The sequence below is a fragment of the Elephantulus edwardii genome, unplaced genomic scaffold (assembly GCF_000299155.1).
Source record: "Elephantulus edwardii isolate Elephantulus edwardi_28Jun2011 unplaced genomic scaffold, EleEdw1.0 scaffold00014, whole genome shotgun sequence".
Lineage (NCBI taxonomy): Eukaryota > Metazoa > Chordata > Mammalia > Macroscelidea > Macroscelididae > Elephantulus > Elephantulus edwardii.
The window spans coordinates 25125967-25198055 of record NW_006399764.1 but is presented as its reverse complement, the minus strand read 5'-3'; positions in this window follow the sequence as shown (position 1 = coordinate 25198055).

Sequence of the window (72089 nt, the reverse complement as noted above, 5' to 3'; positions counted from 1 at the left end):
TAAAGGCCATGAGGAAGCGTTTTTGGTTTTTTTTTCCAGGTTCAAAGGGTCACGAAGGGCCATTGACGTAGGGATTCCACCAACCTCAATCAGATCAGTAAGCCTGGCTTTTTCATGTTTTTGTTTAGTTCCTCATTTCCTGCCTTCTATCCAGAGCCTTTCACTGTGAACAGTCCTGAGCCAGGGGTGTTTTGGTGGGAGTGTAGCAGCTGTCTCTGTAGCATCAAAAGTCAGGAATGTCTTGAACACCCTCAGCCTGTCTAGCAATGGACAGGAGATTGGCTGTCCCCAGCTTTCCAAACCCTTCTTGAACCTATTTTGATGTTTTGGGCCTGCTCATCTCTTTGGGGGGTAACAAGTTCCACATGTTTACCACTTGCTGTGTGAAGAAGTACTTCCTTTTGGTTATGATTTTAAACGACTGCTTCCTGGTCCTGAATGCCTAGGCCCCTTCCCAGATGCTTGTAGTCTCCAGGAGATCAAGGCTGTTTGGCTCACCAGCGCCCACCAGTTAACTTCTGTTGTGAGGTGAACTAGAAAGTTCTGTCTACAGTACTTGTGTTTGGGGAAACACATATCCATGTATCTTAGTTTCCTAGGTTGTTATTAGAGAAATACCACAAATGGTGACTTTAAAGACCAGAAATTGATTCTCTCATAGTTCAGGAGGCTGAAAGTCCACATACAGGCCACTGGCTCTAGAAAATGGCTCTTCTCTGTCAGCTCGGGGGAAAAAAAAATCTCTTCCAGTTTCTATGGATGTAGTGTTCCTTGATTGCTTGGCAGTCTCCATGTGCTGTGCATCTTTTCTTGACTTACGCCTGCTTCTCTGTGCCTCATCTGCGCTTCTCACATCTCTGACGTGAGTGAAAACCAAGAGAAGTACGGCCAGAGTGCTCCTTCGAAGCAAGGACGGTGAGGTTTCCTCTCCCGTGCTTTGGGCATGGTTCAGAGGGGCCAGTCCCTGAGAAGGACATTAGGCTTAGAAAAGTAGAGGGTCAACAAGAAGAGAGAAAATCCTTCAGTGAGACGGACAGACTGCACCACTTGGCTTAAGCACTGTGAGGACAGTGCCGGACCAGGCAGGGAGAACAGTGCCAGACCGGGTAGGTTGGAAAGTGCCAGACCAGGTAGGACTTCTTCTGCTGAGCGTGTGGCCACCAGGTGTCAGAGCTGACTTGATAGCACATGACCACAACTAAGTAGATTCAAGACCCACGGTTGTATCTCATGGCCTCATCTTTATAGCAAAGAAAATCTTATTCCTAGCTGGCTCTGTGCCCATATTTAGAATTCTGATCCAAATTTTGTTGTTGTGTACCACTGAGTCAGACCCTGCCCATAGCAGACCCTCCGGGGGGGTGTCAGGGGCAGTAAATCACATAGGAGATGGCTCGTCTTTCTCCCATAGAACAGCTGGTGGATTTGAACCGCATACCTTTGGCTTAGCAGCACAATCCTTTACCACTAAGCCACCAGAGCTCCCGTATTTGAGGGGCATAGAAAGAACCATATTTTAGGGGAAAATGGTTGACACCGTGTATTAGAATAAAAATTGAGGCTTTCTCCAAATGCCCTGACAGATTGAAAAAGTGATGCAAAGGCTGCCACGTGGAAACGTCTGCCTTATGTATGACGATGTCCTTCTGAGAACCTTCACTGTTCTAGGAAATTCCATAAGAGGCCAAATGAAACAACTGCAAACCCAGGCTTGCGTGAATGTGCTTTTGCCATTTGAATCCTTTCAAGCAACTGACCTTGCTAATGCAAACATGTTCATATGGTTAAGATTAATGAGTCCATTATTTTCATACAAGCTATCCCTCATGTAGGCTGTTTTCCTTGACTGGACTATGTTAATTAATAAAAAGCATTCCATCCTCCTTCTATCAGAGTTTGCGGTTAATCGGGTGTAATTATCAAGAAGGCTGTGGTGACTCGAGGCTTAGGCGCTGCTAATGAAAATAGGATCTATTTTCTAGTTTCTCCACCATGAGTGCTTCCAGGAGGAAATAAGGCAGTGGATCTTGGGAGACACAGGCTGCCGTTATAACTATAGCTGTGGTTTTAATTAAATAAATACTGAAACAAATGTGATTGAATAAGAGATAATCCATTCATGTGAGTATTATTCCACGTCATGCCTTAAATGAATGCTTCCTTGGTGTTGGCCCGCCTCCTGCCTTTTGATAAACGGGGTGTGGAAGCATATTCTCTCTAAATATACAAAGCTGGCATGCTATTGCCCCACCAGAGCCAGAGAGAGCCCTGAAATGACAACAATGATTGCTTTAGAAAAGTTCAAACTAAGGGGAAAAAAACCCCACACCTCAGTTACCAAAAAGAGAATTTAAGCTGCAATCATAAGCAATAACTTTGAGAAAAATGAGAATCTCAGAACACGTCCGAAGGTGTCTTTACTCTGTCTGTTGTTATTAAGGAGTTCTGTTGGCTGAGTGATGAGGGATTCCCTGTCAACTCAAAGGCTTGGGGTTTGAATCTAGTAGCCACTCCTACGTGATTTATTGTCTCTGAGAACCCACTGGAGGGTCAGCTATAAGTTGGTTCAGACTTGACTGTACACAATAACAATATTATTGTTATTAGTTGCCCTTGGGTTAGTTCTGACTCAGGATAATATTTTCATGTAGAGCAGAAGAAAGCCTGCCTACCTACCTTGGGATTGTTGGTAAGTGTCCTTGTTCTCCAGGAAGGCAAAATCAATGAAATCTGCACTCGTAGAGGCTGGCAAGTCTCAGGTCTGTGGCCCATAAGTCAGAGCCTGGCAAATCCAAGGTCAACGAGTAGGGCAGGAACTCTGGTTGCTTATAGTAAATCCCATCAAGGGAATGTTTTCCCTGTATCAAACCTCATCAAGGGAATGACCATGCCATGGCTTCCAAGTTTGAGAATCAAAGGCAGCCAACTTTATTCATCAGAGTGTGTTTGAGTAGTTTTTAAGATTAAATTGTGTCAGGTCATCTCATTGAGGGTTATTGTTGGTTCTGTTATTTTACAGCTGTAATGTCTTCTTCCAGTGATGTGTCTTTCCTGGTGATGTGTCCAAAGTGATCAAGTCAAACCAAGTCTAAGAACATTTTGGTTGAGTTTCTTCCTTGCTCTGTAGACAGGGAATTTGCAGAATTTCAAGTTGGAATCAGAAGCAGCATAGCTCAAGAGCTAGATCTGTTGTAACAGAAGACAAATTATCAAAATATGCATTGCTTTGGAAAAATTTGCTCTCAAAGAGTTCTCCAAAATGTTGAAAAGCAACAATGTCGGTTTAAAGATTAAGGTACATCTGATCCAGCCAGTCTTTTTTAATTTTTATTTTATATTAATTTGCTGACAAAGTTTGTATAGATTGTGTTTCACACAATCATTTCCATTCATTATGTTTTATAAAATGAATCACCATAGAACTATGCCCACCATTACCCTATCTTTTCAGATAACGGCCAATCTTTCCTATTTCCTTTACCTCTCTCCCCATTACCAAATTGTGCGACATTATGATCTTTTTCCTCCTGCATGTCCTTACCCCTCTGCTTCCACCCTCCCCACTAAGGATCCTCATACATGTTTTACTAGTTATCTTTCTATCTCTTCAGTAATGATCTCATACAATATTTGTCCTTACGATACTGAGTTAGTTCACTCAGCACGATGCTTTCCAGTACTTCCCAAGTTTTGTAGTAATTTTCAAAATCGTTCCTGAGTGCAGTGTAGTATTCCATCACGTGACTGTACCATAATTTCTCAATCCATTCTATCGTGGTTGGACATTGGGCTAATTCCATGTTCTTGCGATGGTGAATAATACTGCTATGAACATTGGTATACAAATCTCCATTTGCATCTCAGTTCTAATTTTCTCAGGGTATATTCCTGGCAGTAGAATAGCTAGATCATAAGAAATTTCTATGTTTAGCTTTATGAGGAAATGCTAAATTGCCTTTCAGAGTGGTTGTACCATTTTATAATCCCATCAACAGTGTATGAGAGTTCCAATCTCTCGATATTCTCTTCAACATTTATTACTTCCTGTCCTGTTAAACTTCACCACTGTTACTGATGTGAGATGGTATGTCATTGTGATTTTGATTTGCATCTGTCTTATTGCTAGTGATTTTGAGTATTTCTTCATGTGCCTGTTTGCAATCTGTATGTCTTCCTCTGTGAAAATTCTTTCCATGTTTTATTGTCATTTGTAATTGGGTTATTGATCTTTTTCTTGTGGAGGCCCTGTAGGGTTCTGTAAACTTCTGTTATGAGACCCCCATGTTAGATGGTACCACTAAATGTTTTTGCCCAGTCAGCAGGTTTCTTTACACCCTGTTGGGGAAAAAAATTTGACATATACGGGGATTTAATCTTTAGAAGGTCCCATTCATCAATTTTATCCTCTCCTGGTTGTGAAGCCTCTTCATCTCATGGGCTAGGCCTTCTAAGTTTCAAGCCAGTCTTTTTAATTGTTTGCTATGCATTTGAAAGTTGAACAGTGACTAAGAAAGGATTGATACCTTTGAATAGTAGTGTTGGTGAAAAGTACCGAATGTCCCATGCACTGTCCAGAGAACTAACATATTTGTCTAGGAGGTAGTATAATCATGGTACTCCACAGAGGCAAGAATTGTGAAGCTTGGTCGTACAGTCTTGGAGCATATGTTGTTTGAAGGAGGCATTATGGTGGGAAAGGTGAAAAGTCAGTGAAAGAGAGGAAGACCCTCAACAAGATGGATTGATATAGTAATTGCAACAATAGTCTTGAATTTGGTGGTGATTGTGAAGAGTTCTGATCTGTTGTTCATAGGGTCACTATGATTAGTAGTTGATTCATTGGCCCCTAACAACAACAAAGTTTGCAGGAGCAGACCCCCGGAGGTTGGTGTTTGGGGATTTTTTTTTCCTTTTTTTTTTTTTTTTGGCCTGTGGACTGGCTGATTAGCAGTCAGATATTTAGATGTTGGGCTACTAAAGGTCCTTGTAATGCCACTAAGGGTCCTTGCATATAATAAATGGACAGTGGATCTTGTATACATGGATAAACGTTGATATTATTTCGTCTTCTTCAATTATTCTATTTGGGTGGGGCCGAGCATTTTCACTACCGTCCACGCATGCTGATAGATATTCCATGTAGTTGTTTTCCCCATGGAACTCTATATTGAGAAGAGGGAGCTCTGATGGTGTAGTCCATAGACAATTGTACTGCCAACCCAAAGGCTGGTGTCTCTGGAGCTTGGAATCCCCCAGCTTTGAGTCAGAGAGATGGGCTGTCTCCCGCCCATTTTGATTTACAGGGTTGGGTAGTCAACTCGACAGTAGTAAGTATATTTTCTAGAAGGAGAAACTGAGACTTGGAGAGATGAAGGAAATTCCTGAGAACCAGAGAGCTCATAGCAGTAGCAGCAGTGTGCAAACCTTGATCTATTTGATTCTAAATCCTACATTCTTTCAACTTTGTCATTCTTTCTTTCAAATCACACCTTGTGTTAGATGCTGGTGAGGAGTAGACACATGGTTACAGTCTAGTCTGCTCGAAGGAGAGAAGAAATAGCCATGATCTGGGTGGAACCACCTCATTGGCTAGGCTATGTCACATGACTGCACTCTTCATGTCTGTTCTTCTCCAAGAACGAGGAGCTCTGACTTTCTGGCACTTCCACAGCATATACTGTTGCCTATCAATTTTGAGAATCTCTCAAATAGGAGGGGAGTGACGATATTAGATAAGGTCTGAACAATGATCCTCCCTCTCATATTCTCCTTTTTCTGTAGAAACGCGCCTTAGAGACTGGAGACAGCCTCATTTATAAGAAATGCTATGCAAACAAGACCTGCTGTTACACTAATGGTGATGAGTCTAGTTATGACACACATTTGCCCTCAGAACCCATGGCCCCTGAACCCGTGATTTACACCCAGTGAACTTGCCCAGGCTCTGAGTTTGTCCCACTAGAGGCAGCTTGCACGGTGGCCGGCTTCTTTCTCACTGTGTGGCTTTGTAATTCAGATGTGAAGAGGTTTTCCCTGGCTTTCAGCCTCCCTATCTATTTTGATCATGGAGGTTAATAATGCTGAAAAGCACTCAGAGTCTATAAGGCCGCTGAGGAAATGAGAGCTCTGTGTTTTATGACTGAGACATGACTAGTAATGTATCTGCCGGGAAAGTTGCCGTTCAGAATGCAGCCATGAATATTGAATTCCATCACATCACAGCCATTCGTCCTCCCCTACCAACATCTCCCCAGCTCTTCTGCTTCCCACTTGGGTCAGGGCCCCTCAGAGAGCAATGCGAGGTAGCCTCTTTCTGTGTAGGCCTTGGTCAGTGTCCAGCATTTCCTCTCCATCCTAGCTACATTAAATTCACTGAGTGCTATGGATTAAGTGGCATCCCTTACTTGACCCCTAAATATGTATTAGAAAACAAACTCCTGTACTGGAGGGTGAAGGAATTTTTTAAAATAGCATTTTCTTTATTATATTGGAAGGAGCTCTAGTAGCATCATGCATTATGAGTTGGATTGCTGAAGAAAAGGTTGATGGTTTGAATCCTCCAGCTGTTTTGGGGAAGAAAGCTGAAGCAGTCTGCACTCATGCAGATTTGCAGCCTTGAGGACCTGATGGAGGGGTGTTGTGCATTAGAATTGGCTTGACAGCAGTGGCTTTGATTTTTTATTTTGTCGTATTGGGATCCTTGAGTACAAATTATTGAGTTAGCAGCTGAAAGATATTCAGATTCAACCAGAGGCACCTTGGAAGAAATGTAAAGAAATGTAAAGAAAACCTCTTTACATCCTTCCAGGAACCCAGTCACTGGCAGTCCTGTGGAGGACAGCTCCTTTCTGACACGTGTGGGGCTGCTGTGAGTCAGAATAGACTTGAAGGGACTTTTAAATTCTGTTAAGTAGTTTGCACCGTACCTGGGGAAGACGGAGGGTTTCTAAGTCTTAAATCTTCTCGGTTAGACTTTTAGCATTTTCGACACAGAGACCTAGACAAGGAGGAGACAAGACGTACACACAGATGCCAGGTGAGGGTCATCTCCAAGCTGAGACTCAAGGAACACCCAAGGCCACCAACAAATGTGGCTGAGATTGATTTGAACTTTCATCTTCCATAACGGTTATAAAACAAGCTTCTGTTTTGTAAAGTCCCTCACTGACAAGATTTCTGTTACAGCAACTCCAGGGAAGCAAGACACCTGAGGAGCATTAGACACTTGCTGTCCAGGTCCTCCCCTCAGCCAATCAAATCAGAAGCTCTGGGTGAGGGCGTCAGAAATCAATTTTTATAGTTCTCCAGGTGGTTCCAGTGTGCAGCCAGGGCTGAGAACCTCTGCAGTCTGATAAACACCTAATGTCCTCTTGACCAAGCCCCTAATGTCGTCAAGGCTACCACCAGGCTGTGAGAATGGAGCCCTGGTACTTTCTGCAGAGTTCATTGGTCATCCTGAACTGGTGAGGGGTTGCCTAGCACGGACTTCCTAGCAGTCTGATCCTGGGCCGGTCACTTCAGTACTCTGGCCTCAGCTTCCTCCCTTGTCATCACCTCTGCCTCTCAGTGTGGTGGAGAAGATTAAAGAAATCCAATTTCACTTTCTTAGTGTAGTACCTAACACCTCAGAAACCAATCAGACAAAACTCCATGGTTATCAAGTCAGTTCTGACTCAGTAACGGCACAGGGCAGAGTGGAGCTGCCTGTAGGGTTTCCAAGGTTGTAAACCTTTGCTGGATTCCAACCCCACATCTTTGGGTTATTAGTCAAGTGCTTCACAAATGTGCAACCAGGACTCTTTGTATGACTCAGTTAAAAAAAGACATCAGCCCACTGACATCTAGGTGATTCCTACACATGGAGAACCTTCCTTCAGATTGTTGTTTTGTTGTTATGTGCCATTGAGTCGCTTACAACTCATAGCAACCCTATGTACAACAGCCCTAACCTTTCTCTATCCTGTGCCAATCTTATTGTCTCTGATACACCTACCCCCATTACCCCAGACACTCAATCTATCTCATTGAGGTTCTTCCTCTTCTGTACTGTACTTCCACCCTCCCAAGCATGATGTCTTTCTCCTAGAACTGGTTCCTCCTTGCAACATGTCCAAAGTATGTCAGACAAAGTTTCAGAATCCTTGCCTCCAAGGAGCAGCCTGGCTTCACCCTCTCCAGGATTACCAGGTAGTAAATCTTTACAGGACGGGGCTGTCAGTTTTTCTCCAGTAGAACACTCAGTAGATTTGAACCACTAGCCTTTCAGCTATCAGCCAAACATCTAATTGTACCACCAAGACTCCTTATGACACGCATTTTAGTTGATCTATTGATCCCCGTTGGTCTCATTATTTAAGCCTCTTCAAGCCTTCTATGCATTTCCGTATCTCTTATTTTGATAGACTTTCACCATCTCCCTTTGTCTAAAGCTGGTCTAGAATTGATCTGCTCACTTTAGAAATGGTGATACTGAGATCCAGAGAGTGTGTGAGTGAATTGCTCACATTCTCACAGCACTGGCCATCCAGACCGGACCACTGTATCCTCAAGGGTAGAAAGTGGGGTTGCACGCTGCCCTCGTTATCCCGAACTGCTTCAATACAAACAGCACAAAGGAGTGATTTCAAAGAGAAGAAACGCTCTTCCATAGTTTAGGAGGTCAGAATTGAGGGTGCTGGTTCCAGAAGGCTCTCTGTGGACTTGGAAGGAAGGTTCTTGTCTCTTCTCAGCGCTGGTCCTTGGTGATCTGCTCTTGGCCTGACATCTACCTTTCCACATCTCTCCTTGCTGCTTTGTGCTGAATCCACTTTTTTTTTAATCTTGAAAGTGATTAGTTTAAGATATACTCTATTCAGCTATAGCCTCATTAACATTTTAAGAAAGACTTGTAAAGCATAGCAAACGAAACCCTAGGTTCTACCCACAGGTATGATGCTGTGAGTTGTTGGCTGTCGGTGAGTTGATTTTTATTCAAGGTCATTCTATGTGAGGGAGTAGAACTGCTCCATAGGATTTCCCAGGCAGGATTCAGAGATATTTTTCATAGGATCTCTATGAGTCATAGTCAACTTGACAGCACATAATGACAACAGTTGCTGCAATAATGAACTCAAACACAGCAATGGCCGTGAGGATGACACAGGACTAGACAGTGTTTCTGTTGTACACAGGGTCGCTGTGTGTTAGAACTGACTTGATAGTGTCATGAAACAGCAACAAAACCATCTTTATGGGAGTAGATCACCAGGTACTTTCCCTTGCAGAGCAACTTGTAAGGTTGAACCACAGAGCTTTTGATTAATGCTTGACCAGTGCACCACCAGGGCTCCTTACCAATAAGCAATTAAGACACATCTGGAGGAGATAGGGTTCAATTCACAGCATGTGGGATAAGTGAGATATGGGTCTCTGTTCACTACAAATAGTGGCATATATTCTTAGTAGGGTTATGAGATTTCCCATCAGAATATTGTCTTAACTCATAGACAAGCAGTGGTGGCCGGGAGAGTCCTTTTTGCCCTGTCCAGGTCGGAGGCGTCTCTCGTTTCTACACTGGTTTCCAGGATCCAGGAGAGATACCTCTCACCTGTGCTCCAAGAGCCCAGGAGGGTGTCCTAGGGAGCTCCTGTGGACTGGAGTTAGCCATGATGAATTGAAGCCATAAAAGTAACAGTCGTTTATTCAAGCAACTCCTTGATCCAATTTGTAGCTTCTCTGCTGGCACCTTACTGAGTTTCTGGATTGAGGAGGGTAGTGGAAAGTGATCATGTATCACTCTTAAGAACGAGACAGGACAGGGAGTGATATCATTTTGACCCTGAGTCGGAGACTGTGACATTTATCAGGTGGTGTGTATGTGTGTGTGTATCACAGCCTTATATGAGCTTAAGAAAAGAGAGGGGGAAACGCAAGGCAAGACATCCAAGGGAAACTGTCACAGAGGCTCAGCCTTCAGAATTAGTCAGAGTGAGAAGACCGTATATATTGATGAGTGTTCATGTAGCTGATGGCATATTTCACTGCTAATCAGAAGGTCAGTGGTTCAAATGCACTACATTGTCTATGGAAGGAAGAAGAACAATCTCCCCTTAAAGATTTATATCCTCGGAGAGTTGGAGTTGCTCCGTGAGCCAGAACCAATTCAAGGGCAATGGATTTTGGTCTTTGGGTTTGTATGTAAACATAATAGCTCTGTGGTCTTGAGAGAGTGCTCAATCTCTCTAAATTGTGCTTCTTTCATCTGCAAATAGGATAAAACCAACCTTGGTCTGTAATGTTTTATGAAAAATTGAGATAAATAAAACATATTAAGGGTATAATCCAGTACTTAGAATGTTGTTGTTGAGTTGGAAACAACCCATAATTGACCCTCCAGTGCATTTTCAGAGGTGGGGAATCGCCTGGGAGAAGATTGCTTGTCTTTCTTCCACAAAGCAGCTGGTGGATTTGAATCGTGTGCCTTCAGAATTTTAGCACAGCTTCTTGCCACGAGGCCACTAGAGCTCCCTACATAGCACGTAGTCAACACTTCACATTTAACTTAACACTTAACTTCTCATTGTTGGTAGGTGCTATTGAGTTGTCTCTGACTCATCATGACCCTGCAAACAGATTGAAACTCCAATTTTGCACGTTCATCTCTGATGAACTTAACCCCCCTGTTGCAGTCACTGTGTCGCTCTCGTTGAAGGTTTTCTCTTTTGCTGTCCATCTACTTTTCCAAGCGTGATGTCCTTTCCAGGAGCTGGCCTTTCCTGATAACGTATCCAAATTATGTGAAATGAAGTCTCCCCAGCCTTGTTTCTGAGGAGCCTTCTGAGTACACTTCTTTCAAGACAAATCTGTGTTCTTTTGGTGGTTTATGGTATGACCAGTATCTTAAGCCAACACCACATTTCAAAGACATCAGTTCCTCTTTAGTCTTCATGCTTCAACCTATCAGTCAGCCAGAAATCCAAGTCCTATACACCTGAGAACATGAACAAATGGCCCCTGTGATGCTTCTGACATGGTTTCAAGCCCTGCTCCACTTCCAATTGGCCCCTGTGCTTCTTCTGATATGGTTTCAAGCCCACTATCTACTCCTGGTTAACCTTCCTGCCCAGTCCACCAATTTCTCATCATTTATGTGATGGTGAGAATTTATCTTGTTAGAAATGAGCTTTCAATGAACATCTTTTTAAAATGTGACTAAAGATGAGAGAAATGAAGGTGAATAATCCTTTTAGGAAGAAGAGTCAGGAGTCCTGAAGTTCAAGATTTAAAAATAAATCCCATAACTTCAACATAGCCTGGCACTACTCACAGTTTTATGAAGTCAAAGATGTTTTCTCAATTTGATATTCCATCTATTTAGTTAAAAAGTACAACTACTTTGCCCTAGAAACTTCACACAAAGTATGTTGTGTATACCTACTGAATTGAGTATGACTCATAGTGACCCTATGAACAATAGACCTGAACCCTGTCCTAACCTCTGCCATCTTCCTAATCTCTGCCACACTTGAGTCCATTGTGTCTATCCACCCTGTTGGAGGTGTTCCTAGCTTTTGTTGACACTCTACCTTTCCAAGCATGATGTCCATTTCCATGAAATAACCTCTCCTTGCAAAATGCCCCAAATATAAGAGATGAAGTTTCACCATCTTTGCCACCAAGAAGCACTCTGGCTGCACTTTCCCCAAGACATATCTGTTTTTTTTTTTGGCAGTCCATGGCTTATTCAGTACTCTTCAGTACCATAACTCAGAGGCAGCAATTCTCCTTTCTTATTGATTGTCCAGCTCTCAGATGCATAGCATGTGATTAAAAAGACCATGATCTGAAACAGGTGCACTTTAGCCCTGAGATGGATGTAATTGTTTTTCAGCATTTTGGAGAGATCCTTGATGGTAGCCTTGCCGCTACGATGCATCTCCTAATCTCCTGACTGCTGATATAAAGGGTGTTAATTGTGGATTCAGGCAAGATGAAATAATTGACAACTTCAATATTTTCTCCATGTATCATGATGTTGCCTATTGCCCCAGTGGTAAGGCTATCTGTCCTCTTGATGTTGAGATGTAATCTATGTTGAAGGGTTTGATCTTCTGTAGCAAGCATTTCAAGTCTTCCTCACTTGGAGCGAGCAAGATTGTGGTCAGCTGCATACTCCAGATAGTCGATCAGTCTTCCTCCTATCCTGACACCACATTCTTCTTCAGAGTCCAGCTTCATGCATTATTTGCTCAGCATACAGATGAAATAGGTGTGGAGAAGGGAACATTCCTGGTACACAGCCTTCATGATTTTAAATCATGCGGTATTCCCTTGCTCCATTTGGATAACTGCTTATTGGTCTAGGATTCCAGATGAGCACAATTAACTGTTTTGTGATTCCCATTCTTCTCAATGTTGACTATAGTTTGTTATGATCCACACAGTGAAATGCCTTTGCACAGTCAGTAAAGTACACATAGACATTCTTCTGGTATTCTTGCTTTCAGCCAGGATCCATCTGACATCAGCCATGACACCCCTGGTTTCACAGCCTCTCCTAAACCCTGTTTAAACTTCCAGGCGTTGCCTGTTGATGTGCTGTTCTAATAGTTTTTGGATGATCTTCAGAAAAAGTAAAAATGGAAAGTGTGTGCACATATACCTAATCATTAGTCATTTACTGCCATTGAGTTGGTCCTTGACTCAGCACCGCAATGAACAAATGAACACAATTCTGCCTTGTCCTGAATTGACCCTGTGAGCATTAGTGGATCATATTGTTGTGATCCATGGGGTTTTCATGGGCTGCTTTTTCGAAGTCAATTGCTAAGCTCTTCTTCCAAGTGTTTCTTAAAAGCTTTGCTGGAACTTGTTTGCCACTAATGACCCTTGCTGGATTGAAATACTGGTGGCTTAGCTTCGAGCCTGGAAGCAACACGCGTACTACCAGAATATGACGAGGTGTGGAGACAGGCTATGGGCAGTTTGCTTAGTGAATACCAAATCCATTTCCCTACGGATGACCTTATTGAATCCTCCAGCTACAAGGATCACATGTTGTTGTTAAGTGCCGTCAAGTCAACGGCGACTCATAGCGACCCTATGAAGGAGAGTCCTCGATGCTTGGGTGCCTTTCATCCTCTCTCCAGGTTCATAGGGTTTCCGGAGGCAAGCTATTATGGAAGTGGATGCCACTCCTCCTTCCAAGCTTGTTTTAATCGGGGATCTCCACCCCACTCTTTGTCTGCATTGGGTTGCCAACCATTAACGCATTTGACACACCAGTGTCAGTGTTCAGCCTCACAGCAACCAAAAGTGACCTCTGTATGGCAACTTGTACACCAGGCCTATATGACCGAGAGGGATGTCTGAACAAAACAAGGATTATATAGACCACGGAAATCATACGAGTACACTAAGAAATGCTTCCCTCTGTGTAAGAATAGTCAGCACACCATGAAATACAAGAGAATTCCCATTTCTCTCCCTAGACTTCTCTACCACAGGCCAAGTGACTCGCCTCAGTGCTGGTCTTTCAGGGTGTGATGGAAAACCAGTCCTTTGGCGTTTCTCCCTCACCTAATCTGTTTCTGAATTCCATGGATGATTTAACTATCAAAGAATTTCTCCTACTGCTCATTAAAACAAGTGAGTAGTTCAGTCTGTATATAAAGCAGGGAGGGTTACCAAAAGGAGTCCATGACAATAACCAATATATTTTTTAAAATTTTTATTAATTTTAATGAAAGTTTACAGAGACTTAGGGTTTCCAGTCATTCATTGTTGCATTTTTCTTCCTGCACACCTCCCCCTCCATTCACTCTTCTCCTTGAAAAGTATTGTTATACAATCCCTCCCCTCAAGTCCACCCTACTGTGCAGCCTTCACTCTGGACTCCTGTCATGACAATAATACCCAATCATATATCCCTTTTAAACAGTTCTCTCCCCCATCTGTTTCAATGCAGTATATATCATTCCTCCCCTCTTTTCTGTCTTCCCTCAACCCTGATGTTACTCCCGTTTTACAGCAGTAGCCCTATGCAATATTTGTCCTTTTGTGACAGAGATATTTCACTCAGTATAATGTCCTCCAGGATCATCCATTTTGCATAATATTTTATGAATTCCTTGTTTTTCAGTGCTGCATAATATTCCATTGTGTGAATACACCAGAGCTTCTCTATCCATTTGTTTGTTGATGGGCACTTGGGTTGTTGCTAGCTCTTTGCTGTTGCAAAGCCGCAGTAAACATGGGTGTGAAATGACCAATATTTTTATAATATTCTAGAGCATTCAGTTTTTTTCCATGTATATTTCCACCTGAAACTCATGTAAATTCTAGAAAGAAGAATGGATGGGCGCTATAACTATTCAGATGAAGACCTGGGAGGTAAAGTCAGTTATAGAATAGAGACCTAACTATTCACTTTACTTTTCAGATGAAGAAACAGAGACTCAGAGATTAAAGGCTTTACCCAGGATCCTGCAGGTTCTAGGTGATCAAACAGACATTCAGACCTGGCTCAGATTAACTCCAAACCCACACATAGTTCCTGATCTAGAACTTCACTGAGACTTCCACACTGCCTGCTTTTGATGCAGAATCTGAGATCGCACCTCAGCCCCAGCTGTCCGTAGCTTCTGCTGAGTTCATTCCAGTGCCTGGTGACCCCTGTGTGTAGAGTAGAAGAGCTCCGAGGGTTTTCAAAGCTGCGACTTTTCAGAAGCCGTCTTCCAACCACCTCTGGGTAGGTTTGTAGTGCTAACCTGTGAGCTAGTAGTCAAGTCTCTATTTGTGACACTCATAGGTCCACCCTGGACCCATTGCACCAAAATCTGCATTTTTACAAACTTAAAGGATCAGAAGAGTTTTCTAATTTCAGAGGAAATGACTCTCAGTCAAGCTGTTTCCCTCAATTGTAACACTACTATTGACTATATTAACCTGAAGGTTTACTACTGACCATGAAGAAAGAATTCCTTTGCCTCCCAGTCAACACTCCTCCCCATATTTTTCTCCTCAATTTTTTTTATTATTAATTTTCATGAAAATTTACAGAGACTTTGGATTTCCATTCATTCATTGTTGCACTTGTCTCCCTGCCCACCCCCTCCCCGCCCAGTTCACTCTTCTTTTTGAAAAGTAAAAGAAAAATTCTTTCATTGTTTTACAATCCCTCCCCCAGGTCCACTCCACTATGCAGCCTTCATTCTGGACTCCTGTCATGACAATAATACCCAATCACATATCCCTTTTAAACAGTTTTCTCCCTCATCTGTTTCAATGCAGTATACATATATTATTTATCCCATCTTTCTCAGTTCCCATATTTTTAAAAGAAAGACAAGCTGGGGCTGACTAGAGTGAACAGGGTACAGTAAGTGATTTTGGTTGGATTTCACTTGCTGGTATCTTTGTGTCATGCTGTGGGGAGTCTGCAAGTGACCTGGATGGATGAGGTGGTGGAGGCCGCTCAGAGAGCCATGTTCTTGCTGGTGGAAGTGGGTGGGGGAAGGCTGCAGACCCAGCCCTGGACATCCCTGTTCCTGCAGGCTGTCTCCTGGGGACACTGAGGGTTTGGTCACTGGTCTGCTTGTCTGAGCTCCTACTCCAGGTCTCTAAGGAGTGGTTCTTGTTCATGTGGACACAAACACTTCAAGGTGCATCTGACAGCATCCTTTACCCTGGCAAAGCCCCCGAGAGCTCAGTGGATTCTCTTGCAACTTTGCATGTCACTCCTCTTCAGGGGCTGCTGGGCTCCCTCACCACTCAGCATCCTGACTGCGAGGAAGAGGGTCCAGAGAGGTGGGGTCCTCCTCCCCTGCCTTGAGGTCCTGCTGATCCGCTCTTCTCCCGGGGTCTCCATTCCTTCCAGAAGGTCCCGGGAGTGAGGAAGAGCACGCTTTAGAACATTCCTGCCCTGCTGTAAAAACAAGGAATTTATGAGCATGCTGGTTTGAAAAGAGGGCCAGGGGAATCATTACTGAAAGCATGAAAGACTAATTTTCCCCATAAAGTGGCAGCAATAAATGTCTTGAAAATACAGGTCTCCACTGACTCCTTCTTCAAAGCATATTTTTACCCCAAATCCAGCCATGCTGACTTGATATTGAAACCTAGTAAATAACAAAGAGTCAATGGACATTTGCACACACCTGAAGGCAGGAGGCAGGGGATGGGGTTGGGGGCAGGTGGCAGGACCCCCAGGAAAGGACAGGAGGAAGAGGCATCCTGGGCAGGCAGGAAAGTGGTGCGAGGACACTGCCCACGGTCGTGTCACTGCTGCTGGTATGACCCACAGGGATAATAATAACAGTAGCTTAGAGAAAGGCAGTGCTGAGCTCTTTCCAAGCACATGTAGCGAGCATTTAACGGAATAGGAATACACCGGGAGTGGAACTGGTCAGGCTGCATGGATGGGGTCCCAGAACCTGAGGGCTGCTCTATTTACCCCATCAAGTCAAGTAATCAGTACGTCTGGAACTTTTAAACTAAATTCAGTTACTCTGCCTAAGGGCACAGCCCTACTGACCGGTTGCTCATGTGTCTGGGGTCCCAGCCCCAGTCTTCTTGCATCCCCATTTCCCATCCAATTCAGAACCTAGTTCACCTTTAATTCTACTCAGATCACTCATCCTAGGTTCGAACGGGAGCCCAGGGAGAGAACTCTTAAGACTTGTACCAAGTTACATAGTATTTTTCCAAATTGTTGTTCCTCAGTGCACTGAAATGCTTATATTAGCGTGACTCCCAGCTTTATTATGAAGTCATCACTTTCAAGTCTTCAGCCTCCCAGAGGACCTTCACGGGGATTCAGGCCTGGCGTCGGTTCACAGCCCGTTAGTGTGAGCTTGGACTTCTACTGCAGCTGCTGAGTAACTGTCTGTGGCTCTGTCCTCACGGTATTAGCACCTTCTGCCTCCAGGTGCTGAATAGGGGGCTGGAGAAAACCCCCAAATTTAGAGCAACTTACATCTATTGACTCTCCCTGCAGCTAATATATCTTCACGATGTGCCAGATTTTCCACTTCTGAACTCTCCCACTCCTCTTTGGAGCTGGGCTGGCCACACTCTGTTGACTTGCTCAGGAGGTGAGGGGCTTTGCAGGCCATCTAGTTAGTGTCCTCTGCGTACTGTATGAGAAAAGAGAAAGCCAGAGAGGATCACCGGACTGCCCACACTCAAGCAGCAGAGGCAGAACGGGCATAGACCCCGCCCCACCGCGCCTTCCTCACCCTGACTTCTTTCAATTTCCAAAAGAGCCGCTCCTCTGTGTACGGTAGAGTGAAGCATGGTCCAGTCTTGCACCGTCTTCATGATTATCAGGATGTTTGGGAACATTGCTGCTGCCACGGAGCCTCTTGCAACCTAGGGGACTTTATCTTCCAACACTGCAACAGACAATATTCTCTTGTGATCCAAAGGGCTGGTTTTTCTGAGATAGTTCTTGGAAATATATCTCCATGCCTTTCATTTTAGCCTGTAAATCCTGCTGAGGTCTTTCCACCATGGGTGATGTATTGCTGGTTGGTTTTCCAGGGCGTGCTTTCCAGTGATACATGACAATACACTAATGGCTGGCAGGTGCTAAGGTTCTGTGGAATCTGTTTCTTCTTGATCGTGGTGGGTCATGTAGTCTTCCTTTGCTTTCTCTTTCTTCTCTCCCTGGACCAGTCATCCTTCATGGGAGCCTTGCCTACCGGATGTATTTCCCCAAGTCCATCCACGGGTTCTGTCTTACAGTCTTTGCCTGGTTTCAGATCTGGATGACTGCAGTAGTCTCTGAGCTGGCATCCCCACATCATCTGCTTTGAACCCCATTAGGCCTGCTTGTCACACTCATTGCAGGGTGATGGCCTGAAGCACAAACCGAGCCTGTCCTTTCTCTGCACATCTCATAGGTGATGGCTCTTCCTCCTTTAGACAATGGTCTCCAAGTGGGGTTATGTCAGGACTTTCCAAGGGTGCATGTGCATGGGTGCATTTTAATAACCAGTTTTCACAACTGTCCCTTCACTGCACACCCCTGGGCTCAGCATGATCCCTCCCCTCCCCATAAAGATGTTTCTATGGAAAAAAAGAAAGACTTCAGTTTTCAAGTGTACATTTGAATGTACTGGTAAGAATCGTAAGATTTTTATGAGTACTTTACAGAAAAAGTTTGGTTTAGACCTCATCAAATTATTACTTGGTGCATTGCCCTATACTGAATCTCAAACGAAAGGATACATTGAAATACTGGTTCAGAGAAGCTTCTTCTAATGATTAATTGCTGGACCCTGATCTCCTGGGACTTCCTGTTCTTCTAACTTTGAGATGAGTTTGTTATGAGCTGAAGGAGCTTCCGTGGCCTAGTGTGAAGCAGGCTGTGATGCCAATAGAAGGGTTAGCGTATAGAACCTGCTAGCTGCTCAGACAGCACCCTCCATAAAGATTTACAGCCTGGGAAACGCAAGGGAGAGCTGCTCTGAGTCGAAGCAACTTAGTAGTAGCAGTTTTGATTTTGGGCTTGCTTTGAGTAGAGCTTGGATTTGGCTGGTGTGTTGGAATGGTCTGAATTCAGAACTGGTGAAGAGTACAAGTTAGTGTTGCTGCCTCCTTGATATGTAACTACAGTGCTTTGTGAACTATCCTATTCTCAAGATGATTGTATGAAAACTAAGACAAAGATTCTGGTCTCGTTTCGATTTGGCAGAGCTCCCTGACTAAGTAAGATGCCCTGGGAAGGTAGGCCGGGCAATCTTCTTCTGAGACTCAGCCAATGATGACCACATGGAGCAAAATAGACAGACCCCTCCCAGTCATGGCGCCAGCAAAAGACAGAGCCATGAAGAACTGTGAGCTGGACAACCGCGAGTTGTTAGCACCAGCTAACAACAACAAGTACACAACAGATGTGTGTTCATTTGAAGCGAGGCCTGTGCCTCGTGGCCATGTGTGTATGTGGTCAGGGTGTCTTCTCTTTCTTCTATCTTGAAGGAGCTTAATAACCATGATGTTGGTTTCTTTGCTTCTCAATGCTTTCTTTTGTCAAAGCTTTTTCCAATTAGCACTCAACCCTTAACAAGGATTCAAAACAAACAAACAGAAAATGAAAAGGCTCTGATTTTCTCTGGCCTATGGAAAGATTATCTCCTCTTAGCCCTTTCTAACGGGAGGTTTCAACTAGCTGTGTTGAAGGTGTCCCACTCCTGCAGGCATCCCTCACTGTGACCGTCACATCAGACATCCTCCAAGCCTGGAAGCAGACCCACCCCAGGAATCCCTTCCCAACCAGAGCAGGGTCTATACACACAGGTACTCTTCTTGAAACTCACTCTTTCAAACAGTGAACCAACCACAGGACTCCTGAAAGAGCAGTACTTGTCCAAAGCAAAGCTCAGACAATTCGACATCACACAGCAACGACCACACAGCTTGGATGGCAGGAAGAGACAGGAATGAAGGATGAGCGGGAAGAGGAAGCCTAGGGAAGAAGCAGAAGGATGGCTGCGGAAATTGCATCAATATCACATGCAAGATGTATATAAATTATTGAGTAGGAAATTAATTTTTTATGCAAATTTTAACCCAAATACTAAGAAAATGTTGGAGAAAAAAAAGTCTTCTCCAGTGACAGAAAGACTGTAGTTACCAGTATCTGATAAAACTTTTCACAAGCGTGAAATAATTGTTTTCTTCTGCTTGGAGTTGCTTGACTTTACGCTGGCTTTTCTGTCATTCACGTTAGCATAGTTTGGTCTTGGTCACTAAACCAGAGGTGGTTGGCTGGAGTGCATCCAGCAGTATTATGGACGAAGATGATCGGCTTGCACAAAGATTATGGCCAAGAAAACCGTAATGGACAATTCTACTGTGTCACGCACGAAGTTGCCTCGAGTTGGAATCAGCTCACTTCTCTGTCCCCTCCTTCATTCTCACTGCTCAGTGGCTTTCCTTTGGAGGGTCTTTTGAATCTCATGGTCCCTCCAGCACAGTGATCTTTCCATATCAGTCTTTCTTGAGTTTCCCATCTAAAAACCTCAGTGCTGGGAGGGTCAAAGAATCAGCTGTACCTGGAGCCACAGCCTGAATTTGCCAAGTAGGTGATTTCATTAATTTGTTGTTGACTTCCTATGAGTCGAGCATGCCTCATAGAGACCCCGTGAACAAAAGTCCTGAAGCCCCTCTACAACTATCGACATTTATCAAAGTTCATAGAGTTTCCAGAGGCATGTTGTTTAGGAAGTGAGTGCCACTCATGCTGCAAAATGCTTGTTGGAAAAAAATTAAACATTACAAATTTCTAGGCAGTAACCACAGAGTTAACCCCCGTTTATTGTTTCTGTGTGACATCTGGGTTTTATTATAAAGGTTCATGTGAATTTAGCCTTCCACTCTGTATCGTCAAGTGTGAGTTATGTTTGAAATGACTTATCCTGGAGTACAACCAGAAGGACCCAGCGGGTGTCTCCTGTGACTCCAGGATGCTCTGTGCATGGGGCTTACTCTTGTGGGTACAGTGAGCGTCGCATTAGGGAACAATGACTCCTGCTATTGTCACACTTCTTGGGACTGAGAATGGATGATGAAGACTGGCTGGAACTAAGCGTAACAAATAAACCTGTCTCCATGTGGAAATGTGTATTCATTTCTCAACACAGGACTGTTTGGAACATGAGCTGGAGAGTAGCTGCACGTCTGGGGGCTATTCTATCACCTGTCCTTGCTGGCTGCTCCTTGCGTTGGTTTGCACGTTGCTATGACACTGGAAATCAGTCTGGGAGAAAGTGACACCAGGGTGCTCCTGGGAGGCAAGGAGGGAGAAACTTTGTCTCATGTACTTCGGGCATGTTGTTTGGAGGTGTAGTCCTTAAAAAAAAAAAAAGACAGCATGTGGGGGGAAGTAGAGGATGGGAGAGAGGAAGATTCCCAAGGTGGTGGGTTGACATTGTGACTGCACGGACTGGGGCCCAATGTTGAGCCCTCTCAGAGATCCTGAGGATAACACAGGATTTCAATCAGTTGTTCAAAGCTCGCTATGGGTGGTCATTGATTTGATGACACAAATTGGCGTAGTGTTCTATATTTTTTAAGACCCTTAACCAGATGGATTGACACAGTGACTGCAGCTATGGGCTCAAGTAGGTCAGAGATTTTGAGGATGCCACAGAATGGGACAGAGTTCAGATCTATTGTTCATAGAATTGCACTGAGTTGACTTGACAGGCACCTAACAAAGGCAGCAGCAGTTCTGGAAGAAGCCCCCCCGGTATAGTGTATTATATGTTGGACTGCTTGTTGCTTCCCTCAGAGAGGTTTTGGTTCATTTTAAAATTTTGTAAACACCAGATTCTATGAGTAAGACATGACATCTCTCCTTTTCCTTCTTGAATCCGCTGGCTTATCTGGATGTACCAGAAGAGACGGCAGGCACGTTGGTGACATCTTCCACGAGGTTCTGAAATGCTACAGGCTCACGGCTACTTTCATAAAGCACCGTTGTTTCAAGCATCCATTCTCCCACAAACTTCTGATTCCTTGATCTCTCTCTTTTTTTTTTTTTAAATTTAGGTTGTTTATTTTTCATTTCAATGAACATCTACAGAGATTTTGGGATTCCATTCATTCATTGTTGCACCCTTCTCCCCGCACAAACCCCCCCCCCCCCGTTTGCTCCTCCTTGATCTCTTTTGATTCATGGTTGGTGGTTTCATCGTCCTCCCCTTCTGACCACAGTGGCCTATGAGACGCGGCGAGTACGGATCCTTACGGAAGGGGGGGGGTGGACACGGACACTTGGTTGTTGGCAGTTCCAATTGTGTGATCTGAAAAATGAGTCTCCACTTTGAATCAGAGGAGGAAATGCTGCCGCCTTCTTCCGTCCCCACCTGGTTCACCTGCTCAGCCTGTGAGTCGGTTTTCGCCATCTTTTCTTGGTTTTTGTTGGCTCCGCCCAACAGCTCTAAGCATGGCGACCTTACAGGCAACAGAGTGGAACCTTCGCTGGTCCTGCGTCATTTCCAAAACCACTGCTGTCTGATCCCATTGTTGCAACCATTACGTCAATCCATGTCCCTGAGAATCTTCCTTTTCAATGACTCTCTCCTTTACTAGGAGCTCTGGTGGCCTAGTGGTAAGATGCTGCGTGGAAATCCCAAAGTCATGTGGTTCGAATCATGTGGGAGAAGGATGAACAGTCTCCTCCTGTGTGATTTACTGCCTCTAATAGGGTCAACTATGAGTTGATTCCCACTCCATGACAAAGAACAACTGCTTTGCTAAACACGAAATCCTTCTCACTATTCTTGCTTATTAACAAACATCTTGGATGAATTTCTTGCAGGACAGATTTTTTCATTCTTCTTGCAGTTCAGGGCATATTCAGTATTTGACAGTACCACAATTCAAAGGCATTAATGAATCTTTCATCTTCCATATTATTTGTCCAGCTTTTATATGCATGTGAGGCGATTGGAAAGACTATGGCTTGGGTCAGGAATAGTACTTTCGTCCTGAAAGGACATCTTTACTTCTGAACATTTCAAAGAGGTCCATTGCAGTGTCTGTATAATCTGGATAAAACAAAACCAAAAAAAGTCAAATTTCCTTGAGTGAGGACTTTTTTTTTTTTAAAGGGGAAGAAGGAGGGGAAACAAAGACTCTATTTGGTGGGATGTCATTTGGGAAGCGCCCTGGTTTGAAAAATAAGTGTTGTTCCCAGTGATGGCATCTCAGCCAATCCTCTTGTTGATGATATTTCTGCATATCCCAGGAAGTGGCCTGTTTGTCTAGCCATGGCCTCCCCACTGTCTTAGCCTATAACCCAGGCGAGACTTGGATGATTAAAAGCAGCCCATGTACTGGGTTGTCAGTAAGGCAGCCCGTCTAAGAATATGCATGTGTCCAATTTGGTGTCATTGTGTTGGGAGCCAGGAAACTGAACTCTAGTCTCAGGAGAAATTAAAGGAGAGAAGACTCAGCAGTATGATTACGACTTCCCCTCCATCCGAGCTCCCCCTTACTCATTCTAGAGTTTTTGACAAATGTTTTCCTTTCTCCAGATCATCTTCATACTTTTCTCGTCATTAACTAATGGCCACACTTGCTGAACTGTGGTTCTGTGATCAGATGGCTACAATTTCCTCTCTGTCTGCCTGGGAGCTGTTTGAAGTGGGGAAAGCTTGGGTTTAAATAAAGATGTCATTGACAAGCATGGGAAAGTGTTTAATTAATGTAATGACCTGCTGGTAACGAGGGGAAATATGACCTGGGACATGTTGGGAGAGGCTACCTGAAATAGACTGAACTCCATTTGACAAGCTGGCTCAGAAGCCGGCTACTGGTTACTGTCCACTTCCGACTGGAAGGAGAAGGATCAAGCGGAGGGAGCCACCCTTTATTGATCACCTACTGTGTGCAAGATGATGGGTCGAGTTTAAAGTCTGTTACAACATTTGAATCTCTTACTTACTCAGTGAGGCGGGTACTACTCTTTTCCTTTTCCTGACTAGGAAATGAAAACCCAGGCCCCCTCAGAGGTTTTCCCAAGGTCACACAGCTCAGAAGTGGGGAATACTGAGCTTTTTGCTCATTTCAGCCTGTTTGTTTCCATTATATTACATAAAAAGCAAAGGCATTGATTGTAATATTTATGATAAAAACACACACAGGGAAATTTTTGTATGTATGACTTGAACATTTAGAGAAAGATCCATGCTCTAAAATAATTTCTCTATACCCTCTAATTTTCTATCATTAGGGATTTATTCTTTTGTGCTATTGACTTTGTAAAAGATCTGAAGAAATAAAATCCCATGCATATACGGCTCTAGAGCTTTGGGGTTGATGCCCAATGTTCTTCTCAGAAAGGAGCACTGGTAGGTAGATAGATAGATAGATAGATAGATAGATAGATAGATAGATAGATAGATAGATAGAGATATAGTGACAGTAGAGAGCTACTGAAAGGTCATCAGTTCGAATCCACCATTCCACCATTGACTGTGGGAAAAGATGGTGTAATCTTGTCCCATCAACTTTTACAGCCTTGGAAACGCCGTGGAGGGACACTGTGAGTCAAGATTGACTTGACAGGAGTGGATTTGGTTCAGCTCATGTTAGAAAAGGCCAGGTTTTGTATCCTCCAACTCTTGAGAACATCAACAACTGCTGCTGAGTGGATGGTCGGGGAGGTGGCAGGGAGGGTGCCGGTGGTAGGGTTGCAGGGTGGGATTAGACCGAGATGGCTCACGACAGTAGGGGAAGGCCCGAGGCCATCCCGCTTTCCTTAAACATGGCAGTGTTTTCTGAAGTACTGGGACTTGAGTAGACTTCAGACTGTCAGAGGACAAACCAACTTCTCTTGGACAAATTCAGTCACGATGCGCCTTAAAAGTGAGTACGGAGAGACTTTGCCTCAAGTACATTTCTCAGGAGGAGACAGTCCCTAGAGAAGGACATTATGCTTGGTGATACAGAGAGTCATTGAGAAAGACTCTTAACAACATGGATTAACTTAGTGCCTCAAGCCCCACAGAGGTTGTGAAGGGGACATTCACGTGGGCGGGATTCCACTCTCTTGTACGTAGGGTCACTACGGAATCATCTGGCTCAGTGGTGCCTAACAACAAAACCAAGAAATTTCACTAAGTCCTGTGTAAGAAACACAGAGGTGGCAATTCCGTGACATGTGTCACAATTGTCCAAGGATGCAGGCCTCAAAGAAGTGTGTGCATTGATGGCAGAAACGCCTGGGGATCAGATTCAGCGTGTGTCCAGCAGCGGGAGTAAATTTGTCCTCTTTCCCACCGTCCTCTTTCAGATTCTCCATTTTATGTCCTGTATCCTTGCTGTCTGCCACAACTCTTGGTCATTTTTTTATTTCTCTTGTTCTCTCTCGCACACACCACACACATGTATACATTCACACAATTTTACCAGGAAACATTTGGAGATCTGCTAGGCTATTAATGTTACTAATGTTAAAAAAAAAAAAAGAAAAGAATGAATGACTTCCTTCAGCTTTCTGGTCAGTATTTAGCCCTAAAGCGCCTGTAGGTGGCACTCTTAGCTCTGAACACGACTGTCCAGACAGGAATTTAAGCTGAGTCTGGAGAACGCACAGGTAGAAGCCAACAATGGAGAGATGGACTGCCTGACTCTTGGACGGGGGGCCAAGCTTGGTTCAGGTTTCCTTTGATGACTCGAGGGGTCCCCATCAACCTAGCACTAGATTCCCCTCGTTCATGGTGTGGATTTTTAAAAAATTCATTCTCTCTCTCTGGTATAGATAGAATCTTAGCTCTCAATTTCTAACTAGTTGGTGGTTGGACATTCTGCAACGTGGCCCTTTGGTTCCCCCTACCACACTGCCCCAGGGTAGAAATCCTAGCTTTGTAGGGCTTTGCACAGAGGAGATCCCATACCTGGGCTATAATTGCTTAGCTAGATCTCCCTGCCTAGGGGGAAAAACACTGAGCCGTCTCAATCCCTGTCAATCCAGCCGCCGACACCGTTGCCAATTCTGTGGGTTTTCTCAGCCCAGCCCTTGGGTAGCTCACTTCCTCCTTTTTTCCTCCCACTAACAGAAAACAGGAAGATAAGAAACCTGAGAAAGGAGAGGGGAGAAGAGTCCTTGTCTCTGCGTGCATTGTGGTTCAGATGGAAGGTGGGGTGTTATAAACGTTCTGATGAGGAGGACTGGGGTGATTTTGTGTTGACAGGCGCAAATGCAGGAGACAGCTGGGGCCGCTTGAGGACTGGGGTCATGGAAAGCCCATATTCGCCAAGCTGAAGTCTGAATCTCCTGGCCCCACTAAGGAGAATAGGTTTGTGCTTTTATAGAAAGACAGACCATCCTAGTTTGGGGTCAGGTGATAGATAGCAAGCTAATGACAAGAGTTATAACTCAGACCCCCGGCACTACTTCTGTGTACCTCAAACACTGGGGACCTGGAAGTGACAGGAAGGGCATTGCCAGCTCCTCAGAGCCCCGATGAAGGGGAAATGACTGGGGTGCTGAGATACCTGGAACAGTGTTGGAGCCTTGTATGTTTAAGGTCAAGTTCACCTCTGGAAAACAACAAATATTTTTTCTCCTTATTTTCTCCTCTTCTGATGACTTAGTGTCTGTTGCAGTTACTAGTATTTCCCCAAGGCTAAAAAGGCAAGTTTCTTCAGAGTCTCTTCCAGTCATTTATTGTATTCAGTGAGTAGTAACTTTGTCCCGGTAATTTTACTTTAGTCTCCACTTACACACAGACATACAGACATGAGTCCACACGTCCTTAGAATTACATATGTGCACATACACACATGCATGTACGCACATACATATGTGCATGGACACATAATCCAATGTAGATACACATTCTCTCCACAGCTCTCCTTTCCTTGTCACCACCCCTCCATCCCCCTTGGCCAGTCCATGCCTCTCACCTCCATGAGTCTGGAACTCTCTGTCGCAGTTGATTTAACTTACCTTTTCACACACCGTTGGTGACACTGAGGAGAGAGCTCAGAGTATGAACTGAAGTTACTTGAGGGGGTGAGTCATATTTGGTTTACGTGTTCTTTTATGTCAGAGCACCGCGGAGCCCAAGTATTTGCTGTTCTAAACATAAAATAATGCAGCTCAAGGTCTTTGGGAGATTCTCTGGTGTTTTCTTTTGGAATCCCTTTTTCATTCCTAGGGCTTTCTCACCTGCTGTCTGCTAGGTGTGAGTACTGGCCTATCTTCCTGTCCATTCTTATGCTTCTTCCCCTCCTGAAATCCACTTACCTCTAACTTCTCCAAGAACTCATTCCTCGAGACTGAACCCAAGTTGTCCCTACATTGTTTGCCCCTCATCCTCAGGACTTGGGGCATGGTTAGTGCGACACTTTGGGGAGCACAGGGTGGTCTCATCAACACAGCAAGCTCTCCTATGCTCCACTGTTAGAGAGTTCACAGTTCAAGTCCTGGTTTTTAGCCGTTCCTGATGTTGATTAAGCACCAGTCCATTTTCCGAGCTGAAGCACTTCTCAGTGCTTAAGGTAAAGGGTGGATTCGTACGAGTCCTCCTCGTGGAGATAAAGAGGCGAGAATCCGAAGTTCACTCTGAGCCTGTTGAGCCCTCTCAGTGTCACACTGTCTGCTTTTCCTCTTCGTTGTGTTGGTTAGACTGGTGGAGGTTGAGCTGCAGAAACAGGTGATCCTCACGTCCCGGTGCTTCATCACAACAAAGGCTCCCTGCTCGCTGACGCTGCACGTCCTTCATGGATCAGCGGTGGTTCTGGCCCTCACGATCTTCCCTACGGGACCCAAGTGACAGGCCAGCCTTTCTTTGAAACAGTCTCGATTATTGTGCCTGAGGGAGCTCAGCTTCCACCTGGACAAGACACACAATTCTTTGGCCTGTATTTCATTGGTCTGAGCCAGTCTCATGGCTATTGTTATTAGGTGCCATTGACTCGTACTATCCCGAACACAACAGCAGAAGCACTACTCTCTGTCTTGTCTTTTGACATCTATGTAATCAGTGATACACCTGAGGTCAGTGGGAGCCACTGTGTCCATCTAGACGAGGGATCTTTCTCTCCTTTCCTTTTCCTTCTCCTTTATGAAGTATGACGTCCTTCTCCAGGGACTGCTCACTTCTTCTTTTTTTTTAAAATTAAAAAAAATAATTTTAATGAGCATTTACAGAGATTTTGGATTTCCATTCATTCATTGCTGCACTTCTCTCTCCTCCCAGCCCTGCCCCCCCCCCCGCCCCAAGTTCGCTCCTCTCTTTCAAAAGCAAAAGAAACACTCCTTCCCTGGTACACAATCCCCCCTCACCTCTCCCACCGCCCCAAGTACATTCCACTATGCAACCTTAATTGTGGACTCTTGTGATAACCATAATACCCTATCATACATTGCTTCTAAATTATTCACTCCCTCATCTGTTTCAGTGCAGTATACACAATTTACCCAGTTTTTCTCAGTGTTACCCCAACCCTGATATCAATCCCATTTTACAACAGTGGCACCATGCAATATTTGTCCTTTTGTGACTGAGATATTTCACTCAGCATAATGTCCTCCAGGCTCACCCATTTTGACTAATGTTGCATGAGTTCCTTGTTTTCCAATGGACTGCTCACTTTTAATCCCATTCACAAGGGTGTGAGAGAGAGAGTCTTGCTTTCTTCACTTCTAAGGAGCATCCTGGAAAATTTCCTCCCAGACAGATCTGTGTGTTCTTCTGAAAGTCTGTGTATATTTAATATTCTTCACTAACACCATCATTCAAATCCAGCGACCCTTCTTTGGTCTTCTTATTCATTGTCTACCTTTGTATGCATATGAGGTGATTAAAAGTACCTGGCTTGTGTCAGGCACACTTTAGTCTTCTAAGTGACACCTTTGGATCTAAAAAGACAGGTAGGGATAGTCCAGGGGTGAGTAATTTCACAAAAACACAATGAATAGGAATTATTGTAAAAAACTTATCATGAATAAAAGTATGAAACACAATGTATATGAATTTCATATGCACACCAAAGTAAAATAAAAATAATTTTTAAAGTGACATCTTAGCTTTTCAACACTTTGAGAAGACATTTTACCCAATGCAATAAGTCATTTGATTATTTTTGGACTGATGATTTGCTAAGTATTGATTATGGAACCACGTAAAATGAAATGCTTTTCCATTTCAGTTTTTCCTCCATTTATCATGATGTTACTTATTGTCCACTTGTGAGAACGTCTGTTTTCTTCATGTTGAGGTGTAATCCGTATGGAAGGCTGTCATCTTTGATATTCAAGAGAGCTCCACATCCTCTAAACTTTCCACAGGCAAGGTGGTATCACTTGGATATCTCAGGATGTTGATGAGTCTTCAGTTCTGATGCTACAGAATGTGCTTGAATATTTCTCTCTCCCAGGATGTACCCATAATGATTTGTGAACATATAGAACTCCAACATAGTCTATAACACAACCCCCCTATTGCTCCTGAGTAAATCTGACTTGTAACAACTCTGTATTTGATAGCTGTTGTTGCTGTTATGTGCTGTCGGGTCACTTGGAAGTCATAGGGACCTTATGTACAACAGCCCTAAACCCTTTCCTATCCTTTACCAATCTCACTGTCTCTGAAATGCCATTCCCATTACCCCAGTGACGGAATCAATCCATCTCATTGAGGGTCTTCCCCTCCTGTGCTGTCCCTCCACTCTCCCAAGCATGATGTCCCTCTCCAAGGACTGGTCCCTCCTTGCAACATATCCAAAGTACATCAGACCAAGTTTTAGAATCCTTGATTCCAAGGAGTAGCCTGGTTTCACCTTCTCCAGGATTTGGTTTGATATCTATTGAATTTTAAGGACTTAAAATATATTTCCATTTGAATGACCTGTCATATAGTTTTATGATGACATCATAGGATAATGGAAATAACGAAAATGCTGGAATTCTAGCTTTACCAAATATAAGACCTTGAATCACTTAGGTTATTTGAGTCACTTAAGTCACTAGCTGTTCTTTCTGTGACGTGGGGCTTAATATATGCTTTCCTCACACACCTGTTGTAAGGATTAGCTTTGTTGTTGCCAGTTAGCTTGGAGTTGGCTCCACACACAGTGGAATAAAACATTGCCCAGTCCTGGCCATCCCCACAATCTGTGGCGACTGGATGGATATGACTCGTAGGATATTCACTGGGTGATTTTCAAAAGTACATCCATAGATATTTCTAGAATCTCTGCTTAAACTTGTTCAGCAACACAGCAATAGGCAAGCCCCTACGGACAAGTGGGTGATGGTTCTACACAAAGCAAAGCACACGGTAAGGATTCAAACCAGGATCTCCCACATGGAAGGTAAGAATTCTACCACTGAACTAGAATGTAAGTGCTTGGCCTTCAATGGAATCTAGCTCTATTCTTACTATTTATTGAGGGCTCTTATTGTTGGGTCCTGTTGAGTCTGACTCATAGCGATCCTCTGAACAGCAGTTCTGAGCCCAGTCCTATCCTGAGCCATCTCTGACACACCTGGGCCTAATGCTGCAGTCACTCTGTCAACCCACCTGGTGGAGGGTCGTTTTCTCTTACACTGTCCCTCCAGCTTCCAAAGCATGATGTTTCTCTCGAAGAAATAGTCTCTTCTAGCAACATGCCCAAAGTATGTGTGATGAACTTTTATCATCTTTGTCTCTAAGGAGCACTCTGGCTGTACCTTGTCCAAACCTATCTATTTGTTTTTTCAGCAGTCCATGAGATATGCAGTATTTTTCTCCAACATCACAACTCAAAGGCATACATTTTTCTTCTGTCATCCTTATTCATTGTCCAGCTTTCAGATGCATAGCAAGTGATTGAAAAGACCATGGCCTGAATGAGGCACAAATCAGTCCTCAAGCAGACATAATTACTCATAATGACATAATTACAAAATTGCAGAGGACCCTGGCTGCAGCTTTTCCCAGTGCAATGTGTCTCCTGATTTCCTGACTGGAGCTAACAAGTGTATCGATTGTGATCCAAGTAAGAGGAAATCATTGACAGTTTGAATCTTTTCACCATCTATCATGATGTTGCCTATCAGTCCAGTGGTAAGGATTTTTGTCTTCTTAACATTGAGATGCAATCCATATTGAAGGCTACATAATATATGTTGCAACACTCCATGCTACATATTGTAGCCTTCAATATAGATTCTGTCTCAACATCTTGAGGGTAAGAGACACAAAATATTAATGGTACCTGACTATTTTCCAAAGTCCTGGGACATTTAAAATTTAATTCTACAATTAACCTTTCCCCAAATGGTCAAAGAAATAATCCAAAATAATAATAATAATAATAAAATAGTAAAGAGAAAATCCTATTTATGGCCACAAAACTGTTTCAGGCCCTGATCCTACCAGAAGGGAAATGCTGAAATTTATAATGGGGATTTCTGGTTGTGACTTGAAACCATTGTTATTTTTCAGTGATGCCTAAAAGCTCAGTGTGTGTGTGGGAAATAAAATCTCTGTCTCTGGGTTTCTATTTCCTTTGGAATGTAAGTTTGTGTTCGCCTTTGAAGGAAGGTTTTTTTCATTGTTTGGAGGAAACATTGACAATGGAAACAACAAAGACAATGCTGTCTGGAACCTTGATTATGTAAAGGAACATCAAAGATGCCCTTTGGATGTGCTCTTGACCAGAGGTTTTAGATCAGGGGCTCTGGTCCCATCATTGCCATCAATACGTTTGATCAGCACATGCTGGTTAAAAAATGTTTACCTAACCTCTATACCTAGGAGGCTTCCCACTGCCACATGCCACAAAGTCACAGGGCAGCACCCAGCCTTCCTCATGGATTTGCATTCCTGCTTTGATTATACACACACACACACACACACACACATTTGAATTCTGGTTCTAATCAGAAAACACCTAAACTGCTCTGAACGATAATGTAAAAGAAAATAAACGAGTCTTCCTGAAGCACAGCTTTGATCCTCTAACCATCTTGCAGGTAGCTCTATCTTCACTCCAATAGGCCCCAAGCTAGAACATTCTGGACCCCTGTCAGCTCTCCTGCCTTGTCTCTAGCCTTTAGCAGACCACTTCCTGCACTTGTTGGATGCCTCCCAGGCCTCACGGATGATCTTTCTTTGCCACCCCTGCTACTCCCCCCTCCACCTTCCTCAGCCTTCGATGTCATAGATCTTTGACTTCAAGAAGGTTACCAGAATAAAGTTGATTGGTGGGTGGACTGTCATTGTGGGCATAGCTGACGTTGTTCATACGCCTGATCCTCCCCCCACCCCCCTCAAGTAGCTCATATGCAGCTATGAAGGTCACAGGAGTCATACTCAATTTGAGGGCACCTAACAACAACAACAACCACAACCACCCTCAGGACATTGTAAGAATAGAGCTGTTATCCACTGAAGACCAAGCACTGACATTCTCCTCCTTCCACAAAGATGGTTTCCCTTTCCTCTTGACCTTCTGCCAAGATGAAAAGCCCTGTGTCCTTTCTCTCCTCGACAGATTTGTTCTAGAACTTAGTTACTTTAACATTTTTCCCCAACATCTTTCTGTTTGTCGTACTTACACGTCACCATGATGCTGCAAAGCTGTGCCAGTGGATTTCAAATATCAGCAGGCTCATCCAGGGTGGGCGCGTTTCAGCAGAGCTTCCACACTCAGAAGACTGGGATCCAAGATCTGGCATTTAATTCTCAAAGTTAGCCCATGAAAGCACTATGGATCACAGGAGAAGATTATCTCCTCTGCTAGAAGACGATATCCTCCCAGACTCCCTTCCGCTGCCCCAGGGAAGGGAGTTTAAGTACACAACGTCAAAGCAATGACCTTGAGCTCACCAGGGGTTGCGAAGGCGATGAAGGGCTGGGAATTGTTCTGTGTACATGGAGAGGCCTTGGGTTGGAGTCAACTTGACAATGATGAACAACAAATGTTTGGTTGTGGTTTTTTAATCTTCAGCCCTTGGATTTGTTCTCATTGTAAACTATGATTTTGTTGCTTATCTGGTTGGTTCTTACAGTTACAATGAGAGTTGCAATCTTTACACTTTCTGTATTTTAACTGGTAGTAGAATGGGAATATTTTTCTGGTCTGCAAGTACACCACAATTTATCTAGTCATTCTGGGGGAATTGAACATTTAGGACATTTTCAGTTTTTCATTATTTAAAACAACTTTTTAAGCAACATATCAATTCATGAATCTCTTCAGTCTCTTTCCTTGAATTTTTGTTTAAGATTAATTCCTATAAATGAGATTGCTACACCAAAGACTAGGAATGATTTCAAGACTATGTCATCCTTAACACTTGCTGCTAGGTTTGAGCCCGATGCTGCAGCCACTGTGTCAGTCAGATCATTGACTGTCTTCTTTTGTTCCCTGACCCTGTGCTTTACCAAGCATGATGGCGTTCTCTAGGGATTGAGGAGAGCATGTGAGATGAATTGTTGCCATATTCACTCCTAAGGGCCATTCTGGATGTACTTCTTTCCAAGATTTTTGGGGCTGTGAAATTATATGCAAATGTAATAAATATTTCTGTACTTAGTTATAGATGAGTTTGAGAAATACGTAGTTCTGAGTATCCTGAAACAGTTGGCAAAGGATGCATGTCCTAGGGAAGGTGGTAGTGTTTGAACCATAGGAAAATCCAGAACTGAATAGAATAGCATTGGCTCTTAGCACATTATTAAGGTTGTTGAAATATGAGCTTAGCGTTTTTTTTTCTGGAAACTTTCTGACTCCACCACAACGCTTTTCCCATCGCTCACTGACTTTAGAACAGAAGATCACCCTGGATCAGTGGGTGCCATGATTCTTAAAGGAAAGAGTTGCCATTTGTTTGTTTGTTTTTGTTTAACATGAATCAACTTGCTCCATTTAAAACAATGAATTGGTTTCCTCATGCAGAGATACTGTCAGGTCAAAATGCATCAAAGCAACACATCAAAGCAACTTGGTAGAAGCCAACACACCGAGGCCTGTTCCTCTTTCCTGTTGTTTTGTATCGTTGAGTCAGAACTGACCCATGGCTGACCCTCCAGCGGGTTTTCAGAGACAGTTAATCACATGAAAGGAGACTGACCATCTCTTTCCTGTAGAGCAGCTGGTGGATTTGAATCCCGTGCCATCAGGATTGTAGAGCAGCTTTTTACCACGAAGCCACCCAAGATCCCTCTCTCTTAAAGAATATTAACTGGTCATCTGCATGGATGGGATCTGGTATATCTTGGAACTTAAGACTGTTAAAAATAAAATTATATGAATTGAGTAATAATGGTTTATTAACATTTGCTTAATATACGACTTACAAATTAGGATCACATTTAGACTAGATGAAACCAAGTGTATTGTGGTTAATTTGATTCCAACTTGTGGTGACTCTCAGTCAGGTTTCCAAGGATCTAAATCTTAATGGGAGTTGAATATCTTATCTTTCTTTTGCTGGTGGACTTGAACAGCCAACCTCTCAGTTAGAAGCCTATCACATAACCCATTAGGCCAACACTCCAACTTGTTGTTATGTACTGTCAAGTCTGAACCAACTCATAGCTGACCTTCCAGTTGGTTTTTAGAGGCAGTAAATCACATGGAAGGAGATTCCCCATCTTTCTCCCGCAGAGCAGCTGGTGATTTTGAACTTGGCGCCACAATTCCTCACTACTAAGCCAGCAGAACTCCCTACATTTCAACCAGAGAGTAAAAACAATGTTCTGAAGATGAGGGGGAAAGTCCAGCATTCTTTTATCAGATATTATTAGCATTTCCATGACAAAGAGCAGGGAACAGAACTGATAAGAAGTTATGGTCAGGATATTATCTTTTTTTATTATCAAATTGTATTAGTTTTAATGAACATTTACAGAGATTTTGGGTTTTCATTCATTCATTGTTGCACTGTTTTCTCCACCCTCCTCCCCAGTTCGTTCTTCTCCCCCTCCCATGTCTGTTTTAATTGTCTAATTGCCACAGTGCTTGTCAAAGCCAGTTCTGATTAATCTCCTTTGTCGGTGTGTCCTTTGCCATTCCCTATCACTCCTCCCTGAGAGAGACTTCACCCTGAGTCATAAGGAAAAGGGGATGGTGTATTCTCTTAGCTATTTCCTGCTAAAAAGGGACACTGTGGGTTTCAGGGTGAAGGCCTTCTCTCACTACTCTAAAGTACTGCCCTTTGACAATAGGAAACACATAGACTATTATGGAGATTGATTTTGGAATTTAGATGCCTCTATATAAATAATCTAAATTGTTTAGATAATTTAGAAATTATCTTAAAGATCAGGTAGAATAATTGCTAAATAAAACCCAAATCCACTGGTGTCAAGTGACTGCACGTCACAGTGATCCTCCATTGGATTTTCAAGGCGGCAAAACCCTACGGAAGAAGACTGCCTATTGTTCCTGTGGGGAAGTCTCCTGGGGCGTAACTGGTAGATTCAAAACACCAACCTTCTGGTTAACAGCCGGATGCACTAGCCCTGCACAATTCAGCCTCTTTCAACATAGTTCCTGCTCTTGGAATGTGTTTCCTGAAATGGACTGAAAAAAGGCAAAACTGTCTTCTCATTCATCTAGACCATCATTTGACCCAAAGGGAATTGTTCAGAAGCTGGTTTGTTCAAGCTCAAATCTCCAAAGAACATTCGAAGTGGCCGTGTAGAAGGTGTCCTCGTGATGTAGTGTATTGTGTGTTAGATCGTTGACTGAAATGCCAGTAGGACAAGTGTATTGGCTACTCTTCAGGAGGAAGAGGGGCAGTTTCTTCCTTCGAGAACTGACAGCACAGAAACCTCAGAGAGGATCTTTATGATTCAGAATTGATGGGATGACATGGGCTTGGTTTGAGTTCTGGCCTTGGGGGTTACCCTGATCTCATGGGTCCCAGAAATCTGCATTTTAGGAGAATGAAAGGGTTTCTCAGGTCAATGGGAGTGTGTTTCTCTCTTCTTTTCCAGATCATTCTTAACTATATGCCAGTGGCAAACTGCCCCTTGAGAATGCTTTGCTTAGCCTGCTGGCCCTGAAGCCATTTCTTGCTGCTTAACTAACCACAGAGGAGGCGGCGGCAGAGGGCCGTGTTCTGTTCTCTGAGCTGGTCAAGTGCTTTCCAGCCCTCTCTTCAGGATGCACAGTGGTGAAACCTGTAAGGTATTATTACTATAAACTGGAGCAAAGCACAGCTAATCACGGAGCACAAGCAGAGGAAAGGAAAAGACTGCAATTGCTTTCTAAAATCGATGGCATTTTCCCTGAATGACACTTTTCCCCCTGTTAGGGCTTTTCTTGAATACACCTTTTCGGGGGCTGTCAGTTACCCCATCAAACACTCCGAATATCTGTGGTAGAAGAGTCTTTGTGAAAGTCAGCGAGCCTCATTCCTAGAGCGTCTACTTCTGATAATGGAGATGATGGATGCACGATGTGTGCTCCGTTTGGAGCCTTGACAGAATTTACTAAGCGTCCATCACGTAAGTTCCTTCTTGGAATAGTGGACTTGGAGCATTAGGAAGAGCCCCCGAGAGGGTTTAGAACAATGTTCTCATTCTTTAGCTGCTTCAGTGGAAGCTCTGAGAGGTTAAAGTCTTAATCTAATGCCTCTGAGTTGTTCAGGCCCTTGGGTAGAACCAAGGTCTAAACACTCCAAATTAAAACCATTTTCTAGAACCCACAAATAAATCACACCTTGTCACTTTTTTGGTGATGAAAGAAAAGGTTTTCCTTAAAATGGAAATCTTAATGTTAGTGCACACAGCAAGGGGCCTTGGAGACTCCACGCACGGAAGACCCGAGTGAGACTGGAGTCTCTGGGCTGGAGATCCAGGCCCTTTCTGTGTGCACTAACATTAAGATTTCAACTTTAAGGAAACCCTTTTCTTTCCTTGTCAAAGAGTGACAAGGCGTAATTTACTAGTGGGCTCTAGAAAATGGCTCTGATTTGGAGTTAGAAGCTTTGGAGAGGTAGGGACGTCCCTCTGAAGGGACCAATAACCCCAGAACAAGCAGAGAAGGGATTAAGAAACACAAACGTACAGCGTGTCCAGTCAGTGGCCAAAGGGGAGCCATGGCTCGCTCTGACCTGGATTCTAACCATCTCTGGGACAGCATCACGTGGTTATCCTTGGATTCCTCGTCCCTGCCCCTCAGAGCAGACGCTTGGAGAACTGAGGCACTCTTTGGGCCTCACTGTCTCAGTCTCTTCTTCTCCTTCCAAGTTCTCCTCTCAGTCCTCTCGGCTCCTTTTCGTCTGGCTCTGAGTGTTCCTCCTCTTTGCTGAGGCTGGTACCTTCACCCATGTGCTGTTCCCACATAGCTCGCATGTTCAGTTCTCCTGTTGACTATCCCTGGGCTCTTGCGTGCTCTTACCAAACTTTTCCTTTGTTTCCTGTTTTCTTGACAATCTGGTCCCTTAGCTCTGAGATGCACATTGTGGATCCAAAGATAGATGAGGTGACTCACAGCCCTGAGGCGGTGAAGGACGAGTGTGAGATGTGCAAGTAATGACAAGAACATGTGTGCAAGAGTTAACAGTAGCATGAGCTAAAGTAAATGATGGTGGTTGTTACGTACCGTCGAGTCAGAACCAATTCATAACTGACCCTCCAGTGGGTTTTCAGTAAATTGAACTGGAGGGAATTGCTCATCTTTCTCCTGAAAAACAGTTGGTGGATTCGAACCATGTGCCTTTGTGTTGGCCACACAACTCCTTATTTCTAAGCCATTCGCCCCTTTGATGTTACCCTTGCCCCAGTGCTGCAAAGAGTTTTTATTCAATGACTAACTGAAATGTTGGCAAAATCCATCCAGCAGTGCCATGCAGCGATCTGCTGCAATAAAGATTGTTGTTTTGAGGTGTGATGGAGCGCATTTCAATTCATAGTGACCCTGTGGACAGCAGGCAAACCTTGCCTGCCCCCATGTAGGAGCCGTAAAGATTACATCCATGACCATGGAGATTACAGCCGAGAGGCCCCATGGAACGCTTGTACGCCATGACACACAACGTCACCAGGAATCACGGTTGACTTAATGGCTGGTTTGTTGTGTGGGTTTTCTTCCCCATCTCGAGTTTTCATGTTACCGTTTTCTCTTCCCTCACATTTCTTTCTAAGATGTTACCAGAAACTCACCACCACCTAACTAAACAGACTCCTCCCCTTACTCTTCATTCTATTTAATCTTCAGATAGAATATTACCTGCTGTCACTCATTGCTTCACCTTTGAGCGATCCTTAATGGCTCTCATTTCTATGGTTGTCCTGCTTCTCTGGTTACTCTGTCACCGTCCCTCACTCCATGTCCACAGTGGGCTCAAAGCCTGTGGAAGCACCGAGGCTTTGCATTTGGCCGCTTCTGTTCTTGCTCCTTGCTTTTATTCTCTCCCTGGCAAGCTCCTGTCGATTCAGTTCTCGCCTCTCTCCCAAATCTGAGAGCTGCACTGTCATCATATGTGCTGGAATCCTCCCCATCAGGCCTAAGAATTCAGAACCTGGACCCATTATCTCCCTGCTCAACACCTTCCAACCCACACCCACTCCTGTCTGCTTAGACCCTGAGTTATTTTCAACTTTGCCGTATTTCCCACATAAATGCAACCATTCCGGTGTCTCCTAGAGCCTGCTTCCTCGACTTCTCCATCACTGTTCTTTTTATTTGTTTTCCATTACCTCCATCAAACTTAGGTTTTAGTGCATTTAGTCTAATATAATCTATTTGCTATCTAACTCTTTTAAAAAAATAAACAACTCTAAGTCATTCTGAAAACAGTTTCAAGATCAGTCTTTCTAAATTAATTTTTCTAGTCACTATTATTTTCTTGTTCAAAATTTTTAGTAATCTCTGGATGATTAGCAAAGTAGCCAATTGATACATCACTTGTAAAAGCTAGGGTCACCATCAGAACTTTTCCTCGCCTCTCCTGTGTGTCTCCCTGTGCACACTTCTAGGCTCCAGAAAGACCTAGACATTCACCTTCCAACCCCTCTGCACCTTTCCTCTCGCTGTCCCTCCATTCGGTGGCCACCTCATCTTCTGAACATCTATTAAAGAAATGTTGTTGATTCCCCAATATCCATTCTATACTTCCTTCCTTGTCTTTTTGTAAATTTATATAAGACTAGGGAATGAAATGGATGATAATTGGTTAAGGAATCTATGCCTATGCTGACCATGGGTGGTGGTGGTGGTGGTTGTTATGTGCCATCGAGTCACTTACGATCATGGGTATTGGTGATAAAATCCAGGTAGGCCCAATGAGAAAAAAAATGAAAGAATTTTGATCCAGGATTAGGAAGAAGGCACTTGCTTTCTGCTATAAGCAAGAAAGCATCATGTAGCCCTGGTTGTTACTGAAACAATCTTTTTTAAAAAAATAGTTCATTTTTGTGAAAAATGAAACACATTGGTTTAATAATTTCTACATGTGAAATCCAGTTTGGGTATATAGCCAATAAAATTGAGATTCAGAACTCTTAAACCATTAGATCAAATATCTGAAAAATGCTATGTGTACAATAATTCTTCAATCCATTCATTTGTGGTTTGACATTTGGGCTGTTTACATGTTCTTGCAATGGTGAATAACACTGCTATGAACATTGGTACGTTCACACAATGGAGTACTCTGCAGCTCACAGGAGCAATGATTTTATAAATCACTACCTAGCTTCGGAGAGACTGTAGGGCATTGTGCTGAGTGAACTAACTCAGTCCCACAAAGACAAATACTGTATAAAACCATTATTGTAGAAGGAGTATAAGGCTCCAAGGGGGTGGGGGAGGGTGGAAGCAGAGGGATGAGGATGTGCAGGGGGAGGGGGTGATTAATCATGGAGTTGCACAATTTGATGGGTGTGTGTGTGTGAAGTAAATTGCAAGAATCTGTTTTCGAAAACAATGTATTTGAATTTTGTAAAGAAACTAGTATATTTTTAAAAATGACATGTGCTAGACCTCCTAGCCAAGAGTCCAGGACTCTTCCTAACATATTTACCATCCGCTCATGTAATGAAAAGGAAATAATTTTATATCCTATTGCTCCCAAGCAATCTACAAGAAGTTTTTAAGTTACAGACTTGTAGAAATAGTTGTATACTACAACAAACATATTATGAAATTTCTGGGATTAAAATATCTTCATAATTATCTCTACTCTTGAAGAAATCTTGAGATAATCTAGTTCACTTAGAAAATGTTTGCAACTATTGATGACCAGAAAAACAATTTTCAAAAAGCAATTATATCAGATAATTATGTTAATAGAAACCAGAGATAATCAAGAATTTGAAATATCATTTCCATTTTAAAAGAGAAACTATCTCTACATCATGATCAGGAAATTAAGAAAATGGGATGGTTTATCAAATGGCAGCAGTAATTGGGGATTTAAAGTAAACCCACATCTTCTTTTATTTGGACCTCTCCATATTCCTGAGGGTCAAGGATGTTAGAGGATGAAGCTGCACCCGGTTCAGACCATGGGTCTTCTCAGTCACTTGCTAGGCATCTGAGAGCTGGGCAATGAATAAAGATCACAGAAGAAAAACTGAGCTGTGATATTGGAGGAGAGGACTGAAATATCCCAGGGACCAGCAAAAGAACCTTCTGGAGAAGGTGTATCCAGAGCGCTCCTTGAAGGCACGGATGGTGAGGCTCTGTCTTGCATAACGTGGGCACATAGCTAGGAGAGGTGGTTCCTTGGAGAAGAATATCATGCTTGGAAAGGTGGAGGAATGGTGAAAGAGTGAATACCTCCAACCAGGTGGATTGACACAGTGACTGCAGCAACGGGCTCCAGTGTACCAGAGATTGTGAGGTTGGTACAGGATGGGACAGGGTTCAGATCTGTGGTTCATAGGCTTGTTGTGAGTCTACTTGTCTTGAGGGCACCTGACAATAATAACAACATTTTATTTTAGATTAGTCCAAAGATACTAACGTAGGATTTCCACCAGGGTCAATAGGAGATTAATTATTAAAGATGTTCTTCCATGTCTTTCAGACACATCTTTTTCACACAGGATTTTCATGTGAGTTGCTTCTCTGGAATGTTGACTTCTCTAAAGTTATCTAACCAAAATTAAACAAACACCACCACCAGCTCAAACACAAGGGTAACACAGATCGGACCAGACAGATCTCAACTAAAATACAACAGAATTTCCATGTGTTCTTTTAAGAGAGGAAAAATCTGCTACATTTGGGGGCTGGGAGAGAACAATGGAGTTTATTTACTTTCCCCTTCACTATCCTTTAGCCAGACTAGGCTGCCTGCTTCATCAACATGACCTTTTCACACAAAGAACCTTCCCCGCAACCCTGCCCAACACCTTTTACCCTCAAAAGAAGCTTTTCTGCTCTCTTTAGAATAACTAACTCAAATTGGAGACAGCTTTAAAAAATATTATTTCTCCTTGTATAACATGGAAAGGTTAGTTCTTACAATTAAGGTTCATTTTACGGATTAAATGATATATCATTACTAATCTAAATAGGAGGACAGGTCAGATGGCCATGTAGATTTAACTCTTGAGCAACTAAGTTTCTACATGGAATTAAAAATGTAATAAAATAAGCTGATGCAAAAACAAGAGACTGTTTGCAAAGTTTCGTCAACTGTATTATAAATTTTGGTTCTAAAAAAAAAAATCTTGGTTCTGTGTGTGTGTGAGCATGTGTAATTCAGTAATAACTGGTAAATGACCATAGTTCCTTCCTCTGTTAGAATCTAAGCAACCAGTGAGACTTGGGTGAAGTAATTCATACAGTGTGCTTAGCACAGTGCCAGGCAGCTTAGTGGAGGCTCAGGATTGAGTGACGTTTCAGTAAGTCATAGCTAACTTTGTCATTATTTTATGTTGCGTTGATACCATAAAATAGAGGGCATAGAAGAACACAGAGGCGGTATCTAATGAGATCGAAACAAAAAACAAGTCACACGCCAAGAATTGATTCTGTGTAGACATCCTGGCATGAAGTTGGCCTCAAGAGAATTTAAAGTTTATTACAATTAAAATGTGTTCTAATGTGCAAAGGAATAAGAGTTTTAGCTTAAAAGTTGTCATCACTTATGTCACATGCACCCATATATTACTATTTGGTTTATGGAATGTTTAAATTGTTTATTTGTTTAATAAAATAAAGGCAGGTCAACTGTAGTTTACTAACTATAAAATGTAGATCTGAGTAGTTCTTTTAAAATTTAGTTTTCATTGTGAGTGTTAAGGATAACAGACATACATGGCTAGCAGAATAGTCACTGTAATCATTGACCATAAATGTTGCTTTTTGGAGTAAAGAACTAAGTGGGCATTTGTGGGTTTTTTGGAACGCTGAATCTAGAAGAAATAAATTTGGTGTGTGATTTTTTTTTTACTGACTTGGAAAATGGACAATCATTTCATAAATTAAGATCTATTAAAGACAAACTCAGAAGGCAGGATGGAACAGAAAAGAAGGATAAATGAAAACAAGAAACCAGGGGGACGTGGGAAAAACGGTGCTTACAACGTGGGTTTTTTAATCAGTGTCATGAAACATACGGTGTATGAATTGTTGAGTGGAAAACTTAATTTGTTTTGTAAACTTTCACTCAACTTACAACAGAAAAATTAAAACCAAGAAGGAGTGCCATCCACTTCCTAAACCACATGCCTCTGGGAACCCTATGAACGTTGAGAAACAATGATAGTGTTATAGTAAGGCTTCTGGCCTTTTGTTCACAGGGTCACTATGGATTGTGCTCGACTTGATGGCAATCAACAACAACAACAATAACCACCACCACCACCAAACTTTGTGGTCCAGAATACTTTTCAGTCTCACCTGATCTTGGGAATGAAGTAAGATTTCATTTTTTTGAAACATTTTTATGACTTTTGTCATAAGAACCGCAGTGATATATTGACTTTACACACACACACACATTGTTGTTGTTGATGATGTTGTGTACTGTAGAGTTGGAACCAGCCCATAGCTGGCCCTCTGGCAGGTTTTCAGAGGCAGTTAATTGTACAGGAGCAGATTGCCCATCCCGCTCCCAAAGGTGCCCTCTACCTGCATGCTTTTGGGATTGCAGTGCAGTTTCTTGCCACTAGGTCACAAGATATATTGACTTTAGACAGACACACACACGGAGATTTTCACTACTGGGCCAACTGGCAGCACCATGATAGACGGAAAGGAGATGATTGAGGTGTTAACAATTCAGCTTGCTGGGCTCCACAATCAACACTTTTGGCACCAGTCGTCAGGAAATCAAAAGATGAATTGTACTAAGGAAATATGCTGTCAGGGACCTCTCCAAAGTACTGAAGAGCAACAATGTCAGTCTAGAGACTAAGAGGTACCTGATTCAGAACATGGCCTTTACAATTACTTGCCATGCATCAGAAAGCTGGACAATGACTAAGGATGACGGAAGAAGAACTGATGCCTTTGAGTTGTGGTGCTGGACCGCTAAGAGAACAATCAGATCTGTCTTGGAGAAGGCGAAATCAAGTTTCTCCTTGGAGGTTAGGATTTTTAAGCTCTGTCTCACATATTTTACGCATGTGGCCATGAGGGACCGGTCCTTGGAGAAGGACATTTTACTCAGCAGGGTGGAGGGGCTACACAGAAGAGGAAGACCCCAGATGAGAAGGATTGGCACAGTAACTGGGGTAATGGGAGTAGATGTGTTAGAGGCAGTGTGACAGGCTCAGAATAGGGCAGGCTCCAAAGCTGTTGTGTATAGGGTCACCATGAGGTGACTCGATGGCATGTAATAGCAACAACATATATTCCTCATGATAATGTTGTTGTCATCATTGATTGCCTTCAAGTCAATCATGACTCACAGTGACCCTATGAACACAAGGCCAAAAGCCCCTTTACAACTATTGACATTTATCAAAGTTCATAGAGTTTCTGGAGGCATGTTGTTTAGCAAGTGGATGCCACTCCTGCTAATAACCTCATTAAAAAAGGGATACATCCTTAAAAGCATTGTGTGACCATGTTTTCTTTTGCAGAAATAAAATGGATTTTTTTAAAAAAAAAGTCTTCAAGGAAAGGAAAAGAAGTTGGAATATAAGGAAAACCAGTTTCTGAGCATTGAAGGGAATGGTGGCATCAGTTAACCATCCAGTCGTGAAATGCAGCCAGTGGAGACATCAAGTTTCCTGTGCATGGGGAAGTGGCAATGAGAGTGAACACTAGAGGCCCGCTCTGCACTTTGTATGATGCTGCTCTTGGGTGTTGTTGGTTTCCTTTTTGATGTGTAGTAACCCCGTGCGACACAGCAGAGTGACCCTGTGATTTTTTTTTTATTAATTTCAATGAACATTTACAGAGATTTTGGATTTCCATTCATTCATTGTTGCACTTCTCTCCCTGCGCACCCCACCCCCACCCCCAGTTCGCTCTTCTCCTTGAAAAGCAAAAGAAAAACTTCTTCATTGGTATACAATCCCCCAGCACTCCCTCACCCCGCACTCCCACCCAGAGTATACTCCACTCTACAACCCTCATTCCGGACTCTTATGATAATCATAATGCCCTAAAATATATTACTTTTAAACTCTTCTCTCCCTCATTGACTTCAATGCAGTAAACATAATTAATCCAGTTTTTCTCAGTCTTCCCCCACCCTGATGTCAGTCCTGTTTTACAACAGTGGCACCATATAGTATTTGTCCTTTTGTGACTGAGATATTTCACTCAGCATAATGTCCTCTAGGGTCACACATTTTGAATAATATTTCATGAGTTCCTTGTTTTTCAATGCAGCGTAGTATTCCATTGTGTGAATATACCACAGCTTCTCTATCCATTCGTTTGTTCATGGGCACTTAGGTTGTTTCCAACTCTTTGCTATTGTGAACAAAGCCGTGATAAACATGGGTGTGCATATATCTGCTTGGATGTCGGTTATGGTCTCTTTAGGGTATATTCCCAGTAGTGGAATTGCTGGGTCAAATGGTATCTCTATTTGCAACTTTTTTAGAAAGCGCCACACCACTTTCCTCAGTGGTTGCATCATTTTACACTCCTGTGATTTTTATAGGAATAGATTGTCAGGTCTTTCTCCCGCAGAGCAGCTACTGGATTCAAACCACCGATATTTCGGCAGCCAGGTGTTGGACCATCAGACGACTTTGGCTCCTATGCACTCCGTGCACCTTTCCCTTATTTCATCTCGAGCCTTTCAGCAACCTGGTGAAGTACATCAGTTTGCCATGGGAAAAAGGGAGTCCAAGAGGACAGTGGACTTGGCAATGCTCATAGAAAGAGGAGATGGATTAGGTCTCGTGAGCAAAGCTTTTCTCTATTAATGTGTTTCCTAGGACCTCACATATTTTGAAGAGACAATGGAGACTTGGTTGTTATCCTTTAATGTCATGACCTTCCCTGTAATGACCTCAGAGTTCCAGGATGTATAACAGCTGTCAGGGGTGGAGGGTGGAAGTGTGTGTTTGTGATTTAGAGATAAGATGTCATAAATGCTAATCTAATCCATGTGGTCTTTTTTTTTCCTTTCTTTTACTCCTTTTTCTTCTGTCATGGTCTCTACATCTTTAAGCATAATCAAAATTCTATTTTTATTGTTTTATTTTCTGGGAATCTTCCTAGTCATTTTTAAGAGAAAATGTTGTTCCCAGTCACAGCGATGTCATTTATAGGAAGCCGTCGTCTCCATTTCTTCACTGGCTTCTCTCCACATCCCACATACCTGACATTCTCCTAGCTTGATGCGGAGAGAAGTGTTGAGTTATATGATTAGTGAGTTTAGAAAAGAGAAACTGCAAATGGATAGCTAGTCTTGTCCTTTTTGAGACAGGAATTCTGGTAGAGTGTATGCAACCCTGCTCTCTCTTCTAAGCGGGCTACAATGTGAAAGGGGCGCTTTCTGGATATGGGGTGTCCTCAAGGTACAGGCTGTTGCTTGACTGTGAGTCACACAGGTTAAGTGATGTAAATATTGTACTATGAGCTGAAGTGTCTTTCCAAATAAGAACTTTTTTGATACCAGATCAAAGAACTGAACTAAATTTATTGCCATTGAGTGGATTCCAACTCTCCAGGATGCTGTAGAACACAGCAGAACTTCTATGTGGGGCTTCCAAGACTATAATTCTTTATGGACGCATACTCCCATATGTTTCTCCAGCAAAGCAGCTTGTGGATTTGAACTGCCAACTTTTATGTCCAAAGTTGAGTACTTTAACCACTACATCATCAGGGGTCCTTAGATATTGGAAGTAGAGCCGTAGTTGCACTTCTGAATGTGAAAGTTAACTGAATTTTGTGCGTGGGACAGATTATCAACAAGACTCTACCTCTAATTGTCAGGTCCAAGATTACATGAATGCAATATCCAGTCTGTCTTTAAAATATAATCATTCAGTCTAATTTCTTTTTCTGTAGTAAATAAATGTATGTAGCAAAATACATGTCACTTCAGCTACCTTCACAAGTTAAATCCGACTGCATTATGTTCATCATGTTGTGCAACTATCATCCTTAACCATTCCTGAATCACGTCATCACCACGCACAGAAATGCCATGCCCCTTAAGCAGTGACTTCCTTTCTCCTGCTCACTTCTGTTCCTGAGGGTAAACTAGAGAGCAGACCGCCTTGCTTACTATGTTATTGTTATGTGCTGTACAGTCACCTGCGGCTCTTAGTGACCTGTGTACAGCAGCTCTGACCTTGTCCTGTCCTGAGCCAGTCTCACTGACTCCAACCCCCCTACTCCCATTGCCCCAGTTACTGTATCAATCCATCTAATCCAGGGTCTTCCTCTCTCGCACTGTCCCTCAACCTTTCTGAGCATGATCTCCTCCTCCAAGGATCGGTCCCTCCAGGGTCACATGCCCATCTATCTCTATTTCAGATATTTTCTAGAATAAATGGGACTCTACAATATTTGTCCTTTGATGACTTACTGACTTCACCTGGCATCATGTTTCCAAGGTTTATTCATAGTGTAGCATGTCGTGAGAGTTCATTTACCTTTTACGTCAAGTAGTGACCACTTTGTTCCATATTAACACTCAGAGCTCAGAACCGAGCCTGCTTAGTGAGACCCAACCCACGACAGAAGGACCCAACCCAGATGACCTTCCTTCACATTTCCAAGACTAAACTTGACCAGAGGAGACTGTCCAGCTTTCTTGGAGCATTTGGTAGCTTCGAACCACCAACCTTTCCATTAGCAGCCTGATACATTGCACTGTATATCAAGAGGGCTGCTTTGTTGATTCTAGGTTATTTAATTACAAAAGAGAGAGAAACATCATCAGGGAAACTGGTTTCTTAGAATGCAGAAATTCTTCAGTAAGAATCAAAATTAAAAAAAACCCCACAAGCATAGTGGAGTGTACTTGGGGCAGGAGGTGGGGGAAGAGATTGTATACCAATGAAGGAATTTTTCTTTTACTTTTCAGAGAAAGGAGCAAACTTGAAGGGAGGTGTGGACAGGGAGAAAATGCAACAATGAATGCATGGAAATCCTAAATTTCTGTAAATGTTCATTAAAGTTAATAAAATTAAAAAACCAAACAAAAACCAAACCCACCAAAACCTCCTCCCACTTTCGCACCAAAACCTCCTCTCACTCTCTCACCCTAGAAATGCCTGCTTCATAGATGGCAATGCTGTGCCATGGCCGAGGTGGGTCCCCAGGGGCCGGAAGCTAGGCCTCAAAGTGGAACTAAAAATCATGTTTTAAGCACACCAGATGGAAAAGAAAGGTTCTTCAAAAAACATCTGGTGACAGCAGTTTCTGCTTTTCAAAGAAAACTGCATTTTCCTTGGAGGAAAAAGACAATATGTTTTTTCCCCGCAAGATATGGTGACTATAAATAGCACCAAATGTATGGTGCCAAAATTACCCTCTGGATGGATTGAGAGTCTAAATGAGCTTAGGCTCATAGATCACATAGTCCAGGCACTGGCATGGATGAATCTGTGTCTAGAACTAGACTCAGGGAGAACAGCCTGGTGACTGAGAACACAGGCTCTGAACACCCTGCCTGAGACCAGTACCTCAGACCTGCCACCGCCTGACTGGCTATATGACCTTGGGCAAGCTTCTTGAAGGGATCAGTTTGTTTTTCAAATTGTACTGGTCTAAGACCAGTGGCTGGGCTCACTGAACTGTAAATATTTCAGGTACTTGCCTTTGAACTTTGGAAATCCTGAAGAAACTACATCCATTCCACGAGAGACTACTGAGCTGTTGCTGTGAAAGGATTCTTAAGTGAATTTTCACCTTCCATTCAGGAGACCCAAGCAGCCCTGGTGATCGAGAGCTTAATGCATGAGGCTGCTGACTCAAAGGTTGGCAGATTGAATCCACCAGCCGATTCAGGAGACAAAGATGGACAGTCTCCTTTCATAAGCACATCCAGCCTTAGAAAAAGCCAAAGGAAGGTCGTGAGTTGGACCCAACTTGATTGTGATGGGTTTGATACTGAAGAAATGAGGAAGGAGCTGAAATTTTATTTATGATTTTTAATTTACAAGGGTTGTTATGTTGTTGTTATGTGCTGTTGAGTCGCTTGCAACTCATAGCGACCCTATGTACAGCCCTAGACTCTGCTCTATCCTGTGCCAATTGCACTGCCTCTGACACACTCATCCCAATTACCCCAGCCACTGAATCAATCCACCTCATAGAGGTTCTTCCCCTCCTACACAGTCCCTCCACCCTCCCAAGCATGATGTCCCTCTCCAAGGACCTGTCCCTCCTTAAACATGTCCAAAGTATGTCAGACGAAGCCCCAGAATCCTTGCTTCCAAGGAGCAGCCTGGTTTAACCCTCTCCAGGATGAATCTGTTTTTTGGCAGTCCATGGTATATTCAATACTCTTGTCCAGCACCACAGCTCAAAAGCATCAATTCTCCTTCTATCCTCCCTAGTCATTGTCCAACTCTCTGATGTATAACAAGTGATTGCAAAGACTATAGCCTGTATCAGATGCACCTTAGTCTCCAGAGTGACACCATTGCTCTTCAGTACCCTGGAGTGGTCCCTAACAGCAGACTTTCTCATTGCAATACATTTTCTGATTTCCTGGCTGCTGGTGCCAAGAGTGTTGACCATGGAGCCAAGCAAACTAAAGTTGTGTACAATCTCAATCTCTTCATCATCCATCCCAATGCTGCCAATTGGTCCAGTGGTGAGAATCTTTGTCTTCTTGACATTGAGCCTCAATCCACATTGAAGGCTGCAGTCCTTGACCCTCTGCAGCAAGTGCATCAGGTCGTCCTCAGCAAGCAGGGTTGTGTCATCTGCATAATGCAGGTTGTTAATAGATCTTCCACCAATCCTGATGCTACACTTCTCCTCATAGATCCCAGCCTCCAGGATGATCTGTTCTGCATATAGGTTGAAAAGGTATGGAGATAGAACACATCCCTGGCATACACCCTTCCCAATTTTGAACCATGCAGTGTTACCCTGCTCTGTTCTGATGACTGCCTCTTGGTCCAAGTATAGGTTTCGCATTAGCACGATCAAGTGTTCTGGGATTCCCATTCTTCTCAGAGTCAGCCGCAGTTTGTTATGATCCACACAGTCAAATGTCTTGACATAATCAATGAAACACAGATATACATTCTTCTGGTATTCCCTGCTTTCACCTAAGATCCATCTAACATCAGCTACAGTATACCTAGTACCACGACCCCTTCTAAACCCAGCCTGGACTTCTGGCAGTTCTCTGCTGATGTGCTGTTCCAATCATTTTTGGATAATCGTCGGTAGAATCTTGCTTGCATGTGAAATCAATGAGATTGTTCTATAGTTTCCACACTCTGTTGGGTCACCCTTCTTTGGAATGGGAACAAATATAGATCTCTTCCAGTCAGTTGGCCAAGTGGTTCTCCAGATTTCTTGGCACAACTTGGTGAGCATGTCCAGGGCAGCACCAGTTAGCTGAAATATGTCAATTGGTGTACCATCTATTCCTGGGGCCCTATTTTTTGCTATTTTCTCCAAAGCAGCTTGAACTTCTTCCTTCATCACCATAGGCTTTTGCTCATATGTTATTTCATTAAATTCTTCTGTCTCTACCAATTCCTTTTGATACAGTGACTTAGTATATTCTTCCACCTTCTTTTAATACTTCCTGGACCATTTAATATTCTGCCTAAAGCATCCTTGATTATAGCAACTTGAGGTTTGAATTTGTTCTTCAGTTCCTTGAGCTTAAGAAATGCTGAATGTGTTCGGCCCTTTTGATTTTCCAACTCCAGCTCCTTGCACATTTCATTGTAATATTTTGCTTTGCCATCCTATGCTGCCTTTTGGAATCTTCTGTTCACCTCTTTAGTATCTTGAATTCTTCCTTGTTCTTTGGCTTCTCTGCGCTCCAGTGCAATCTTCAGAGTTTCTTCAGACATCCATTTTGGTCTTCTTTTTCCTCTTCTGTCTTTGTAATGACTGTTTGCACTCTTCCTGGATGATACATTAGACATCCTCCCACAACTCATTTGGTCTTCTCTCATTAGTGTTCACGGCCTCAAGCCTGTTCCTGAGATGTTTCTGAAATTCAGGTGGAATGAACTCAAAGTCATATTTTGGTTCCCATGGATTTGGTTTAATTTTCCTCAGCCTTAGCTTGAACTTGCATATGAGTAGTTGGTGGTCTGTTTCACAATTAGCTCTGGGCCTAGTTTTCATAGCTGATATTGAGCTTCTCCAGTGGTTCTTTCCGCAGATGTAATCAATCTGATTCCTATGCATATCATCAGGTGAAATCCATGTGTATAACCTGCATTTATGTTTCTTATAAAGCATATTTGCTGTGAATAAATCATTGACTGTGCAAAATTTAATCATTCTATGTCCAGCGTCATTTTTGTTACCAAGTCCATGTTTTCCAACTACTGATTCTTCTTCTCTGTTCCCAACTAAGGTAATTTAATCTGGGACTTTAATTACCTAGAACTTTAATACCCACAGACATTTCAGTTTTTGGATTCTACTCTTAAAGCAAGCAGTGGCAAGGGGCATGTGAGTGATGAGAGTTTCTGTTAAAACTTGGGCATGTTTGATGGTTGTAATTTTGATATTAGAGTATTATATTAATTTTGGTTTTATAGTATCACATTAATTTGACCCAGAGAGCAGATTGAGGCCTGGATGGGAATTAACCTACTAAATTTGGAGTCAAACATTTGAAAAGTGGAAAATATAGGGATACTCTTTCCACTGTACATCCCACTTCAAGGAAATAGTGGTAGAGTTGGAAGGCAGACATTGCAGACAAGGCACACGACAAAAGGGACTACTGTTCCCCAAGCTTTCATGAGACTCAGAAGGTTACAATTTTGAGGAGGTTACAGAACAAGCTAGGTCTCTGCTGATGTATCAGTTTTAGGACTCATGTCCACTTACTGACCTCTGGCTCATCAGATCTTAAATTGCTGAGGTGTCTGGAGTCTGGTCTCTGACCAGCTTCTTGTGGAGAATTGCATCACACACCCCTAGGAGCACACAGCCTGTCACCTGACGCAGGTGTAGATTCATTGTTTGAGATGCAGGTCCCACTGAGCTTCTCAGCCTCATGGAGGCTATTATTTGATTAAACAAGTGGAGATCTCCATGATCAATTGGATATACTCAGATCCACCAAGTAATAAAGTTGAGAGAGTACAGTAACAGCTCATTGTATAAAGAAAATAGTGTATGAAGACAGGCCTGAGTAGGTTCAGAGAGCCAGGGGATCAAAGAATGGTCTGGGCCCAGGTGTTACCTATCCCTGTTGTACAGATGTCCCCTCTTCTGCTTGCATCTATTAGTTAGAGGGTCTCCAATGCCCAACAGACGGAGGAGGAAGCTGCTCAGGCCTGGACCCGAAAAGGGGCTGGTGCAGACAGAGCTTTTCGCCCTCTTGACTGTCAACGTGGTGCTCAGGAAGAAAAAACCAGAAAGAAATAAAACCAAAGCTAAACCCACGGTCATCAAGTCTGGACGCACAGTGACCCGAGGGTGACAGAGAACTCTGCCCGAATTTCCTTGGCAGTGACCTTTGCAAAAGCACAGTGTCAGGGCTTCCTTCTGTGGAATCACTATGTAATTTCCAACCACCAGATTCTCACTTAGCAGCAAATCTCAAATTGTTTTTACCACTAAACCATACAAAGTCGGGACCTGGGCCTGATGTACGCCCCAGGCGGTAACCAGTCAGAGAGAGAAAGAAGTCCAAATTACAGAGGTGTGAGTGTCGCAAGAGATCCTTTGCTTCAAATTTGGTGATTTACGTTTCAGAAAAATCCCCCTTCTTTGATACTGGAATGGTCTTAAGCAGATAGTCACATATTTTGGCTGTGGGACTGGAAAGACTTAAAACTTGTAATGATGGGAGTTTAAATGAGACAGAAATACATGTGAATTGGATTTTCTATCCAAACCACATGAACATACGAAGGAAGAAAGAGCTTGGCCTGGATTTTCCCCCCTTTTATGAAGTGGGGATGGGGGAAGATCAGTTATTATTTTAACAAAAACATTTGCAGAGTTGTTCAAGAGGCTCCATAAGCCAGAGAGGTGACGGACTTTGCCCTCAGGAGCCATTCTGTACCTTAAACCTACACCTCAAATATGTTGACATTTAAAAGTGGGATTTCTGCTTTTATAACCTTCACAGTGTATTCCCAGCACTAAATATACCGAGGGAGGCAGGCCCAAATGGGGTGATTTATTGGAGGAGTTCACGGATTGGGGGAAGGTGTCTGTCGAAATGGTGGCCTCAGGGAAAGGGGATATTATGATCTATTTAGTAAATGATTTTGAGAAAAGCTTCAGAGGACATATAAATTAGGACTTGGGGAGGGGATCCAACAAGAGAAAAATATTTTCCTTGGATGAGATTTATGAACTAAGAAATGGTTAGTTTGGGAAAGAAAATGTTTTCTTTTTGTGCTCTCAACCCTGATAGACTCCCAGCCTGCAGAAAATCGAGGTAGAACATTATTTTCACCTCTGACACTTTCGCATCTTTCCTTGCAATGAACTTCTCCATAGTACATTGCCTGGCAATATATTTCCTGTTTCCATTTCTTGCTTGTAGCACAAAATAATACACATTTCCCAACTCTGCTGCTTGCAGACAAACACAGTTTGAAATCACATCCATTTCTCTTAGAAAGTGTTTAGCTGTCTTGGTCCTCAAGGGAACTCCTTGTGGTTGTCCACGATCTAAGTGAAGAAATTGAGTTTCTGCTTGGAGTCCTGGCTTCTGCAGTGAAGGGAGTAGTGACTCCATATACTTTTATAGACAGGACCGTCTGAAACATCAGTCCTCTTGGATGTGGACATATTTAGCTGAATCAGTTCCATGGCAATGGAAGAGCAGAAGAATATGGTGGCTGTGATTCTCAGAAAAGGCAAACATCACTGAGGAGCCTGATTCACTTTCCTATCAAAGTTCTTAATGTGTAGGCAAATGGATGAGCTCAATGCTGGCTCCTGATATTTTGACAGAGGCAATGTGTTCTGCAGAGTGTCAAGGACTGCAGCCTACAATATGGATTGAGGCTCAATGTCAAGAAGACAAAGATTCTCACCACTGGACCAATTGGCAGCATCAGGATGGATGGTGAAGAGATTGAGATTGTACACAGCTTTAGTTTGCTTGACTCTGTAGTCAACAGTCTTGGCACCAGCAGCCAGGAAATTAAAAGGCGCATTGCCATGGGAAAGTCTGCTGTTAGGGACCTCTCCAAAGTGCTTAAGAGCAATGGTGTCTCTCTGGAGACTAAGGTGTGTCTGATACAGGCCATGGTCTTTGCAATCACTTGTTATGCATCAGAGAGTTGGACAATGACCAAGGAGGATAGAAGGAGAATTGATGCCTTTGAGCTGTGGTGCTGGAGAAGAGTATTGAGAATACCATGGACTGCTAGGAAAACAAACAGATTTGTCCTGGAAAAGGTTAAACTGGGTGGTTCCTTGGAGGCAAGGATTCTGAGGCTCCATCTAACATACTTTGGACATGTTGGTGAGGAGAGACCAGTCCTTGGAGAAGGACATCCTGCTTGGGAGGGTGGAGGGACAGCGCAGGAGGGGAAGGCCCTCTATGAGGTGGATTGATTCAGTGACTGGGATAATCAGGATGGGAGTGTCAGAGACAGTGCGATTGGCACAGGACAGAGCAGAGTTTAGGGCTGTTGTACATAGGGTCGCTATGAGTTGCAAGCGACTCGACGGCACATAACAACAACAACAACGTGTTCAGAGAACAAGAGAAGAAGGAGTAAGGAAGAGAAGAGGAAGAAGTGCAAAGAATATGAATGTCTCACTACTATCTCACCAACCAACAAGTAACTGAAGCCAATGGAACTCATTAACTAACGATATGTGGTTTTGGGAAGAGAATGCCCTGGTTTTCAAATTTCCTTTTCTTCTTGACATAAGAGTGTTGTTACATTATGGGACATTGGAGTGAATCAAAAGTTTTGGCTCTTTGGAGGCTGTGGGAATTATTCTAGGTACCTAGGAAGAAGTGTGCAATGTCAATGTATGTCATGTCTTTGAGGCTTGTACAGTTGCCTCAGATGTGAAATTGGACAATGAGAACAGAAGTTGAAAGCACTGGTGCATTCAAATGGTGGTGTATGCGAAGAATATTGACAGCACCACAGAATTCAAGAAGAGTGAGCAGATCTGAGACTCTTTCAACGATGGGTCTTGTTTTAAGATTCACTTCTTATACTGTAGAACTCACCATAAGCAGGGACATCTCTTTGGAGCAGGACGGCAGGTGTGGTGAGGTAGAAGGCCAGTGGAAACATGAGAAACCCTCTGCGAGGTGGATGCTACAGCGGCCAAAACAGTGAATTCAAACAGCCATGGTTGTGAAGGCATATGAGTAAATATTGTTTTATTCTGTCACACATGATGTTGCCACCATCCACCTAACAACAACAGTTGTTGAGAGGCTTCTGTGCCTAATCTTAGATCCAATGTGCTGAAGGGGAATAAAGATGGAGAAGACATTGCCAGGCTTTATTTATGATGTGGCAGGAAGTGATGATTTCTGGTTCTGAACAATTGCAGGAGGTCTTCCTTTTGCCTGTCCCTTCCCCTCCTAGCCCATCAACCTGGAACATGTGAACTCACTCCTCCAGATTGAACCTGTATATAATTTTTCTTTGAAGGTTTCCATAATCCCTTAAAAATGAATTTCTGCTCCACCCTGTTCTCACAATGCTGGTTACAGAATCCTGATATATATTTTCTTATCTTCTTCCCCTGAACAGCTTCAAGCAGACACAATGCTTCATGTTCTCCGTGTAGCAGCCGTAGGGCCTGGAAGGTACAGCTTGGTCAATGTTTGTTGAATGAATGGCCAGCAGCTTAGAGGCTGAAGATGATCTGCACACATGTTTGGGTTGGCAGTGCCGAGCCGCTGAGTGTTTTTAAACTCTTTTGAAACCACAGCCAATTTGAGACAACAATCCCTACTCATGGCTCCTCTTGGAAAACAGGAAGATGCAGGGACATTTGCCTTCTTTTCTGCATGCGCAGTTGGTTACTGGAGAGCTGTGGCTGTGGCTCGTAGGGGGAGTGCATGCATTTCCAGATTGCCACAGTTCCAAGTCTTTCCCAGATGTGCTTTGACCTGGATTGCTTCTTCGCGCTTAAACCTACTGTTACAGTCACTGTATCAATCCATCTTGCTAATAATCTTCCTCTCTTTCCCTAACCCTCCACCTTTCCTAGTACCAAGTCTTTTTTTTCCAAGGAATGACCCCTCTTGACCATATTCTAAATGTTTGTGAGATGAAGTTTCACCACGCTTGCCTTTAAGGAGCACTCTGGTTGCATTTCCTCCAAGACAGACTGGTTTAATTATGGATATTCAGCGGTCCTTGGGGTATTCAATCCTCTTCTCCAACACCACAATTCAAATACATCAATTCTCCTGTCTTCTTTATTCACGGGACAACTCTCAGATGGATAAAATCAATTGAACATATCATGGCTTGGATCAGACACAACTTAGTCCTTAAACTGACATCCTCGCATTTTAACACTTTGGAGACGTCCTTGACAGCAGATTTTCCAATGCGACATAGCTTTTTATTTCTTGACTGTCATCATGGGTGTTGATTTTGGATCCACATAAAATGAAATCTTTGACAACGCTAATCTTTTCTCCATCTAGCCTGATGTTGCCTATTAGTCTGGGAGTGAAGATTTTTGTTTTCTTAATGTGAAGATATGCTCTATATTGAAGGCCGAAGCATTTAATCTTTTGCAGTAAGTGCTTCAATTTCTCTTCACTTTCTGCTAGGAAATTTGTGTCATCTATAAAACACAAGTCATTAATGAATTTTCCTCCTCTCCTCATGCCACATTCTTCTTCATAGAGTCCCACTTCTTGAATGATTTGCTCAACATACAAATTGAATAGGTATGGAGAAAGGATACAACTCTTAAATGCTCCTTCCTTGATTTTAAGCTATGCAGTATTTCCTTGTTCTGTTTGGACAAATAGTTCTTGATCTCTCTCTCTATCTCTGTATATATATCATCTCTATCTCTATCTCTATCTCTATCTATCTCTATCTCTATCTCTATCTCTCTATCTATTCTATATCTATATCTATATCTAAATATAATATTTTCAGATAGAAAAATATTAATATATATGTATATTTTAAATCATGTATATATACACATGAATATGATATATACACATATTGATATATACACATATTGATATGATATATATGTTGTTGTTGTTAAGTGCCGTTGAGTCGCAGGCTACTCATAGCGACCCTATGAAGGAGAGTCCTCGACGCTTGGGTGCCTTTCATCCTCTCTCCAGGCTCATAGGGTTTCCGGAGGCAAGCTATTATGGAAGTGGATGCCACTCCTCCTTCCAAGCTTGTTTTAATCGGGGAGCTGCACCCCACTCTCTGTCCGCATTAGGTAGCCAACCATTAACGCATTTGGCACTCCAGTGTCAGGGTGTTCAGCCTCACAGCAACCAAAAGTGAACGCGGTATGGCAACTTGTACACCAGGGCTATACGACCTAGAGGAATGTCTGAACAAAAACAATGAAAGACAGGCCCGAGGGCAGCAGATTAAAAATCACCCACCTTTGGCTTGGTAGCATCGCTTTCTGTCCACTGGGCCAGCTGATCTCTCTATGTTGATATTATTGTTGTTAAGTGCCGTCGAGTCGCAGGCGACTCATAGCGACCCTATGAATATATGATATATATACACATATTGATATAATATATACATATGATTACACACACACACACACACACACACACACACACACACACAGTGTGCGAGAGAGCACTAGAGAGCTCTCTCTGGTGGCCTAGTGGTAAGAAGCTGCAATCCTGAAGGCACACAGTTCTAATCCACTGGCTGCTCCGCAGAAGGATGTTCAATTAACTGCCTTTGAAAACTCGCTGAAGTATTTGCTGTGGGTTGGTTCTGACTCGATGGTACATAACAGCAACACCACACACACACACACACACACACACACACACACACACGAGAAAGGTGGAAAGTCAGCAAAAAAAAGGAGATCCTCAATGGGATGGATTAACCCAGTGACAGGAACAACAGGCTGAAGAACGTCAGAGATGATGAGTAGGGCACAGGCTGGGACAGGAGACGGTTCAGATGTGTTGTTCAGAGGGTCACCGTGAGTCACACTTGACTCCGCAGGATCTGACAGCAACATCACACACACACACACAGAGCCACTGGGAGTAGTTAAGGCACTGAATTTTACTTCTTCAACGCACAACACTATGTGACAGCATCTTCATCTCACAAAATATTTGCTATCCTCCGGCATCTTTATTGACATATCTGAACAATGAAATCATTAAGCATCAATGTTACTGAGAGAGAAGGAACCACTGGCATGTTTTACATTATTCTTCTTGTCTCTAATGGTCATGACTTGGAGAGGCATGCAGATAGTGGAAATTTGTAAACTTCCAATCACATGAACATTGCAGGATTTTGCTGGTTTTTTTAAAATGAAGTGTGCCTTGTTTCTATTAAATTTTAATTACGACTACTGTAAAGGAAAATGAAGTATCTCTAATTACCACAAGAGGGAGATGGATAAATAACAGGCCAGGCACTTGACTTGCTTCTGTTTGGTGCTTAAGCTTGATGAGTTCCACATTTCAGGCTCTTTGAGAAAAGAGAGCGAGAGAGAGCTTTTATGCTTCATGTTATCCCCTTATTATGAGATACCAACTATCTTTTCTGCTCTGTAATTACTTCATTCTGCTCTAATGGATCCCACATCCATAACCTGTTTGTAAATGTAGTATTTATGAGTCCACCCTACTTTCTACCATCCGTCAGTGTGATGTAGTGTGGTGGCTGGCGTGGTGCCGCAGTGTTGAAAGCGATGCCACCGATATTTCAAATGTTGGCACGGTCACTCAGAGTGGGCAGGCTTCTGAGGTGCTCCTAGACTGACGCAGATGAGAAAGAAAGACAGCGCTTTAATTTTTCAAAATTAGCCTTTGATGGGGGGAGACTGAGAAAGATGGGTTCAATAATGTATATTGCATTGAAACAGATAAGGGAGAAAACTGTTTAAAAGGGATATGTGATTAGGTATTTTTGTCATGACAGGAGTCCAGAGCGAAGGCTGCATAATGGAGTGGACCTGGAGGGAGGGATTGGAAAACAGTGAAAGAATTTTTGTTTTACTTTTCTAAGAGGGTAGTGTAGTAGGGTGGAGGGTTGGGAGGGGAGAAAAGTGCAACAGTGAATGAATGGAAATCCAAAGTCTCTGTAAATTTTCATTGAAATGATTAATAAATGAAAAAAGAAAAAAATCTCTTTTCAAATAAAAAAAAACTTAGCCTTTGGAAAAATCCAGGGATCAAATCCAGACACCAGGATATTGTCTGGCTTGCTTGTTTTGTCTCTGTTGTCAGGAAGGTTCGACAACTAGAGGAGGACACCATGTTCGTGAAGTAGGCGGCCACCAAGAGCAAGGGAGACCTCCTGTGAGATAATCGCCACAACAGGCACGGAGGCCTCAGCCATGCAGCTGGCTGTGAGGGAGACATGGGGCTTGACCACACTCAGTTCTCTCATACCCGGGGCTGCTAACAGTAACCACCACCAGCTGACTTTCCCAGCAAGTCAAATATGTGGCATTTCTGGCTTTGTTCAACCCACCCATCCATCGCTACATGTTTGTCGTGTGATCAACTAGAGATGGGTAAAGAGGCTGGAAGGGATTCTTGGTCGTTGGAAACACTTCCTTGATTATCAGGACTGAGCCATGCTGGGCTTCCCACCGAAACTGCCAACTTTCATGTACGAGAAATGATTTTCTTTCGGTTCCGTGTGACACCACTTCCTCTGGCAGATCTTTTGCTTAGAGGAAGGGAGGTTTTTATTTTAAGGGCTGCTTTTAATATTTACTTGGCTGCCAGAGATGCCTGATTTGTACTCTTGGGCCTCATTTCTATCTTCATCTCTGTTTCATCTTAGGTTGTGATTTCTAGGGAGGGAGGCTTGCAGCATCCACCAACAGTTTTTTAAAAACAAACGTCAAGGGCAGGTTGTAGTTGGTGTTCGTGGGTGGAACCCAATTCTGACTTGCCATGCTGAGAGCCACTTCTAGAACTTTCTAACTTGTCACACCACAGTGCTACCCCTTCTTCCTCAGCTGCTATTCCCGAGTGGCTCTTAGAGATCATTTCTGCAGCCAAACAGTCCCATGAGCATTAAGCTGGGCTTCGAGCTTTGCCTTTGTGACCAGGACCTAGTGCTTCCCTTAGATCCAGAGCCTTTTTATTTCTGACTTTTAAAAAGAGAGACTGTGTCAAGTAAGGTGTTTCTTTCAGCCCCAGGTATCAACATGTGGCTATACTGTGATGAAGGCCCTTGCCAGAGAGTTCCTGAAAACCCAAAAGTTATATGTGATGGTAGTAACTAGTTTAATTGTATTTCTTTGGGCAAAAGGGTGAGTGTACACCTTTGTATTTATATTTTAGTATCTTCATAAACGAAAGTACGGGTCGCACAGGTTCTGTTTGTTTGCAAGCATATCCCTCTGAAGGTTCCCTAACTAAAGGAGGAAAAGGGATATTTGCAGTAAGGAGCGGAGGTTGGTGCCAGCATCCAAGCACACGGACCTCCAATGGGACCTCCAATGGATAATTTAAAGGGAAAGGGACTACTTGTGGCATAGAGTCTAGGTGGATTCTAGAATCTGGGTTTTTACCTCACTGCCCTTGCGCACTGCCCAGGTTAACTCCCAGATCTGTGGAAGGGAGAGGAGTTCCTAGTGCACAGCCGCCACCACTTCTGCCCCAGTGGCTGGAGGAGTGAGAGCAGCAATGAAGGGTTTAGGGCATCTGCTTTAGAATCCTTAGGTGCTTGAGATAAGTCAGTTACAGACCAGTTAACTGCTTGCTGACTGATCAATTCTGATCCACAGCAACCAGTCACCCAATGAATTAAGGGGCCCATTCCATCCATAGCCTTCCAGTTTGTGTTTATTGTATTAAGGAGATAGGATTATGGTGGAATACAAGGCCCACCCCACAAGAGGCCTTCCCCCCCCTTATTTTTGTGTGCGTGTACCGTCAAATCAGATCTGACTGGTACAGGAGGAGATTGTCTCTCCTTCTCTGCCAGAGCATCTGGTGGATTCGAACCGTGCGCCTCTGGGATTGTAGTTGCAGCTCCTTGCCACTAGGCCACCAGAGCTCCCCACAAGAGGCCTTTTTGTAAGTATTTCTTGTCCTGGGAGATAGGATTAGAGAGCTCTGGTGGCCTAGTGGCAAGAAGCTATGCTGCAATCCTGAAAGCATGTGTTTCTAGGGCACCAGCTGCTCTGTGGGAGAAGGATGGACAACGTCCTCCCAGGAGATTAACTGCCTCTGAAAACCCACTGGAGGGTCAGCTATAGGTCTGTTCTGACTCAGTGGTACACAACAACAACAATAACAACAGGAGAGAGGATTAGGGTGGGATACAAACTCTACCCCACTGGGAGCAAATATAGGCTACTGCAGCTCAGTGCCTGCCGTCCTGGGACGGAGCAGCCCGCTACACTGCAGCCGACAGTGTGCAGAAGCCTGGCCCGTCGCTCTCTGGCCTGTACCACCCACAGTCAGGTGAGTCATTCTCCTAGCAGGTTTTGACTTTCTGTGAGACCGTGGAGCAAACCACAGAACCCAGAGGATATCGACAGGAGTTGGGGAACTGAAAGAAGAGGAACAGTTAATGTTGGAAATGATGGCCTGGTACCGCAGAGTAAAGGCTTAGGACATTTTTGATGTCTGCCTTTTAGTGACCAATCTGATATTAATCTTAGAACAGATTGTATTGGCATCACACATGTGTGTAGAGTGTATAGTGCATACAGTGTGCCCTGGAAAGGTGGCAATGCCTGAATTATCAGAAAAAAAAATGGCCAGGTGGTTTTTCTGAGGCTGCTTTTGGTGGGTTTGAACTTACAACCTTTTGTTAGCAGCCAGGTGTGTTAATCATTCGCACAGTTGTGCAGTCTCTCTGAACCCCTCTGTTATTTCATCTGAAAATGGAGTTTAGAATAGCACTCATCTCTTCAGGTTCTTATGAGGTTTAAATGAGATAATTAGTACAAGCATTTTGCATGGAGCTGGCAAACCATAAGCACACAGTAAATGTTTGCTATTACTCTGAATAGCTAGAGCCTAAATAAGGGAAAACAACAAACATCGATTACATACCTGCTTTCTCCCAAACTGATGCTACGCAATTTACATATGCTTCCCGGATAGTTCTCAAGGTCTGTCTGGAGGTAGGTGCTGTCTGCTTTCTATAGTCGCTCGGGGAGGTTACAGAGGTAGGATACAGGAGAAGATTTACGCCTCCATCTATTTAATTTCAAACACCGTATTTTTTCTACTTGAGATGCTTCTAGGAGCAAAACAAATGGGGTGACTGAGGCACAAGGGTAGGCAAACAGGAACATCTTGAGGAAGAAGAGAGCAATGTGAGTCCAGAATGGCGCCCCAAGCCCAGTGGACCCTAACCTTAAACACCTTCCTCATTCCCTAAGCCTCATTCACCCTTTGAAGGAAGACCTTTTAATAATGAGGATAATGGATCTCCTTCTGCACAGAAGTGAAGATTACTTGGCACATTAAACCATACCAGCTTCTGTCAAGTTTATTCTGACTTGACACGTGTATCAGAGTAAAATTGTGTCCCGATGGGGTTCCAAGCATTGATCTTTCTGGAGGAACTGGCCAGATCTTTCTTTCAAAGGCTCCCTAGAGTGGACTTGAACTGTCAGCCTTCCAGTTAGTGGTGGAGTGTTTTACTGCTGGTTCCGTACAAGGACTGGGCAAAACTAGCACAGAAATGTCTTTGAGTTTGTGCTCTCCTTCCAGTATGTTCAGTCCAGTCCTTTTATTGCCCAAACACTGGTCTCTTTGGACAATGTGCTGGAAACCACTGTCTGCAAGTCTGAGACCCAAGCATGTTGTCACTGATAGACATAATTCCCCCAGGTATCCCTTCAGGTCGAGGGATGGATTCCATCTCCATTTGTCAAAGTTACACATGCCTCCATCATTTGGCGAAGAGTAACTCAGGTTATTTTTCTCAGATTTCACTTTCCAGGAGGCCGTGTGAAAACCCCTCTGAGTGCAGAAACTGAATGAGAACTGCGAAATTGACTCAAACAGATCCTGTTCTTTACTACAGGGGTTCATAGAGATTGTGTTTTGCTGCTGTGGCTTCTACAGCTCTGGGGTGGAGGTTATAGCACACAGCGTCTCCCAAATCAATTTGACTGGGGAACATTTGGACACAGGGACTGCTGTTCTGGGAACATTGCATGGGAAACACTGCTTTAAAGCCTTTTATTGGCTTGTGATTTAGAGAGGCTCAACTTGAATTCTGAAATATTTCAAAAGAATTTTCTCTGGTTGTAGGAGAGAAAAAAAATTGTGACATTTCTGCCCTGAATCCTAACAGGACAAATCTATTTGAAGGCACTTGAAGTTGCTATGCGCAGTGAGATGTTAGTAACATCTGCCTTCTCCTTGTTCTGTGGCAAAGTGTTCTTTTCCAGCATATACTATAAAGAGTAGGACCCAGAGTTTTGAGCAGATTATTTCCAGGTTAACACCTACTGAGAGTTTGCTCCTGCCCCCAATTAGACTAAATCAGAATCTAGTTTAACAAGATCCCCTGGTGATTACACCTCAATGTTAAGAAAACAAAAAGTGTTACCACTGGACCAATAGTCTCACTACTTCTCCAACATCCTGATGGTTGGGTTGCCAACAATTTTGTTTTACTTGGATTTGCATCAACACCCATAGCAGCAGTCATCAAGAAATCCAAAGACAAAATTCAAATTTGGAAAATAAACTAGTAGGGAGGAAAATGTATATGAATGAAACATACTGTAAAGGTATTACTATATGAAAATAAATAAAAATATTTTTTAAAAAAACAAATCCAAAGACACGTTGCATTGGGAATATTTGCTGTCAAGGACTTCTTTAAAGTGGTAAAGAGCAAAGATGACCCCTTGAAGACCAAAGTGTGTGCCTAAGGAAAGACACGGGACCTTTAATTGCTGCATATGTATCTGCAAATTGGACAGTGAGTATATGAAAGAGTAGTAAGTCCTTTGAATTGTGGTATCGACAAATGGTATTTAATATATTATGTTGTTGATATGAGAAAGGTGACCCAACAGAGTGTGGGAACTATAGAACAATCTCACTGATTTCACATGCAAGCAAGATTTTACCGAAGATTATACAAAACTGACTGGAACAGCACATCACCAGAGAACTACCAGAAGTCCAGGCTGGGTTTAGAAGGGGTCGTGGCACTAGGGATACTGTAGCTGATGTTAGATGGATCTTAGCTGAAAGCAGAGAATACCAGAGGAATGTCTATCTGTGTTTCATTGACTATGCAAAGGCATTTGACTGTGTGGATCATAACAAACTATGGCTGACTCTGAGAAGAATGGGAATCCCAGAACACTTGATCATGCTAATGAGAAACCTATACTTGAACCAAGAGGCAGTCATCAGAACAGAGCAAGGGAACACTGCATAGTTCAAAATTGGGAAGGGCGTACGCCAGGGATGCATCCTATCTCCATACCTTTTCAACCTATATGCAGAACAGATTATCCAGGAGGCTGGGCTCTATGAGGAGAAATGTGGGGTCAAGAATGGTAGAAGATCTATCAACAATCTGTGATATGCAGATGACACAACCCTGCTTGCTGAAACAGAAGAGGACCTGAAGCCCCTGCTGCAGAGGGTCAAGGACTGCAGCCTCCAATGGATTGAGGCTCAATGTCAAGAAGACAAAGATTCTCACCACTGGACCAATTGGCAGCATCAGGATGGATGGTGAAGAGATTGAGATTGTACACAGCTTTAGTTTGCTTGGCTCCACAGTCAACACTCTTGGCACCAGCAGCCAGGAAATTAAAAGGCGCATTGCCATGGGAAAGTCTGCTGTTAGGGACCTCTCCAAAGTACTGAAGAGCAGTGGTGTCTCTCTGTAGACTAAGGTGCATTTGATACAGGCCATGGTCTTCACAATTACTTGTTATGCATCAGAGAGCTGGACAATGACCAAGGAGGATAGAAGGAGAATAGATGCCTTTGAGCTGTGGTGCTGGAGAAGACTGTTGAGAACACCATGAACTGCTAGGAAAACAAACAGATTTGTCCTGGAAAGGGTTAAACCGGGTGGCTCCTTGGAGGCAAGGATTCTGAGGCTCCGTCTAACATACTTTGGACATGTATGAGTTTATTTCTATCATGGTGACCCTCCAGCAGGATTCAGAAGCTGTAAATCTAAGAATAGAAGGAAACTGCCCATCTCTTTCTCCTGTGGAGCTAGTGGTGGATTCGAAGCACTGACCTTGGAGTTAGCAGCCCGAGAGGTAACATATTATGCCGCTGGGACTCCTCGGACTTGTCTATCTGGTATCTTTTCACATTTGTCCAATGCTGCCATGGGCTCTGCTTTTGGGTCTCGCTCAAGGAGACCAGCTGAGCTGGCATGCTAACAAGACAACATCTTTCCTGGCTCATTGGCTCTCCAACCTGGGTCACCTTGGAACCCATTCTGTCCGACTCTCTGTCCCCACAGACCAGCTCCTCTCCTGCAAACTCAGAAAGGGTCTCTGAAGCCAACACTGTTTACTGATTTGTTCTTAAAAGTGTTGCCTCTGCAATCAGATGAGGTCAAGCAACAATTCTCACAGCTGTTATAAAACATTACTAATTGCTCTACCGGCTTTAATAGAAAATACAGGCAACAGCTGGGACATAGTAATTATTGTGAGTCAGGTTTGTTGGCCTCAAGTCCCTGGCTGCATGTTCTCTTACAGCCACAGGGAACAAGGAAAGCGAAACGGGAAGCAAAGCAGAACACCAAATAGCCTGACTTTCATGATAACAAATATAAAATATATTACAAACATGAAGAATGGGAACTGCTGTGTGTTCCAAGTGGCTGAGAAATCAGAAGATACATTTCACTGGCACATCTACTGGAAAGTACCTTTTTCAATTACCCAGGAGCAAGGGTGGGATATCACTTTAAAGACTAAGGTACATGTGGTTCAAGAGATTGCATTTTCAGTTGCTTTATATGTATACGGAAGTTGGACAGTGAATAAAGAAGAACAAAGAAGAATTCATGCTTTTGAATGATAGTGTTGGCGAAGAGTATGGAACACTCTGGGGGCTGCCAAAAGAACAAATCTATCTGGGAGGGGATGCAATCAAGCTGCTGTAGGCAAGGATGATGCGTCTTAGTCTAACAGGCTTTGGGACATGTTGTTAGGAGAGGCTAGTCCTTGGAAAAAGGCAGCATGCCTGGGAAAGTTGGGGATTAGTCAAGGAAGCCAAGATTTCCAAAGGTAGATTGATACCATGACTGTCACATGGGCTTGCGCAGGGTGGGGACTATGAGGGGGGTGCAAGGCGAGGTTTTGACAGGACTCAATAGGACTGGAAGTCAACCAGATGGCTGAACAACAATAAATGATTAAGTACTTGACCATGAACCAAGAGCACCCTCTTGGTTTGAACTCAAGGGTGCCTGAGAAGATAGGTTTAGTGATCTGATTCTGAAAGGTCCAAATCAAAAAACTGAACTGATTCCTGTGGGGTCACTTTAGACTTGGAGCAACTCAGGAGGACAGAATGGAACTGCCCCACACGGTTTCCAAGACTATGAATCTGTGGGAAAGAAGACGCCACATCACCCTCCTGAGGATCAGCTGGTGCGTTCCAGCCTCTGGGGCAAATGTCTTTCCCACTGCACCACCAACATGGAGACCCTAGGGGGCACAGCACTACTTGGTACACGAGGGCACCATGGGTTGGAACTGAACGAAGGACCACAAACTACTCGAAGAAAGAGCCTTCGTGACAGGTAGAATTGGGATCTTCCATGAGGAAAAAAAACCCTCAGAAAGTTCAGATTCTTCAGCTCGTGTTGAGAAATATTGATTGCAACCCACGAGAAGGCTTTCACTTAACCACATTTTTAAAAGCTTTCATAAATATTGCAATAAAGGGAAATTCATTGCTAGTTAAACTCTAACACCAGCACATGCTTATTTATCACCCTGACTGAGCTGCCGGCGAGTAGAAATGGGGGGACAGACGAGGATTTATATAAGCACATCTTGAAATATCTTCTTGCGAGGCAATAAAGGCCACGCTCCACATTTGGATCTAAGGGCCAATAAACAATTTTCAACAAAAGAAAAATAAAGGTGGCAGAAATAGAGTGCGCTGGAAATTCTATTTACACTAAAGTCAATTATTGCAGTGTTCAGCTTTATTATAAACTTTTTCCCCCATTAAGCATAACTTGTCAGAAATCCTATACCAAGGGAATAAAATGTCAGGATGGTGTCCAAGTCATTATAGTACATTCCCCATAACAGATTTTTACTTCTAGAAACTCTAACTGATTTGTGACAGTGCTCACGGCATTTGAAAGTAAAATTAGTCAAGTGAAATTTTTTAATGAAGAATCTTTGATATGAAGAACTGTCTGAGTTGAGTCTGCTGACACATACACCTGATTTTTCCTCTGCATTGTTTTTATACAAAGAGTTGAAAAGACCTGTCCAACTCTATGCTTACATGTGCATCTTTGAATGTGGTGCTGCTTTAATTGACTTCATATCCCTTTAGTCATCAAAAAAGAGAAATAAATTTAAAAAGAGAAATAAAGGTGTTGGTGAGTAGATGAGATATCCCCGTTCCATTGACTGTGCTTTAACGTGTTTCTTTAAGTGTGGAAAGCATAGGGTTAGTTTACTTTTTGACAGTATTTTTAGAGGCAGAGAAGAGCTTCAGTGGGCGCAGTGCTCAGACAACAGCATTTGGGAGTTCTTGGAATTCTGGGAAAGGGTCGCTTGATTGGGAGAGCCAAAGAAAAAGGGAAGACAGGCACTGTACATGGAAACGCTGATGGGCTAAGGCCTTAACTTCGTTACACAGGTTAGTTATTTATCCTTCACGTTGCTCAAGAAATGACTTGTGCAAACATTCGTGAACTCCTTTTGCTGCTGCACTTTTCCAGTCGGTTCTAGCAACCCACGTATGAGAGAACAAGACACGGCCTGCTCTCGGCATCTTCACCTCGTCGCTGTGGAGTGGCTGTTCTTGCAGCCTTTCTTGCCCATTCATCTCATCTCATCTTCTCTGATGACCCCCTATTTTACTAAATAGAGGTAAACTTCATGCTCTACTCTCCAGGAAGTGGCCCCCTCTGATAAACTTGCCCAAGCATGAAACACATACTTGTCACTGACACAGACCCTAAGAAGTTGCCCTGCTAATCCAAAGAAAGGCCTTCCATTTCCGGTGGTTTGAATACACCAGCAGCTTGTGGGAGAAAGACAGCTTTGGAAACCCACCAGAGGTCAGTTATGTGGAGGCTTTGATGCCATTTTTTTTTCTTAAGAGAAGTCTAACCATCACCACTTTCTCCTACACAGGGCTGGAATAAGATTAAATATATATAAAATTTTATTTTATATTGGTTTGCTTACAAAGTTTATACTCATTGTGTTTCACACCGTCCTTCATTCATTGTGTTTCATACAATCATTTCCATTCATTATATTTTATTAATCACCATTGAACTATGCCCATCATTCCCTGTCTTTCCTGATCCCTGCTCGATCTTTCCCATTTCCTTTATTGTGACCTTATGATTTCCCCTCTGCCCATCCTCTCACCCCTCTGCTCCCCCCTCCTCCTCTTGGATCCTGAGACACATTTTTCTAGTTATCTTTCTATTTCTACAATAATGGTCTTATGCAGTATTTATCTTTCTGGGATTGAGTGAATTTACTCAGCACAATGCTCTCCAGGCTCTCCCAAGTTATGTAGTAACCTTTGAAGTCATTGCTCCTGAGTGCTGCGTAGTACTCCATTGTGTGACTGTACCATAATTTCTCAATCATTTTGATTGTGGTTGGATAGTTGGGCTGTTTCCATGTTCTTGCCGTCATGAAAAATGCTGCTATAAATATTGGTGTACAAATCTCCATTTGTGCCTCAGTTCTAGTTTCCTTGGGGTATATTCGTAGCCACAGAATAGCGGTGTCATGTGGAATTGCTATGTTCAGCTTTTGAGGAAATGCCAAGCTGCCTTCCGGAGAGGTTGGACATCTTACAATCCCACCAACAATGTATGAGGTTCCTATATCTCTGCATCATCCTCCCCAACATGTATTGCTTGCTGTCCCTGACAGTAATAGCAGTCCATGGTTTATTCAATATTCTTGGCCAACTCTACTATTCAAAGGCTGCAATTCATATTTTGTTTCCTTATTACTGTGTTGCTTGAGAAGAGTGTTGAACATACCATGGACTGTCCGGAAAACAAACATGTTCCTCCTAGAGAGGGTGAAGTCAGGCTGATCCTTGGAGGGAAGGATTCTGAGGCTTCGTCTGACATACTTTGGGAATGTTGCAAGGAGGGACCAGTCCTTGGAGAGGGACATCATGCTTGGAAGGGTGGAAGGACAGAGAAAGTGAGGGAGACCATCGATGAGATGGATTGATACAGTGACTGGGGTAATGAGGGTAGATATATCAGAGACAGTAAAGTTGGCACAGGATAGAACAGGATTCAGGGCTGTTGTACATAGGGTTGCTATGAGTTGCAAGTGACTCAATGGCACATAACAACATTCTTTGTCCAACTTTCATATGCATATGGGGTGCTTGAAAATACCATGATTTGGATGAGGTACATTTGGTCTTCAAAATGGTGTCTGTTCCCTTTAGCACTTTGAAAGAGCTCCTTGGGCAACAGATTTTCCTATTGCAATACGTCATTTGATCTCTTGCCTGCTGCTTCCATTGCTGCATTGGAACACGGGCTGTCACGGTGAAGTTAAGAAAAACGAAATCATCGACAACTTCAGTCTTTTTGATAGTGATGAAATCAGAGATGCAGGAATAAAAACGAGTGGGACAAATAAATATCTTAGTGACTAAAAACCTGATTGAAGAGAAAAATGTGTTATGAACACACTTGACTTTGAGATGAGTTAGGCAAACATTGAGACAGCATTACAAGGGAAGAATTTTTCTAATCCATTTAGAACCCTCTATTAAAATCCCATTTAAGTGTAACTTTTACTGCTTTGCTGTCAGCTAGCAGAAGAGCGTGATAGACTGGAGTGGCAAGGAAAGAAGGCATGAGGATGGGCCTAGGGCATGCCCACGTGGGGACTAATGGGCTGGACGTGACCTACATCATCTGAGGAACGGGGAGGAGTGACATGCTCTCCTCAGAAAGACCAGAACCTCCAAAAGCTGCCAGTCAGCAAAGGAACTGGGGAAATGTCACCCACTGATTTGAAGAACTGGGTGTTTTCAGGTTATTTATTCTCAGGGTCTTTGTTGTATCCATCAGACACTGTGGGGGCACAATGTTTCAGCACTGAGCTGCTAATGGAGAGGTTGGTGGTTCGAGCCCATCAGCTTTTTCAAGGGAGGAAAATGTGGCGGTCTGTATCTATAAATATTACAACTTAGAAAACTTGTTCTCTAAAACTTGTTCACTACATTCTACAGGTTATTCTAAGTCGATCAAGAAAAGCAGGGTTGGAGATTTGTTGTTGTTGTTGTATCTAAACAATCAACTCTAAAAAATCAAATCCTATGACGGAGCAAAAAGTCTGAAATCTCACAGTTCCTATAGTATAGGGATCTCAGTTCAAGAAGGTAACATAAAGTTCTTTCTAAGGTAATTGAGAAATTAGCCCTCCTGACAGAAGGAAATGAGAACGGTTCTGCAAGACATATTTGTAGTGCATGGACCATAGAGTCCTAAAGAGGAACGACCTTCAGAAACGTGTTAAAAAATGTGACATCACAGACAGGAATGAACAGGAGACTCATTAGTTTCAAGAAAGATAAGAGAACAAATCAGAAAAAAAACCCCTGTATCTGAATGTGTTAAAATGTTTAAAAAATAGAAAATTAATAGATGCTAAAAAAGGATTTTTAAGCAAAAGTATTAATTTGAAATAAGGTGTATAGGAATTTGAGGAATGAAAAAAATGTAGTACAGTTAAAGTGAAAATCAGAACTTGTGCAAATTGGGAACTCTTCTAAGAAAAAAAAAACACACAACTCACCAGACCCATGGATTCTATTAATGGAGAATGCTGGGAATGTGGTAAGAGTGAACACTGACAAAATAGGAAGCCTTCTACCTGATGAAGCAAGTCAGTCCATGGAGTGCCAGCTTACACAGAACTCATGGTAGTTGGAAGTGGGAATTCAGTGGGTGAGTTAAAATGACAAGCTAGCTACAGCTGAAAGAAGGCTTGGGAAATGGAAGATGTTTGTGAGAAAATCGTCCAAAAGACAGCTCTCTGACATCAAAATAAGAAATAGCTATTAAGAGACATAGGCAAATGTATGAAAGAGTGGCAAGTGCGTTCTCTAGGAGTTCTAGTGAGATAGAAAAGAGACAATACTCTAATGAACAGTTAGAACTTTCCATATTCAAAGAAAGAATTGAATATGCCAATGGACAAAACACACGAAGTCCTGAACAGAATAAATAAAAATACAAATAGAACATCAAAGAAAATGATCTTAAAAGCAATCAGAGTAGAGCAAAGCTGTCTGAACTTCTTAGTCATAATCAAAACCTTGAAGGAATGAGTTGGTGCTCGAAGGAGCTCAGGACTATAGTCTTGAGGAAGGTCCAGATCAATCAGTATAAAATAACCCTCGAAGACCATATTCTATAGTCTACTTCAGTTAGCTAGTAGTCACTGAGGCGTAAAATCTTGGAAGTGGTCATCTCCTCTTTTCTAGAGCAAAGAAGAGCAAATAGTCAATGACGCACAGGAACAATGAAAGCACCTCTAACACCTCAACAGCCAACACACTGAGGCCAGAAGAACAAGAGGGGCCCGATTGTCACTACTGACCGATATGAAAGGACCCACAGCAGAGGCTCCTAGATAGAGGACGAGATGAGAGTAGAACAAAATTCAAAAGCACAAATGTGATCATGCTGAGTGCTTGGATAGAAACTGGAGGAACCCCCGAGACACGGTCCTTAGTTACCCCGTGAGCCCGGAACGGAACTCATCCCTAGGACCCAACTTCAGCCAAACAGTAGATAGGCCTATAAGGTGAACAGTAACACCTGGGGGATTCTCAGAATAGCCGACAAAAAACAAACCAAAACCAAAACCAAAACATGGCAGCATTTCTTCAGGGGTGAAGCTCAGAACGCAGGAAGGGAAATCATAGAAGAATAAATGGAAACAAGGCTCTTCGGGAGGAAGTCAGATGTCTGTTATTATAACGTGATAAATGTTGTATGTCATGTATGTCAATGTGATAAAGCAAAATATATGTACGTGTTTTCATGGAAAACCAATCTATTCTGTAAATTTTTATTCAAATTATAGAAAGTTGTTTGGTGGTTTTGTTTTTTTTTTTAAAATCAACCAGTAGGAAAGATAGCTTCTCTATCAGAAGAATCACAATTAGAGTGGAAAGCTTCTCAGCAGTGACAGTGAATGGCAATCTTCTTGGACAATATCTTTAGATGCCAAGGAAAATTCTATGCCTTAGTTAATAACGAGGAGAAAATGAAGATGTTTTGGAGACAAATAGAAGGAGTTTACTAATCATAGACTTCAAGGAGAACAAGTAAACAATGATCTTCCATGAAAAAGAAGGGATGAGGAGAAAGTTTAAGTTGTGCGACAACGAAAGAATTTTTTTAAAGAGAAAAAGCAAACTGGGGGTGGAAGTAGGGGGCAAAATGTGCAAAAATGAATGAATGTAAATACAAATTCTTGAAAAACGGTCATTAAAATCTCAGTAATTTTCTTTTTAAAGGAAGGAAATTTAAATCAAGAATAAATAACGAGCAAAACAATTTTAAGGATCTAGAGTGGCTTGGTAAGGAAACTAGTGTCCTAGCCAACACAAAGGAAATCGATTCAAATCCACCAGCTGCTCGTGGAGAAAGAGGGATGAAAGATGTGTCTCTGAAAACATGCTGGAGGGTCAGCTACTAACCTGTTCTGACTCAATTGCA